General features: G+C 40.7%; 1 protein-coding gene across 2 annotated transcripts; it reads right to left on the bottom strand.

Moving 5' to 3' along the window:
* Positions 1-4,047: 4,047 nt before the first annotated feature.
* Positions 4,048-58,471, bottom strand: mtnr1aa (melatonin receptor 1A a). 2 transcript variants are annotated; one of them, XR_004897210.1, is made up of 3 exons: positions 57,974-58,471; positions 9,372-10,670; positions 4,048-4,058 (listed from the first exon to the last, which is right to left on the bottom strand). XR_004897210.1 is itself a non-coding variant. In XM_031302346.2 (2 exons), exons 1-2 carry the CDS (start codon positions 58,143-58,145, stop codon positions 9,802-9,804), a joined length of 1,041 nt encoding a protein of 346 aa, XP_031158206.1. In that variant the 5' UTR covers positions 58,146-58,471; the 3' UTR covers positions 9,371-9,801. The 2 variants fall into 2 exon arrangements, 1 of the variants encoding a protein (XP_031158206.1); XM_031302346.2 differs by lacking the exon at positions 4,048-4,058 and having other exon boundaries at positions 9,371-10,670.
* Positions 58,472-60,988: the final 2,517 nt, after the last annotated feature.

The raw sequence follows: 60,988 nt of genomic DNA on the forward strand, positions 1-60,988 counted from the left end.
ACCATTACATAAACATTCCCCTGGGTGCACCCAACCAACAAAACCTATCCAGGCAGCAAGGCCTGCCTGGACTCAGCTGAACTTACACTTCAGGTACATTAAATAGGACAGGCATTCTATTGTGTTTCTCATTTTAACACAAGATAGACAATCAACCGTGTTAGAGTGCCTGGTAAATGTGTTTTCTGGCTTCCATTATTTACACCCTGCAGTGTCTTTTTTTACATTTACCAGTTACCTGTGCAATACAATGTGGTCAAATGATTTTTTCTAACTTTATAAGATCATGATGATCAAGCATTTACAACAGACCTGTGCGCGATGGATTATGGGAGCTTGGGGTGCAAAATAAGCATTTCTGCATCTGTGGTTGCCTTTGGAGGAAATGGGACTGAAATGGGACGGTCCTTGTCGATCTGATATGATGTTTTCAGTCCAGAAATGGGGACTTATGAGGATCTAGCCTCTGAATTGGAACACAGCCCATGCACATATGAAAGGGATGGAAACTCCTGACTTTGCAATTTCATGATTGATTTGATGACTGCCATGATTTAGTGTTTTATCCATGTAACCATGAAGAGTACAAACATTAATTCATCTCAGCAAATTCATTCGACATCGACAGCACTTCAGTCAGAAAAAAAGATACTTTTTCTTTGCCTTGTCACAAGGCTGTCAATTACTTTAAGGTCAAAGTGAGTTCATCAGATTTTATTTTGTAATGACATGCATGTTCTCTTAACTGTCCTGCATCAACATCTGTCTATTTTACATTGCTGAAACTATGGGTCTCTATCAGCTTGTCTGTCTCACGCAAACACACACACACACACACACACACACATACCCCAGACCTTTTGTGCCTATTCTCTCAGGGTTCCAAAAATAGCTGCCAAGTGGATGCATGTAGATTGAAAATAAAATTGGGCCTAAAATCGAACCTTGTGGTACACCACAGGTAATGTTTGCAATAGATGATGAGTAAATGGAGCTCAGCGAAAATTCTGACAGGAAGACTTCTAACTAATCATGTTTCTCTCTCTTATAAACTGAACAGATGTTAGAGACGCCCACTTTAGCTAACCAATCAGAAGAGGCCCTGAATTTCTCAAGCCAATCACAGCACGACACCTCTGTTTTTAAACCTGTCTCTCTCTGCTGCTCAGTTGTCATTTCAGGCTAAGAACAACCCTCCTCCTCCCCTTGCTCCTCCGGCCTTCATCCCGCACGGCTCCTGGTTCCTCCTCCGACCAGACTGCGTCGGCTCACCTGGTTCGACTTTCGGGTTCCTCACACCGCCATCAGTGTCTAGACTCCATCGGGGGATCAGCTTTTGGCCTTCTAACCCCCTAATTATTATCATTTAATAATGATGGAGTCTAATCTCCAAAGACTGTACATGTCATATCATGCTTTCGTACAATAAATCTTTGCATATCTGCAACAAAGTCTCTCCTGATTGAATTACCTATGGAGACCGAGTAGGTACTTTCTAAAAGGTAAGAATAAAACCAGCTATGTGCAATATCCCTGATGCCAACCCAGGATTTAAGGCGGTCAGTTAAAACAGTATGGTCTACTGTGTCGAAGGCTGCACATAGGTCTAAAAGAATTAAAATTGAGCTCTTACCCCTGTCGGCTGCTAAAAGAAGGTCATTAGTTACCCTCAGGAGGGCCGTTTCTGTGCTATGAAGAGCTCTAAAACCAGACTGAAACTTTTCAAATATGTTGTTATGACACATAAAAGCTAATAGTTGAAAAGGGTTGAAATCACTTTCTCTAAAACTTTTGATAAAAATGGGAGTTTAGATATTGGTCTAAAATTGTTAAGAAAAGAAGGGTCATTGTTTAGTTTCTTTAAAAGAGGATGGGCCACAGCATGTTTGAATGAGGAAGGGAAAATTACACTTGCAAAGGAGCTATTACTGTAATCATTAGTAAAATACTGGGCCCAACCATATCAATAACCTCTTTGACAAATTGAGTTGGAATAAAATCGAGGCTGCAGGTAGTGGGTTTCATCCGGGACATTGTATCAGATAAAATGGACAGTGATACCGGATTAAAATTACTAAAATAATTAAGAATGTCACGACTTGGATGTAAAATATGCTCTCAGGGCTTAATTTGTTGTCATATTTCCTCGACTCTTTTTTTTCAAAAAGCGTAACAAATTCTCACACAATTCATTTGAGGCATCCGTAATAAGTCAGTAACTTTGAATACAATTCTAGGGTTGGAATGATTAGCTAAAATTAAGTTAGAAAAGAACAAAGCTCTTGCCTCTTACTATTTTGAAAACAGGGAAAGGTTTTTCAAAACACAACACACAATTAGCACAACCACACACCCAATTAGCAGAACAATTCAGACAAAATCCTGAAAGTACAGTACAGAAAATACTAGACTTACCTGCTGCATTTGTATAGTGCTTAAACCTGATTGGTGTGACTACAATTAAGCAATCATGTGTTTACACACCTGATGGCTGTGTTTCACAGATTGGCTCATAGGTGTGGTCATTTGACAGTCAAGTGCTTTGGAAGGAAGTGACATCATGATATACTTCTGTGTTTAATGTATACAAGTGTGTTTAGTGTTTTGCAAATCACTGTGTGTATTGTTTTGCAAAAAGTGTGAGGCTGACACAGGCTGTGCTTATAGTGGTGCACATCTGAGGCCTGTACTACGAATCAAGATCAACATGTCCTGGATTTCTTTCAGTGATCCGGCTTCACCTAACCTAACAACCGTGGTCCCGCATAACCTGTATCACGACGCTGGTTATCAACTAGTTCAGTCAACCCAGGTTTTTCCAATCTAGAGACGTGCGCGTTCACATAAAAGAGGCGGTGTTTGCGCCCCACGACCAATCGCAAACATCTACCAGAGCTGCATCTTTTAAACAAGAAGAACAAACTATAATTCTACATAAATATGAAGAACACAGACACGGTTCAACAGGCAAAACGCAGGAAAGAAAGCTGGCAAAAAAGCCGACGCTGTTATGCGTAAATCACAACGCTTAGCTTATCAATATCCAGTGGTGTAGTCTACGTGATAGTAAGCTCCAGAATTTCCATATACTCACTTAAAAATGCCCAATGACACGTAACAACATACTTTCCATTATATGTTTGATATATTTTGAATTGTCATCTGTGCTTTTTTCTTCACATAGGCTCAATGGAGGTATTTCACCATAAATTGGTGCATAAAAGTGTATCGGAATGCAGGAAATGAAGTCGTTGATGCTTAAAACTTCCCTGGGAGAGGACACCCAGACCCCCCACTATGATATGCCCCCCTCCTCCCCCAAAGGCAGATTCTGGCCAATATACAATACAGTACACCCACTACAATACATTAGACTAAGCTGTTCACTTCCCCATCAGTCAGGCACAAGATCTGACCATATATAATTACACTTTTGCTTTCCATAAACTGTCGTTGCTTTAGGCTTTTATTTCAGTTGCAAATCCAGCAGTGGTGCGCGATCGTGAGAGAAAATAAAAAATAACATAAAAACATAATTTAAACCGATGTGCACATTGGCAACACACGGCTAAAGAAGGCAACAAATAGCCTATAAGTAATTCCCTCCGCTGAAAATCTATATCTTTCATAAAAATACCCATCAGGGAATGTTAACGGGGTTGTCGGTCTCGAAATGTTTTAACTTTTATGAGCGCACCTCTCTCTCTCTCTCCGCGAACCGAGCTCCAGCTGATCTTCTAAGAACGGTGACGCCGTTATCAGTCGAGTATTGATTGGTCAGTGGGCGGTGCTTTTACACCGGTTGATCTCTAATCTCCAACATAACCTGCTCCCGACCAGGTTAGGCGTTCAGCATAAGTTACCACGGCAATTGAACCCGATCACAAGTGATCCACCTTCGTAGTACAGAAAACCCTGGGTTGAGCCTGAAGTTAGCTCGTTAACGCCAAATCTCGCTTCGTAGTACAGGCATCTGGGCCAATGTTTTGCTCCTTGAGTGCAAGGTTTTGATAATTGTGTAATACGTTTGATTTCAGTGTGTAAGCAATTGGCAAAAACTGTAAACTGCCTTTTGATAGTTGATCATCGCATCTTCATCTTTCATCTTCATCAGAGTTAATAAAATAAATTTAAACCATTTTTTTGCCATTTATGTTCCTGTCTTCTACAGACTCTTTTTAAATCTTGGGTGGCTTTGTTTAACCATGCCTGGTGTGATATCTTCGGCCTTTTCTCCTTGTAGGGGGCAACATAGACATCTAAACTACCTAATGCTGTTTGTACATTCACAGTTTTATACTTATTTATTCCCATTTGATTCACTGATGTTAGTGAGGTTTCAAACGTGTTGTAAATACTATGAAAAACAACATTTTACCATGGCATGGATACTTTGGATTTTTAAAATGTTTTGATTGTTCTACAGAATATTTAACATCCTTTTGGACTAGTTCAGTAAAACAGAACATGATTCACCCACTTTAAAAGTAAAAATTTGGTAAGATTTTACGCATTATAGGAGACGCTGCAGACATAAGGCACTGTAGTGCCCTCCATAGTTCAATATCAAAACAGCCATCGTGCCTGTAATCCAGGAAAAGAGGGGAAGTGCTGTGAATGCCTATTTACTGTACTGATTCAATAAGGTGAATTTTCTGCAGATTCTTCAGACTTTGTTACTTTATTTTTTTCTCTGGTTGTGTAGGTTGCTTGGCACTACAGATAGTCTGGTGTAGTGGTGAACTACACTGCCTCCAGAATCCTGTAGAATCATGGGACTGAATCTCAGCAGAGTTAAGAGAAATCTGAAACACACACAAAAACAAACAATATATCTGGATTCATTTTGTTATTGTTATTTCTATATCTCCTAAGTCATGCGTCATGATATTGATGTTGACCCATTCAATGCATGTATACAGAGTTAATTCAACCAAAAGGGGTATAATGAGGTAAGAGAAATAAGGGTTAGTCATCTCCGTTAACAGTGCAAGAAGTGTTCACTGGAACATGCTTCCCCGGCATGCTTATGTGCATCTCCGAGAAGCATATCGAGCTGTCATGATAATCACAGATAGCCTATATTGCATTGTATTAGGCTACCCTGTCATACAGAGGAACATACTAAAAAAATAAAAATAAAAATATTGGAAACTGAGTACAAGTTGAATTGTTACAGCATAACTAGGGAACCCAAGCACTAGACACGGGGGAAAGGAGGCAGGTGTATAATTTGTAAGATTTATTTACAACCTTAAATATTGCAAACAGGGAGTGAACTAGATTCAAAGTTGAGAGTCGAGACAGGGGGTAAGCAGGAGTGGTGGAGCCAAAGCGGTATCCAGGAATGATCTGAGCAGAGTCCATAACCGAGAGGCAAAAACCAACAGTCACACAGGAATAAAAAAACTGAGCAGATGGAATCAGCGAGAGCAACTTTCTGGCAGTATGAGTGTGGTAGTGCTGAGTTCTTGTAGGCAGATTTCATTGTAGAATGGGAGGAAGCTGGTGAAGCTCCACTCATAACCGGCACACCTGACTCTGCTTGAGTAATCATAGCCACACACACACACACACTGAGAGAGAGGGAAAGCTTAAGCAGAGGTGGAGGCCATGACATGAATGGATGATATCATTTTATTAAATTGGGATGTTTTTTCTGGGACTTTCTGTACAGACTGTGAATAAGAGACAAACAGTGTCTTGCTTGCTTTTTGTCACCGCTCCCTGCTGCTGCCACCACTAGATCTCGTCCGCTGACAGAAGAGCCATTTGTTCATGTAATTAGTAACACCTGGGCTTTTGACAAGTAAAAAAAAAGTGTATATGTATCTGAGTGTGTGTGTGTGTGTGTGTGTGTGTGTGTGTGTGTGTGTGTGTGTGTGTGTGTGTGTGTGTGTGTGTCAGTGTTTCATGGCAGATAATGACATCGCCTAAAAGGTGATTGTTTAAATAAAATCTAATTATCTCACAAAGTAAAAGTAGTATCACACTAATTAGGGCACAAACATGTCACCTCACTCTATTAAGATGTCAGCCTCACACTCCCCTGACAAGTGTTTCTTAAGAACACTAAAGGTGGCTGAACGGCTTCATTATCACAGTAGCATGCACATATAACTGGAGCAGCAAATTTATGTCCAATGAAACAGGTACCGCACAGGATGTTTAAAATTTTCAAAGTAATAACAAAAAGGATTAGGGCTAGAAAGAATGTCAGTATTGTAAGAGCCAATTAAAACCCAGTTCCTCAAACATGATTCATCTTTGTGCCTTTCCTGGCAGTATCCTCTGATAAAATAATCCAGTGATCACACACGATATTGTACACACTCATACAAATAAAAAAGAATATGCTTGCTTAATGTCAGCTACTCTTACCTAAATATAGCTCCAATTTGAAACCTATCCTGCCTCTCAAAGTAATTTTTCCTACAATATCTAATATCTTCTGATATCTCTCTCTGCATAGATTTCTCATTCTGAACTCTCAAATGTCACTGTAGCTCATATTGAAATCATAAAAGAGTTCAATGTGTTCCACAGAATTTTAACAATCCAAAACAGTTGTGGGTAATTAAACCAAAACAATCAGATGTAATGGTGTGTTCAGCTCTGCACCCGCTATTAAACTTGTGCGAGTACTGCAACGCAAATTTTGATCTCCTGATGCATTTTATTTGATCTTTTTGTCTATAACTCAAACGTTTAAATATGAAATATTGAATACAAATTGGTGATTGCTTAAAGGTTCATTGCTGAGACTTTGTTTTGTAGTTTTTGTGTAGGTAAAAAAACAAACACATAATAGACACCATCAACCAGATACGTTTGAACTATTTATTAGTGAAAGATGCTCCTGACATTAAATTTGAGGTACTGTGTTATAAAAATGTGAACTTTGGATATTGTGTAAGGTCAGTTTACAAAGAAGAGTTACATTTGTGCTACAAACAACGAAAATTGTCTAATAAATCGGTCATAAAATAACTTAATAGTAAAAAAACAGATCGTCCTCACCCAGAAAACGACCGTATAGGTCAATTGTGCAAGAAGTTCATAACCCCCCATAATTACATTTCTTGTTAGGCGGCGACCTCTCGTGGCTGAAGTAATTATCCAACCTGTCCTTGACCAGAAAAACATATCTTTGGTGATAAAGGGTAGTTGTGTATGGCTTGAGACTGCAACAGGGGTGGTCACCCCCTTGGCCAGCAAGTAAACCTTGAGTTTAAAATATTTTATCATAGTTACTGTGTGTTCTGAAAGTCAAGACTAATTTAAGAAGCTCAAATTAACACATTTTCCCACTCACTCTTGTGTAATGTAGTCATGAAGAGTAGTTTTGTTTTGAGATCTGCTGCTCAAAAGTGAATAAAGGCCCTAAAATCGACCCCTGGGGGACAACACAAGTCAACGATGTTGATGTTGAAGTATAGTTTCCAATGAAAAAAAAAAGCTCCTGTCTTGTAAATATGATTTGAGGAGCTCAAAGGCAGTGTGGTCTTTGTTGTGCTCTGCTTTTCGAAGGATATGTTCTGCAAGAGCTTTGATCTATGACCTTGCCACAGTAAAGCACACATTCTATTCATAGACAGATATCAAATCAGTAATGGATGATGGGCCTAAATCAGTGCCATTGGTCATGTAACACCTGACTTTTCTCTTCTTCATTGTTGTACATCCTGGGCTATAAAGATATTTGGGCCCAGATTACAGTATAACTGGTTGGGGGCAGTGTAAATCCCTGTAATTTTTACTCATCCACAACCCTTTCAGTCATTTTACAACCCCACACAGCTCTTGGGATTAAGCAGATAGAGAAGGGGGAAGGGAGACTGCTGGGAGCTGACTCTTTCAGCTTTTTGCTTTGAGGATGATGTTCACCGGCCATTATATAAGCCAAGTAGATTTCAAATACATAGTTGGGCCGTTCTCTTCTGTGATGCATGATGCTTTTGTCTGTGTTAGACTAACCGGGTTGCCTATGCATGCTATGCAACACACATGCAAAAGATGATGTGAAGTAGGCAACACAGTCCGTGCTTCCTATGCAGTAGAGTTTCCTTAGTACACTGGCGCCCAACACCTATATATGTTCACCTTGAAATTTGCTTGCAGGCAGAACCTGATAGCTTCAGTGTTAAACTACCACAAATATGAGACAGGCAAAACAGAGGGAAAATGTCTGACATCAGCCCTATTATATTCATTTGTTGTGTTCCACTTAGGATAAAATCACATTACTCAGGCAGATTTGTAGCAGAGCTGTCATAGTTAATCCTTGGCATAATTATGAATCTAGAGGATCAGCCAGACAACATAATTTAGGTATTCAGTGAAGGCCTAAAATCAAATATTAAAATAAGTTTTGTACTCTTAAATTATTTATTTATGTATTTATTTTCCTGTTTGTATTCACTGAAATGATAGTAATACGGTCTAGATTATTGTTAACTTGGACTCACTTATTTTTGGCAAACAGTGGTTCAATATAACGGTCGGATAAATGGACCAATCACAATTTTTCTTCCGTTGGTATCTGGGTGAAGGCAGGGCCTAGCTGGACCGAATGCCGGTATAATGCAAGTGAATCTGGGCATGCATTTGATAGGGACAGGTGTCTTAGCCAGTCATATTTTGATGAGTTGTGGGTGGGATGATTTCCCCACATCTTCCGGGCATTCGCGAATACCTTCCACTAGGTCCTAGTTGAAGTGGCCTGCGAAAGTTGTCAGCGAGCGATGAAGAAGACTTCAGTTCATTCAATGATAGGAACAACAACAAAGGAGTATTGATAAACAGTTAGAGCAGTAAATGGCAGCAGGTAGTGAAGAAGACTGTGTGGCTGTATTAACAAGATCGCCTTTTCAGGAAAAACATAATCCAGAAAGGCCAACAATCACCCACTTTGCCAGGATTAGTGCAAACTAGCAAGAGCTATCAGCTAAAGTTACAGTCCCTATCAGTGGCTAACGGACAGCCCCCGCATCTACGAGCTGTAACGTTACTGCTGGGATTGCAGCTTATCAAAACTGTAGTGTTTAGACACCACCTTCCTGGTTTAACTGTGATGTTCTGAATGCATTTACAGATTTGCAATAAACTTGAATTTGTGAGTATATTGGACACAGGACTTAAGCAGATACTCCATCAATATTCCATCAATATAAGGTTTTATTTTGTATATGAACAATTCCTGCATATCCATGCATACAGTATAATGAGCTCACAAGGTGGCAGCGCGCGAGAGAGAGAGGCTAAAATATATATTCCACTTAATGTATTGCAGGGTATAATACAACAGCAGCAACCCACATTTCACTCAATTTGTGTTACAGTGTCACAAATGAGGTTATTAAAATTAAAACTTTATGAATGTCTGTGTATATTTTCAATCAAGTTTTGTAGAATGTTTTTGTTGGCCTGATATAATGTTGTCTTCATTTCACTGGAACCTGATGTATCTTACCATATATCTACATGACATGTCATACAAAATAAATACTTATATAATGCATAATACATTTATATCATCACTGTAAACAGGAAAACAAAACGTACGTCATATTTACTGTACTACAGGTACTGCAGAGTCAAACAAGAGATAAAGATAATATGCACCCCTGTCTTTACTGTGATTGTTCAGAGGTCCAATAGCACCATATGAACGTCTGTAGACAGCTCAGAGTATAGAAGCTGTTTTATATTAATATTTGGTATTTTTCTGCCTTTTTCTTTTTTTACTCTCAGTCACAGCACATCTTTTAATGTCTGCTCGGTATTCCTCTGAGTTCTGGATCAGACAGAGTCCACCTTGACCTGGTTATTGTTGGTCATGAGGGGTGACGGTTTACACTTGAGTCTCTCCCCTGCATCGTTGGAGCTGTCCTGGAAGAAGATGCGTGCTGTGCACACTGACACTACAATGCGCTTGTACTCCCGTCTGAAGTTCTGGTTTAGCACACCATACACAATGGCATTAAGGCAGCTGTTGAAGTAGGCCATAAAGTAGCTGGCCACAAATAACCACTCTGGGATGAGGGGAACCACCACCTCTGGTTTGATCGCTACAGCCAGACCGATGAAGTTGAGCGGTGCCCAGCAAACGGCGAAGAGCACAAACACTACAAACATAGTGATAAAGTTTCTAACATCATGTGGCGTTAGCTTGGGCCGGTTGTCTGGCTTGACTCGTCTCCTCACCTGTATTACCAGTATCCAAATGCGCAGGTAGCAGTATGTGACAATCATGATGGGTAAAATAAAGTGAAAGAAAACCACTGCGATAGTGTATGCTGAGCTGGCTGACTGCTCGAATGTGCAGGAATAAACCCGTGGGTCATACTGAAGTGAACCCACAAACAGGTTGGGCACGATGGCCACCACAGTCAGCGCCCAGATTAACATCACATAGCAGACTGAGTTTTTGTCACTGTACAGTTTATCATACTTGAGGCTGTGGCAGATATAACAGTATCGGTTGATGGCAATGCCAGTGATGTTGAAGATTGATCCGATGACGCTGACGCCCATAAGGAAGCCGCTGATCTGGCAGTGAACGTAGCCCAGGTTCCAGCCATTGTTGAAGATGGAGGTGAGAACCAGAGGGTACGGGTAGATGGCCACCACAAGGTCTGCCACTGCCAGGCTCACCACAAAGATGTTCCCTACAGACAAAACACACACCCACAGGAGAGACAATTGAGGACAACATGAGTCATTGACAACAGAAGCAGAGTAGATCCAAATGAACAAGACAAAGACAGCGTGAATGATTGTACCAAAAGAATGCCAATTTATTCATTCAAATTGGAATTATCTGCCTGACAAAAGGACTGTACCAATATTTTTGGTTTTATATATATATATATATAGTTTTAGCATATTTGCTTTCCTACCCCTTATTGGCAGCCATGTATTTCAGTATGGAGAAAGCTATAGTACAAAAAGTATAGAACAAATGTCAACTTACAGAAAACAGAGTAGAAAACATGATCATACACTGTAAACCCCAATCCATCCATGACACAAAAGTTTAATGTTACGTCCACACAAATGTTCAGGATTGTCAAAACAACATAAAAATTTTATGTTCATTTGACACAAAAAAAAATCATCCCATGTGAGGACCCATGCAAATAATACCAGCACCTTTTGATAAATCCATTTGTTTCTGTTGCTACTTACTTGTTATAAGCAACAGGGAAAGGGCCTCAATGCTGGATGTTGAGAAGAAATGCATCTGCAAAAATGTTTTGCTTATGCGTATGTGCACTTGTGTGAATTTATAAACACATTTGGTAGTTTCCCCCCGATGATTTGGTATGTATAAACTTCAACTTGCATTCATTTGTCACCTTTTTGATGTTGATGAATAATGAAAGGGAGGGGGTCCCTGTCACTATAATAATTAGTCTGGATCAACGTCAACATTTCGGAACTCTGTTTGTTGCCAATCTTAAAATCCTTTTGCTTAGGATTAACAAAAAACTTCGAGCTAGCAAGCTACACACTGAAAATGGCAGGTTTTGTAGGAAAAATTGGATCATGCAATAAGACAGGTTTACTTCGTTCTTTCGGTAAATGATTGGTGGAGATTGGTATGGACGAAGTATACACGGCGAGCAAATTACATTTAACCATGTATCCAGCTAATTTAAATAGCTCTCGTTACTGTATTGTGTGAACAGTTAACTTCATTTAATTATTTATATGGCGTTTTTTTTTTTGCGGGATGCAACTGTTCCACCAAAACAAGTTCCTGCCCAAGACTATATTGCAGAGCCACCATTGCTGGGTCCAGAGCTTAGCACCACCCAAGGGGATTGTGATTGATTCAATGAAATTCAAAAAGCCCAGAGCTTTTTTTCCCTATCCTTCAATGTATGTGTGGTGTAGCCAGACCTTACGCCACAGCGCTGTGGAGATAGGTCTGGCAATGCAAGACTACTAAATAATGCATATTTCTAATTGCCAGCAAGGACATCATCTACAGGCCAGTTGGTATTTAAGGGCTCACAAGTGTATTCTTTGTTCCCAAACTGATGGGGAAATTAGACATGGCTTGTTGGAGAACACACTGTTGCACACGGAAATACATGGCATGCATTTAAGAGACAAAAGAGTAAAAACTCTGTGGAAACAGCCTCACGTGTGTGTGGGCATTCACTGCTTTGTGTCTCCAGCTTTCCTTCATTATGTAGACCTCTGCATTTTAGCATTATTTACCGTTGAGTGGCCTGTCATGAGGATGTTGGAGGATCCTAACATCGAGCCACACAGTATTTTCACAGCTGTCACTTATATATTAGGGTAATTTGTTGTATGTATAGAAGTGAGTACCATATTACAGTGCCTAATGACAAGTCCAGACCTAGTTGCCTAAGTGACAACACCCTGTCACAGATGACAAGATGCATTTACTGCATGTCAAATGGAAACTAAGCGCATCGTATATCTCTGCAATCACTGCACAGTCCCTCCAGGATTTCGCAGCCTTTTTTTGAGATTGTTGCAGACCAAAATGCCTGATTTTGCAGGAGCTTTTGTAAAACATTGCGATAAAAGTTGCGATGTCTTTTGTATTTTTGTTTGAAATTAAGTTGCGAGAGACAGTGAAAATTGCAAAAATAAGTTGCGATTTTTTTGTTATAATTCTTAAAAACTATTTTTGTTGGTAAATGTGAGATGTTCCGAGTCGCACACGTCTCGTCTTCATATCAGAAACAAGGAAATGAATTTGGCGACGTACGTGTGTTACGTCAACCCGTTCTCACTCCCGCTTGGTCAGTGGCTCTTAGCGTCACATACTGATGCTAAGTCTGGCACGTGGGACTGCTGTGATTGGTTGAAGTCACGGGAAACTCCGGGTAATTGGTCAAATTTGCGGTAAAGTTGCGGTGATTGGTCAAAATTGCGAGTTTTATTCAGGGTTTTTGAAAAAACATTCGGGGCTATCTTTGTGAGAACCTTAGGAGTGAAAACACTTTTTTCCTATTTAAGGGTTAAACACACACTATGAAGTTGTCTTGTCTCCCCTGTGCTCATGTATGTACATGTAGAACATGTGTGGGAGTAATAAACAAGATATACACAAAAAACATCATCCATACACTACTCTATAGTGCCACTAGTGGCCGATTGACCGGCTGGTTACCGGAATTGGCCGATTTTCACATGATCGGCCATGATGGGCGACCGGCCGGTCAGTCTGACATATGCCGATTTTATGCTGGTCAAACGCTGTAAATAAATAACATTGTAAAGGCTACCATACACAATGCATAGGAATTATATATAGGCCAGCAAATAATAATAAACCCATTATTAATTACATTATCTTAATGCAGTGTAACTACTGTAGCATGTAAATAATGCACATAAAATACAAACATGAGCAAGGGCGTTCAACAATTGCCATTATATCGACAGCCACGTGCCACCTAGCTAGCAGGTGAAGAACATAAACAACGAAATCACCAGCTAACAATGAATTGACAACATAAGTTATATGACTTACAGTTGTCAAGGACGCACACATGCGATCTCCACAGGCTAGTTATCCACAGCGATAGCAAGTCTCTTTTTCCTTTCTCTAGAAGGAAAATGGTTCTTCCATAACATTGCACTTTAGATGTGTGTGAATTTCCAACACCAGGAGTAATTTATATAGTTCTATTTTATAGCGATCGATTATCTTTTCAAAACTTTGTCTATGTTCTATGCAAAATGTAAAATGTTCTATTAAAGAAAATATAGAAAATAAATTTGTGTGTGCTGTAAAGTGGTTAGAAAAAATGAAATCAGAATCGGCTAAAATCGGTATCGGCAGGTCAAACTCAATGAAAAATCGGAATCGGACTAGAAAATTGTAATCGGTGCCTCTCTACCTCTAAGTCCTTATTTCCACCAACTGCAGAACGTCTGCGGATCGGCTCCGCTGCGTGTCGGCTCCGTGCTCCGCCGTCCTTCAATACCCACGAGCTCCGGATTTGTTGCACAACGGCTGCAGCCATGACTGACAGCTGAAGTCACAAAGACCCACGAGATCTCTATAACAGGATGTAGTTTCTATAAACAGAACCACAAAACCAACAACAGTTTGTTTCCATCCATTATGACGTTTTCAAGGTGTATTGCAGGGAAATATGATCCGCCGTGAGCACGGTGTATTTCATTTTGAAAATGAACCGGATGTTTTATTTTGTTTCTGTGCTCGACTTCCTGCCCCGCACTATCTGCCCTGTGCTGAATTGCTGCGGAGCTCTCCGGCGTCCGGCAAATATAGAAGCTCTGCGTATCTGCTCCAGAGGGCTGCGGACCACCGGAGCTGGGTCGGAGTTGGAACGCAGCCGTTCCGCAGTCAGTGAAAATACACACATTGACTTTAATGGAAACCTATTGACTCTGCCGCCGTTCCGGAGCGGATCCGCAGACGTTCCGCAGTTGGTGGAAATTGGGGGTAAGACCTCTAAGGTTAGGGATAGAATTATCTTTAGGTTAATAGCTGTGTAGGATATAGGCACTTAATTGTGATGGTTGAAACAGATATTGATTTTTTCACCTGGATCCAGCGAAACAAGATGTAAACACAACACTGACATAGAGAGACTCCTTTCACATTACCAATAATAATTTGGTGTGTTAACATAAAACAAGAATAAATATTGCAGCTTTATGTGCAAATGTGTGTAAGTCTTGCCTTGTTTTATCAACCTTGTGGGGACCACAGTCTCACATTGACAATATGGGGACTCAACTCCCATTTGTGGACAAACAGTTAAACACCACAAACCATAACATTTGATGGTTAAAGGTGCCCTGCCACACAAACCCGTTTTTTACTTGTATTTTTTGAAATATGTCAGCTCTAGCCACTGAAAAGTAATAAGCGGCGAAATCAGGCCAATTACAAAAGCTGGTCAGCCTGACGTGGTGTTGCCTAAACTCATTACTATTCATGAGCTTGCCCAGTTGCGCTGGGTAAAGGATGCTGATAGCCAGGCTCTCATTGGCTAGCTGTTGGCCAATCAGAGTCAAGCAGCTTAGCTCGTTGAATACTAATGAGAACTGGCACAAATCGAGCTGAGTCGTCCTGCAGGCTTTCTATACCACGCTAGAATGGCTTGAAACAAGGTAACCAAGGCATTTCTTCCACAAAAAATGTTACAGAGTCCATGGTAGAACTTCAGACATTACCACAAAGTAATGAAATACGTGTGGCAGGGCAACTTTAAGGCTTGGTTATTGGTAAAGCTTAGGGTTGGGGATGTAGTGATTAGGCCTGCATGATTCGGGGAAAAATATGAATCACGATTTTTTAGCTTAGAATTGATATCACGATTCTCTGCCACGATTTATTTCTCACGAAGTGTAATGTTTATTGCACACATGAACCATGACAAAACAAAACAAATTGGCAGCACCAAACAGATTTTTTTTGGCACCTATAGCACATTGCGCATCACCACAAGCCTGTAAACATAGAGGCTTCAATGAATAAAGAAAATAAAGTACATATTGGCCATTTAAGTACAGTAGGCTACCGAACATAGTGACATAGAACACATTGAACTAAATATGGCCCTGATACAGGCTCTATTTTAACTCCTTGCACATGTGTTTACATAATTAAAACATGTCAATCAACATGCTGCAGCTACAGCTTCAGTCTCTACAGAAATGGAGTTTGTCAATTGCCAATTTAAGTACAGTATCAAAAACAGAATGATTTCTTAGCACACTCTTTAACTGCTTGCCTTTTATAGAATTAACATTCAACTGGCCATTCAAGTAGGTTACCAAAAATAGAAGTTTAACGGGCTGCGCTGAATATGGCCCTGAACATGGTTCTAAATAGGCTAATTGAAACGTCTTTCGGACCTCTTGCCTTGTACGGCTTCATCATATTTCACTTTGTGGTGTTACCTTGCGGTGCTGCAACGAGGGCAAAGCATGCCTTTGTGGTGGTTGGCTGATTCTCATCACTAGTACCTGGGTTTTCATCAATATCCATTTGGTTTATTTCTGAACTACCACGCCCACTTGACAAGTGAAACACGTGACTAAAAGGCGCTTTGTCATTGGCTGAGGGTGAAGCCCTGAACTTTGTGAGAGCTGTCCTACCAAAATAAAGCCCCAAAAAAAAAGTCATAAATTAAATCGTGAACAGGGTGAATCGAGATCGCGATTTTATAACGATTCATCGTGTAGACCTAGTAGTGATTATAGTTAGGGTTAGACTAGGTCTCCAAGGAATTCATTTAAGTCAGAGCAAGGTCCTCCTAAATGACAAAAACAAGTATATATGTTTGTAAACTCCATGCATACAGACAAATGAGAACATGCTTTCCATGTTCAAAGAAGGTGTTGACATCCTCTAACCCTAACCCAATGTGCAAACAGTCATCTTTAAGGGGCTCCCTTTTCCTTCCTTGGCTATTCACTACTGTAAGATATATTTTACAGGATTTTAAACTCAATTCACACAGTATTAACAGCCTTGACCTTGACAAGGTCATGTCATGAAAGGCCTACAGGCAGCTGGATCTTTTGGCTGTTGGACTCTCTCTCTCGCTGTCTTGTCCTGTGATTGACACATCACTCTGAGTTTTCATTTGGCTTGAGGAGCGATATGGCCTGGTGCTGTGTCCCTTTTTCCATTTCTGCAATCCCACACTTCCAACCGATTTAGGTCCAAGTGAAGCCCATCTGAGCATTTTGCCCACTGTAGCTCACAATTAATTGGGACTTTACTGGCTAGCTGAAAAGATATACAGTGCATTTGGACAGTATCCAGCCAGTTCAACTTTGTTAACAATTCATGGTGTGGCAGCATAATCTCTAAAATGGAATATGGTGGGGGATTTTTGGGCTACTGTAACTATGTTCCGTGGTCTCTGTTTATGCTTTTAAAAGGTAGCTGAAGATTCACTTATTTAAATTTGATTTTGTCTTGTGTTTGTAATTTTGTGTTTTTAAGTCTTTAATTTTTATTTCCATTGGTATTTTATTTCTTTTTTTGCTTGTTCATTTTACTGTTATGGGTCTTGTTTTAACAATTTAAGTAATGACACCTCTGAGTCTGTATCAGCCTTTCGTCCCATTTTTTCAGAGCATAGTTACTCTGGTTCAGTCAAGTATAAAGTGAAGCGTCTGTGAGCAGCTGTACTGCGGTCTTTCCACAGATTTTCCAAAGGGATTTAAGACCTGGCTTTTACTGGGTCATACCAGGACTGTCACGTTCTTGTCCTGAAGACATTGCAGTGATATGGAACAACACGTTCTCACACCCATCTCGTAAAATATGGACGCTTGGTCAGGTGCCTTTGTCGTTCTTATTGACGCTAAAAGTCTCCTTTAGCGCTTTAAGTAAACGCGCTTGGTCGGGACTATTGCCGTCCCTTTAGCGCCGTCCCTTTAGCGCTTTAAGTAAACGAGCTTGGTCAGGACTATTGCTGTCCCTTTAGCGCTATAAGTAAACGCGCTTGGTCAGGACTATTGCCGTCCCTTTTGACGCAGTTATGTTAAGGAAAAGTCGTGGGTGGGCTTACGGTTCCATTATACGCAGGAAGAACGGGACGGTTGGGTTTAGGAAAGGGTCGTGGGTGGGCGTACGGTTCTGGGACACACGGGAAGAAAGAAAAAAACGACTATAGCAAGCGTGACAAGTGGGATGCGAACTCCGCTCTCCTGGGTGAAAGTCCTGTGTTTGACCTATCCACCACCCCAACCGACCTCTTTACGCGGAAATTTGCCCTTACATACTACTCGTCTAATCCTATCTAACTGCTGCTCTCCCCAGTGCGTTACACAAACACGCTGAAAGACGCCTTTTTCGTTGCATCAGATGCTGACAGCCACTGTCCAAACGTCCTTATTTTACGAGTTCGGAATGAGAACGGGTTGTATGGAAGGGCTTCAATTTGATATGGAGCTTAGCGTAAGTGCAGTCAGGGGAGACTCACAAGTCCTGTGTCCATCTGTGCTGAAAAGAGCACCCACAGCTAGATAGATAGAGATACGTTATTAATCCCAAAGGCAATTAAGGTGTCCAATAGCTTATACACATCATACATACACATAGGCATACAGACATACTACAAAAATACAAAGATATCAATAGTGTGACCTTACAGTAAAGTTAGATTGTAGCATGTTTAAAGGAGCGGTGTGGAAAAAAATGTAGAAAGATGCAATGGTAACATAGTTTAAGAGAGTGTCAGTGCCAGTGCAAATTCTATATCTATTCAAGTACAACAGGCTACAAGTATGAGTACTATTCAAGTATAACAGGCTACACAATATATCAAAAATAGAATAATCATTACTTAACTATACATAGACACTAGTAAAAGACTTGAAGAAAAGTTTAAATTAAAGTTGAAAACTGTCCACACAGACAAAAAGACAGCGTGGTGTATTAGTAGTATGTAGTATACCATACAGGCAAGCTAGCAAAATGGGCAGGTGGCTAATATAGCCAGTAAGGGAGTCAAACAGTGCCAAGCAGTCCAGTCCAGGGTAGTTTATGTGTAGGTATAAAGGCACCCAGATGAAGGCATGGTACAAAACACTTAAAGCTTCAGACACACTGACCAGATGGCCGACCCTCGGCAGAAAAGGCAGTTGGACTGCTCAGTCTCCCCGAATTGGTCAAAAAAATGCCTCGGAACACACCAAAGCGACGAGACGTAATACGTCTCCATAACAGCAGGCGGCGCTAATCTGTATTGTCGCCCAAAAATGAAAACCAGCAGCTGATTGGATAGACGCATCACGTGGGTCTGGTTTCTGCGGAAATTCAAAGACAGACTGTCATGGCGGCTTGTTCAGAATACAATCTCATATTGTAACTAAAATAGTTTTGTGTTTCTGAAAACATTTTAAGCGAGAAATAGGCCATGCAGTTGCTGAATCTGTCTTCATTAAGCAAACTGTAGGGGGTCAAGCGCATGGCGAACCTGGGGTCTTAAGGCCATTTTACAGTAACCGCAGCCCGCGTGGCGCATCCAAATGTGACGTCATGAGATCGCCGTGACCATTTATACCCGCGCTAGTGGTCGCGACACTAGTTCTTCTCCTGAACAGAGGTGGCGCTAATAAGCAAAGACTACCGACGTTGCTCTTTCTACGGACTAGAAGAAGAAGAAAAAGGTAAACAACGGCAGAACTGGCTGCAGCATTGCTGTCAGTGCTTCGATTTGATTGGATGAGCTACTTCGTCGGATCAAGCCTTTCATTCACCATAAAAGAACTCATCTTAACCCAGTAAGTTTACAAGAGAGACTAGCAGTCACTGTGAGAGCCCTGGCATCCGGTTGGCTACGGACCCGTTCGGCCTCCCGTTTACGCTTTGTCGCGGAATCGGAAATATAATATAAATCGGAATGCGCTGGCAGGATATGACATCATTTTGACGTCACGATGGCGCGCGCCAGCTTGGATGCGTTCAGTATATAACACCTATTAGGAGGTGGAGCAACAGCCATTCAAGGGTCTTCATTAAGTGTGAGGGGAGGGCAACAGGCCTAAAGTCATTAAGTTCCTTAGGGTGTACCTTTTTGGGAACTGGTATCAGGCATGATGTTTTCCACAGTGAGGGTACCTTACCCTGTTGCAGACTCAAATTGAAAAGGTGTTGGAGTGTCTCCCCTAGTTCCACAGCACAGACCCTGAGCAATCTAGAGCAAACGCCCTCTGGGCCCGCAGCCTTGGGCTTGAGCCCAAGTGGGTGGTGGGGTGGTACATACTGAGTTTGATGGCAGAGGTGGGGGAGGGGAGGCAGAGTGCAGTGGAAAGTCACTGGTTGGCAGGGTGTGTGTGGAGGTGATGGTTGTGTAGTCAGCAGTGACAGACGAGGGAGGAGTTAACAAGGTAGAGTGGATTGGAAAGTCTCCGGTTAGGGGGGGAGGTGTGGTGGTGCTGGTTGTGCAGTCGTTGTCAGATGCTAGTGGAGGAGGTGTATTGGTGGTGACAATGGCAGGGTTAGAAGCAGCAGCAGCAGAAGAGGTGTTGAATCGATTATAGAAATCAGATAGTAAAGATGGCGCCGCAGAATGGCGACACAGTGTGTTGGAGCGCTCTGTTTTGTTTTGTTTTGTGTTTTAACTTTGTTTCTTGCGATGGTACCCGTATCTCATTCACAAGTGAAGAGCTCGTGAACTTCAGGGGAACAACACCATCAGACTTATTTCCCACTTTTCTTCTCCCTTCACTGGAAATTTTGGACATTCTGGTCAAAGGTGCGCTCACTGCGAAACGCAGCGAAACGCCGGAGGAGAGGGAAACGGGCCGGTGCGCTGGTGCGTCTCCGCCAGCGAGGATCACGCACACCGTTACCTGGAATATTCCTCTCTAATGTGCGCTCTATGCCCAACAAAGTGGAGGAATTACAACTGCTGTTGGGGGGAAACAGGGACTTTTCTTCATCTGCTGTTTTGTGCTTCACGGAGACGTGGCTCTGTGGAATAATACCGGACTCTGCGCTGCAGCTGGCAGGCTTCCAGCTTTTCAGAGCGGACAGAGACACGGACCTCTCTGGCAAAACTAAAGGTGGAGGAATCTGTTTCTACATCAACAGCGGTTGGTGCAACGACGTGACAGTGATCCAGCAGCATTGTTCTCCTGACCTGGAGTATTTCACCATAAACTGTAAGCCTTTTTATTCACCCCGTGAGTTTGCTTCATTCATTCTGGTCGGTGTTTACATCTCACCGCAGGCCAACGTGCAGGACGCGCAGCGCATGCTTGCCGACCAGATACTGTGTGTGGAGCGGACCAACCCGGACTCCCTAGTTATTGTCCTTGGTGACTTTAATAAAGGGAACCTCACTCATGAACTCCCTAAATATAGACAACATATTAAATGCCCGACCAGAGAGGAGAACATTCTGGATCACTGTTACACCACAGTCAGGGATGCTTATCACGCCGTCCCCCGTGCTGCACTGGGACACTCTGACCACGTCATGGTCCACCTGATCCCCGCCTACAGGCAGAAACTAAAGCTCTGCAAACCTGTAGCGAGGACGTCAAGGAAGTGGACCAGTGTAGCTGTGGAGGATCTCCAGTCGTGTTTGGATTGTACTGACTGGGATGTGTTCAGGACTGCTACCAACAGTCTGGATGAGTACACAGAGGCTGTGACGTCATACATCAGCTTCTGTGAGGACTGCTGTGTTCCATCAAGCACCAGGGTGAGTTACAACAATGACAAACCCTGGTTCACAGCCAAACTCAGAAGGTTAAGGCTGGCTAAGGAAGACTCGTTCAGGAGTGGGGACAAAGACAGATTTAAAGAGTCAAAGTACAAATTTAGCAAGGCAGTGAAGGAGGCTAAACATCGGTACTCTGAGAAGCTCCAACGCCAGTTCTCAGCTAATGACTCTGTGACTGTCTGGAAAGGACTTAGGCAGATCACCAACTACAAGCCTAAAACCCCCCACTCCTTCAATGACCGACACCTAGCCAACGACCTGAACGAGTTCTACTGTCGATTTGAAAGACAAAAGGACAGTCCTGACACCATCCCCCACGACACCTCCCTACAGCTACAGCCACTGTGCATCACCTCCACCTCGCCCACCTCAGCAGGGTCCTGGGCCCCCCCACCAATGCCCTCCTTAAAGGTCCCCTCCACCTCCACCCCCCCTCCCACCTCAGTGACGACTCTCTCCATTCAAGAGAGGGACGTCAACAGACTCTTTAGGAGACAGAATCCCAGGAAAGCTGCTGGACCGGATGCTGTCTCCCCATCCAGCTTGAAGCACTGCGCTGACCAGATGTCCAGTGTTCACAGACATTTTTAACACCTCACTGGAGACATGTCACGTGCCAGCCTGCTTCAAGACCTCAACCATAATCCCTGTCCCCAAGAAGCCAAGGACCACAGGACTTAATGACTTCAGACCCGTCGCCCTGACCTCTGTGGTTATGAAGTCCTTTGAGCGCCTTGTGCTTTCACACCTCAAAGCCATCACCGACCCCCTCCTGGACCCCCTGCAGTTTGCCTACAGAGCCAATAGGTCTGTAGATGATGCAGTCAATTTGGCCCTCCACTACATCCTCCGGCACCTGGACTCCGCAGGAACCTACGCCAGGATCCTGTTTGTGGACTTCAGCTCTGCCTTCAACACCATCATCCCGGCTCTGCTTCAGGAGAAGCTCTCCCAGCTTGGTGTGCCTGACTCCACCTGCAGGTGGATCACTGACTTCCTGTCTGACAGGAAGCAGCATGTGAAGCTGGGGAAACACGTCTCCGACTCACAGACCATCAGCACCGGATCGCCCCAGGGCTGTGTTCTTTCTCCTCTGCTCTTCTCCCTGTACACCAACAGCTGCACCTCCAGTCACCAGTCCGTCAAGCTTCTGAAGTTTGCGGACGACACCTCCCTCATCGGACTCATCTCTGATGGAGACGAGTCCGCCTACAGGTGGGAGGCTGACCACCTGGTGACCTGGTGCAAGCAAAACAACCTAGAGCTCAACGCTCTAAAGCCAGTGGAGATGGTTGTGGACTTCAGAAAGAACCCAGCCTCACCTGCCCCAATCACCCTCTGTGGCTCCACAATTGACACTGTGGCGTCTTTCCGCTTCCTGGGAACTACCATCTCCCAAGACCTCAAGTGGGAGCTGAACATCAGCTCCCTCGTCAAGAAAGCACAACAGAGGATGTACTTCCTGCGGCAGCTGAAGAAATTCAACCTGCCAAAGACAATGATGGTGCACTTCTACACAGCCATCATTGAGTCCATCCTCACATCCTCCATCACCATCTGGTACGCTGCTGCCACTGCAAGGACAAGGGCAGGCTGCAGCGTGTCATTCGGTCAGCTGAGAAGGACCTACAGCGGTCCAGGACCTATACGCCACCAGGACTCTGAAGCGTGCTGGAAAGATTGTGGCTGACCCCTCCCACCCTGGACACAAGCTCTTTGAGCCACTCCCCTCTGGCAGGAGGCTGAGGTCCATCAGGACCAAAACCTCACGCCACATAAACTGTATTTTCCCCTCCGCCACTAGCCTTATTAACAAGGCCCGGAATCCATCCTGACTCTCTCCACACCCCACCTCTCATGCCTGTACCTACTCTGCTGTAGCGTTCCTTTTTCCTTTTTCCTACTGTTTAACTTATTTTACTATTTATTTACATTTATTTTATCGTTATTAATACATACTGTGTGTATATGTTTATACTTATATTGTAGAAAAGGCCCCAAAGTTATGTTAGTGTTGCAATTATTTAGTACAGTTGACCATATTGTTCATGCTTCACGTTTACTCTTGTTTATTCAGTGCTTATAACAGGGTAGCCAAAGTGCGTGCTGGTTGGTATATTATAGCTGACGTCACACGGTTAATTAGCAGTAAGATAGTCGGTCAGTTGGAGTGTAGTTGTGAGCAGCATTTTCTTCAGAGTGTGCGTAAATGAGAAGAGTAAGTATATCTGCTGCACCACTCGTAATATTGTATTTCTTTGTTAGACCAGCTTTCATTTCTGCTATTTAATGTGGACGAGAGTTAAGAGTTTAAGGGGTCGCCACGCTACGCAACCACTGTGCTAATTATAGCCACGTTCATTCAAGCTAGTTTGTCGCCTTCGGCTCACCCGACTCAGTACGTCGGGTCGGGTCAGAATATGTAACATTGTGTTTAAACATGTTGATACGTTTTATATTTGTTGTTGAAATTGTTCAGTACTTTGTGGTTGAGTAAAATAAGTAATTAGTGGTGTTGAATAGTGTTATCTGTGCCGCTATTGAGGCTTCTCTATCGAGACTTTGCTAGCTTGAACGGAATATAACATCCGGTCTGGGATTTTCACAATAAAGGCATCAAGCCGTCTACTTAGTTGGAGGCTTTAAAGCGTATCATAGATAACAGGAAGTGCTGTCTACGTTAGCAGTAACTTAACGGATGGTGGAAAATCTATGAGAATCCCATATAATAAGTGTTTGAATCCCTCTTCTCTGCTTATATTCTTGGAGTTTAAGAAGTATATAGCCATATGCTGATTATTGTTTATTTATGTTTGGTAATGTATATTAGTGCTTAAAGAGGAATGAGTATATACATATGTTTCTTTATTCATTTGTATTTGTTTCTCTGTTTATAGAAACCACACTCACACTCAAACGTACAAAAGGAACAAGGAAGAAATAAACAGAAAAGGAACATCTCTCAGCTCTTCATTTATTTACTCACAGGATATTTGGCCTTAAGTGGTGTTCTGGCCGACACACCTGCGTGAACTTAGTGATAACCCTACAACTAGCACCAAGACTGAGTATCTACCCATTATCTACATTACATATATTGTTCATATTCTTTTTATCCTTCTTATATTTGTATGTGTGACATGCTTCAACAACACCATGACAAATTCCTCGTATGTGCAACGTACTTGGCAATAAAGCCCTTCTGATTCTGATTCTGAAAAAAATGATTCAGCTGGTTGGCTCTGACCATATCCCCATCTGCCTTGCCACTCTTTCCCCCACATCCAGTGATGTTGCGCAATCCCTGCCAGACCTCTTTCATGTTGTTCTCCTGTAGTTTACTCTCCACCTTCTTCCTATATGACTCTTTTGCCTCTTTCAGACGTTCTTTAAGCTCCCTCTGCACACGCTTCAGCTCCATCAGATCACCATCCTTAAACACCCTCTTCTTCTTATTAAGGAGGCTTTTGACATCACTGGTCACCCAAAGGTTTATTATTAGGGAAGCAGCGCACAGTCTGGCACCTTCACGCTTTACAGCACAAATATTGTCAAACGTGCGGTATACTCGCCGCAGCCGGCCTGTCGCACGCCAATGTGACGTCATGGGAGCGCCGTAACTATTTATACTCGCGCATGGTGGTCGCTACACTAGTTGCAGTCTTCTCCTGAACAGAGGTGTCGCTAATGAGGAAAGGCTACCGACTTTGCTATTTCTACGGACTAGAAGAAGAAGAAAAAGATAAACAATGGCAGAACTGGCAGCAGCATTGACGTCAATGTTTTGATTTGATTCGATGACCTACTTCGTCGGATCAAGCCTTTCATTCACCATAAAAGAACTCATCTTAACCCAGTAAGTTTACAAGAGAGAGTTGCAGTCATTCTGAGAGTCCTGGCATCCGGTTGCCCTCGAACTTGTCCATGCTTCCTGTTTCCGCTTTGTCGTGCGCTGCTGAAAAAAATAGAGTTAAAATCCTGGCGCGCCAGCGAGATCTACGTCATTTTGAAGTCACAACAACAGGTTGGCTGCGGCGACTGTAAAAAGGCCTTTAGGCTGCTTCTAAGCTGTCTGTTTTCTCCAGTCTGCTTTGGATTAAAGCGGACGAGTTACATTTTTTATTGTATCAGATACATGTTTTGCCGCCAAGCAAGTGCTGCTCTGACTGTTTCAAAAGGCACTATCTCAGCAAACTCTGTAGTTCTGTTAGTGGTCCTTGGATTCCTTGTCACCTTTCTGACCGGGGCTATCATGCCTAGTTGTTCAGTTTGGCAAGAATTATAGAATATATTAGCCTTGTGATAACTCTTATTAGATGTTTTTTACTCAGAAATGCTAATTTATTGTTGAACTACAGTCTATTTTTTCTAAAATCTCTCAACACATAAGTTGTTTTGTATCCATCCTACCCCAGATCTACACATTCCACTTTCCTACAAAAAACAATCCAAATCAGATCCTGTTTGCAAGTCCAGACAAAATCAAATAAAACCTAAAGCTCAACAACCCGTCTCTATGTATGTTTAGGGTCCTTTTTCCTTCCAAAGTTGTGCAAATATGTGTATTTCCTACTGAAGTCAAACTTCAGAAAATCACTTACATTAAATGTATAATTAAATCCCATTTAGTATGAATTTGATGCTTCTTCTTAAAGTGGAAGGAACAAGTTCTGATAATATTTTATCAGTAGGGAGAATGTTGGTGTTCAGTTTAATTTAAGATTTTGAGCAGTGTAGCATCCACATGCTGTAAGACTGAGGCTCCATGTGAGATACAATGTGCATGTGCTAAAGGTTAGCAGCAGGTGGAGCAAGCCTGAATGTCAGCCTTGACCCAATGGACCCATGTGTCCTGACTGCACTTATGAACGAGGCATTTTATTACTCAGGGTCAAGAGTCAAGCCTAACTGCATACCTTTTCAGGGGAAGTTAACTAATGTAGCTAAGTGTGAAAGTGCAGAAAAAGCATGTAAGGCCTTTTAGTACACCTCCCTTGGCAGAAAGCTCATTTATTTTAATGTACTGTATGTTAATGTGTGAAAAACCACCCCAGGAATATGAATACATTTCAATGTGTCAGGAGTCAAATAAACATCTCATTTTATGAATTTCAATTCCAAATGGCTCTACTTTCATTGCAGTGCAAAGAATGGCGCAAACTGTGCTATAAGACAAATATGTGGGTATTTTCCTGACCTTGAAATGTACTATGGTGCCAGGGCTTAACAGTAACGGTTCCCCGGTTGCCTTTGGCAACCAGATTGAGTCATGGCCTCTGGTTGCCCCCTTTAGCAACCACCTGTTCAATATTTGTGTTTATATATATATATATATATATATATATATATAAAAAAAAAGCAAAACTTACAAAACTGGAAAATCTTATTTCACAAGAAGTCAATATTTTATTTGGTTGTCTCCGTAAAGTTTAAACACTACGTTCGTGCACAACACAACATTTCAGATCGCTTTCCACACGCGCATTTGCAGTGAAAAGATACAGGCAACACAATTTTCTGTTCACGTTAATGGCGCACGTTAAAATCCGGTGCTAATATGGCACCGGTGCCTGGTATCTACCAGACAGAATAGTAACGAGGATTTCGGTGCCTCATTACGGTACCACCTAAATGTCTACGCTGCTCTCTGATGCTCCGAAACAGACGTTAAAGGGGAACTATGCAGTTTTTTTTAGCTTAATTTACCTTAACTGAACAGCTTCGGAGTCACTGGAATGGTTATATGACTTTTTCGGGTTGAATGGTGGTCGTCTCGCTTCCCCCTAGCGTCTGTGAGCGGAAAAAACACCCTTACAACTTTTTAAATTGATCCGATCCATGACTCAAAACCGTGATTTGATCCATGAGTTTTGTGATCCGTTGCACTCCTGTTTGAGAGGGATGGGAAATTATATTGCAACATTGTTAAAATGTTTTAATAATGTGTAATTACATAAGAAATTAATTGCTCCAAATATAGGAAGTTTTAAAGATGGAAACCGTATTGTCAATTTCGGCAACCAAAAGCTGATGCCTGGTTGCCAAGCTGGCAACCACTTTAAAAAGTTAGCGTTGAGCCCTGGGTGCTTTGGTATAGTCACACCCAGTGTTTTGCGAATTATGGAAGAAGTGGCAGGAAGAGAGGGCAGTTCCAAGCACACGAGGCAGCACAAGGCGAGGCATTTACAGTATATGTTGCTTAAAATGGGTCTTTTATGCTGAAAGACTTCCCTTAAATTTAATCAAATCTCTACAACCATCATAAGAAAGCAAATTAGAAAGTGTCATGGCAAAGTGCAGTGTTACTGCACATGGTAATGTATTGTTTTTCTTATTAAAGCCCCAGACTGCTACAAAATAACTACAAAAACTTTCAAGTTTCAGTGCACATCAAAATGTATAACCTGTTATTCTCCTGGTCAATGCATCTTGCCACTCTGAACCTGAAAGAACAAAAAAAGTTGTTTCCTACTTGGATGTTTATCTCCATTTGGTGAGCCATGTTCATCATGCACCACTCTGATCGACAAAGCAGTTTAAATGGTATGACACAAGGAATGTGACTGAGTGTAAACTCCACACCCATCCATTTGTGCATACTGCTGCACCTTTTTGAACATAAATAGCAGATGCACTTGGATAAACATTCATTGACCTTGCCATCGTGACATAGTGCTTTGTGTTGGTCTTTGCTATTGCGATGTTAAACTCAGAGCCCTTAATGATTTTTTTACCTTTCTGCATATTTTCTTTCCTTCTTAGAAATCATTCTTGGGAATTTTCTTTCGTTACTTAGCTACTGACTGATTCAGCCATCAGCAACTGTGCCAAAGCCTTGAATAAATATATATGGATATAATGTTTTTTTGTGTGACTGTGACTTAGTGTTGGGGGCATTTATTGAGATATTATGGAATTTACTCAAACTATATCCCAGCTACAGATCGGATTATCATGGCACCTTCGGGGTGTGTACAGAAATGTGACAAAATGCACACAAAACAACAACGGTGATGTTGGAATTTTACTTGAACTGCATTAATAATAATTCAAAGAGAAAGAGGTAGAGACATGCAGAATAAAAACAGAGAGAGAGGAAGAGGCATTGATGATTGACTCTCGACCTTCTCTTACAGAAGCTATTCCAAGTGTCTAGGATAAGTACAAAAACACAGAGCGTACAATACATTAATAACAAAACGTGTACAGTATGCTGGAAGACAAAATCCTTCAATAGCCTTCTCCATTATTGTATGAACAAAGTATTTTCCGCTGCTGAGAGAATAGTGAAAAAGGAAGCACTTTTGACATGGAAATGAAAAGCAGCATTAGCACTGCAAATGTGGTTCTAGCTCGCATCATGGCTGTTTTCATAAAGCAGGTGGACACAAGTATCCTGAAGATAATTTAAATGTCAGAATCACGTTTTAATCAGAACGGTTTGTTTTTTAAAGAATGACCAATGTTTAAATTGAAGGTTATGTCCTGACTCCTGACATCCATAATGTGCTCCTGTGACATTATGTCATCAGAGGGAGAAATCTTTCCCAGTGGGTAGAAGATTCCTTTGAGATACTCCCAAGTTAGTGCACAAGTGTCCTTTGTCCAGCACACATTTGAAACAGTGGTGCATTTTCTGTCACCAATAAGAAAGGAATTTTGCTAACAGCTACCCATTTAAGATCTCAAGTTAGTATTTTGTCTTTGCTTTATTTAAGGAAAGAATAATGAGCTTCTCTTCTAATTGGCAGTGTTATGATGTCCTGTGGGTGTTAGCACTAGAAAGCCGCTTGAGTGAGATTTTAACAACATCTCAGATCCAGTGAGGTTTACTGCCAAACTGTCCAACCTCGTCAGCTTACCTTAAAAAAACCTAACGAAGCAGTCTCAATCCTAAATTGCTGGGCCTCTTTCTTACAGCCACCACTGCAATGTTGAGGATCATGTGTTGTGAAAATACCTGTCCACCACACTTACTTTCTCTGGTAAGGGAGCAGAGATGACAAAACACCAAGGGTGGTGTCAAACTGGATGTCAGCCAGGCCCCCACAGCTGGTGGCCTGACACAGCCTGGCAGGTCCAGTCACTTCTTCCAGATAAAGCCCCCTAGAGAAGTTGTCCAATGTCATGTTGTCAATCTGATTACACAGTCTTCATGTGTCATGAACTAGTGACAAAACAGGATATCCAAAATGAACCTGTTCGTCAGACCAGGCATGGAAATTAACTATATTTGCAACTCTGATATCTGTGTTAAACACCAGTATTGTCATATATGTAGAAACATTTATCTTTCCATCACACTGATCTTGATGATGGGGGATACTGTACTTCAGATCCCCTGAGGAGCTGTAGTTTGGGTGAACCATGTGGCCACAGCTCTTGTAGCTGCTGGTGCTGCTAAGATTTACAGTACTCCAGCTGCTCCCAAGTGAGCCACACTCTGTGGTTCAGCTACAGCATCCGTTAAAAAGTAGAGAACAACTATTCATAGGCAATGCAGCATATTCTATCTTCTTTTCACCATCTAAGATTACAAACAGGAGGACATAAAGTAGGACAATGCCAGCAGAAACCGCTGTTTGAATAAAGGTATTTCTGCGGAGTTCCAGTCCCATCAAACTGTCATTAATGTGGCAGGTACAGGCTATTTTGCTGACGCTAGTCTCAAAAGTGAATTTAACTCCTTTTATACTGAAGACATGTGAATGACGTGGGTCTTCTTTAGTCACGTTTTCCCCCCATTTACACCAGACTGCTGCTGCAGATTCTTTTCTGGTTGTCATTGTTCAGAGAGACTATCATGTATTACTTTTGTAATTAAACCTTAACTCTGTAATTCTACTGCTTTTGTACATCTGTTTATGTGTAATCTAAACATTTCAAATATATGGCATTTTGTTGCAATTTCTCTCTTGTGCACTAAAATTATAGTTTTTACTCACTTATGAGATTGACAGGTTTAGTGTACATGATCTACGTGCTTTCTGATACCCTTTAAAAGGTACAAACAGACCATTACTTCAGGAGGATTTTTGATTTTCCAGTTGTTGGTGTACAGTGTGACTAAGTGCCTTGAATCATTTGGTCGCAAAATCAATAAGTTGGGTTTTCTTTACAGTTTACTGATTCTGTCTCATATTTGTGCTGAAACCGTTAGTCAATTAATCCATTAGTTGCTCCCAGACGGGTAAACTGGGAGAAAATTTCTAAATTAACACCGCTATTTGTATTTAAATTAATTTGAATTTGTCTTAGGTCTAATTTGTTCAAATATTTTGAAAACGTAACAGCCTCACTACTGAATACATTTCTTTGTACAGACCACATTTTACAATCTTGTGTTTTGTGAAGCTTAGCTTAGGGATTGACTGATACTGGTTTTTCAATTCCGATGCCGATTATTAGTAGTTAATGAAACCAATAACCAATATTTGGAACCGATATGCATTTACAGCCAAAATGAAGATCTTTTAGTCAAAATTAAGATTTTGGAATGTTGGAATTTTGGAATGTTACAACACAAAACTTTGTTAAAATGCTTTGAGCTTTGAGCTATTTAATAAATTAGAAACTTTCAACATAAATAAAAGATAGTCACAAAGTGTTGTGGGACATTAATTCAGACTCAGTAGTGAGTGAAACCGAAGCAAAGGGACAGACACAGAGCTGTAGCGGAGCCAAAGTAGTGCACTTTTTAAGTTAATTAACTATCGGTTATTAGGCAAATAAAACGCCAATACAGATAATCTGCAAACTGTACTAGTTGGTACATCCCTAGTTTAGCTTAGCTTTGAAAGCACGTTTTCTTCACAAATTCCAAAAGATCATTGTTGCAAAACAGGCCTTTACACATACGAACACAGAAACATGCACACACTGTTACAACCACAAAAATAAAGGCTAGCAGTTCAATCTTACAGTCCCTTTAAACATACAAAGAACAAATTGGAAGCAGAGCACGGCTGAACAGTATACATATATATTATATATTATTTTTGAGGCTGTTCTGATCCCACCATGAAAAGGTAGTTTTTAACCCCCTTCCATCCTGCCTCAGTGTTCCACAAGTGATTCCAGTCTGAATAGTAAAGTGGCTGTCTGAAAGGCAGACCAGTGCAGAGCGTAGTGGGGGGCTGATGGGTTGACCCAGATAGGGAGAGACAGATTTAAAGTTCAACCAGGACACACAGGATAGGTCTGAGTACAGTGTAATGGTGACCACTGCTTTTTTATCTTTCTGTATCTCTGCCCACAACCAAACACCTGTCTCCTTTAAAAAAACACACCAATCCCCGTGAAAATTTGATCTACAGTTCATACAGCAACACACCTCAAATTTGCAGTGTTGATTGTTTTCCTGCTCGCCACAGTAATTTTTTTCCTACTATAAGCTTCAACAGATTTAATCTTCATCTCAACAGAAAAACTTAAACCTTGTCTGGTCTTCATTTCCAGATAGTGCTTCATTTCTCAAAGACAAAGTGAAAATGTATGAGAAAGACAACAAAGTCATGTCAGTTATGCAGGACTATACACACACCCAGCTCTGCAGATAGAGGGCTACTGTATGCATGAACAGAGGTACTGTCTGCAAAAGGTCACATGGAGGGTGTTGAAACTCCCGATTATGCTCGTAGTTGTGCTGAAACTCTAGCAGGTTAGTAGATAACAACACAGAGCCATGTTTGATAGCGGAAATGATAAAGCCTGAAACTATTGCAGTAGAGTACAGCTGATCTGGTGTGGCCTTGTGACCTGACACTGACATCTTAAGTCAAGAACACAAATTTAAAGGGAGATCCCCTAAGAAACTATGTAATCAATTATGATTTTGTCAATAAAAGCTATGAAGATTTTTTTTTTGATCATTTGTTTCATTATACAAATGGAACAACAGCTTAATACCTAACAAAAACTGTGACAAAACTGAACAAATGCTCAGTCAGTCAGTAAACAGGTAAACAGAGCAAGCTCTAGCATACAGATGATTGTTGATGATTGAACTATTGTGTAGTGTTTGGATGTGTGAAGTGGGGGTGTGTTGAGGTATATATCCATAGTCAGTGTAGTAGCTACAGTAGATGGCAGTCAGCACATCCCTGGTGTGGAGAAACAGACAGGAGCACTGCCACGGAAACTAAGCAATGTACCGCTATTAACGGGAGCAACAGCAAAACGTATTTTAGCAGACTTAAAAAAAGGTGCACCGGTTTAAGTGTACGCTATATTAAGAATATTTTCACAGCTTTACCTTGCCTTTAGACAGACTTATCTGACAGCCCTTTCCATCTATGGTCTCTTCAAAGCCACAACAATCTTTTGGCAAATACAGTAATTTTACGTGGCATTTTCTTTTGCGGGGTGCAAATGTTCCACCAAATCAAGTTCCTTCCGGAGTTCATTTTTCAGAGCCACAGTCGCCGTGTTCGGAGTTTAGTGCCTCCCAAGGTGATTGTGATTGGTTTAAAGAAATGCAAACAACCCAGAGTGTTTTTTTTCTCCTATGCCAGAATGTGTGGCGTGGCAAGAACCTACCCCGCAGCGCTGTGGAGGTCTGGCAATGTGCGTCTACCCTTGAGTGAATTCACTGATTGTGTATAATGCTGGCATGACTGGGCTCTGTTTTACAGTACAGCAACTTAAATCAACTATAAACATAAATGTATCCAAACCTTTAGATTACATTTAGCTGACACATATTTTATATTATATTTTTTTATATTTGTCTTGCTCAGGGACACATTGGTTGATGTATCACAATGGGAATTGAACCCAGATCTCCCACACCAAAGGCATGTGTAATATCCACTGCACCATCACCACCCAACACAAACCGACAGTGAAAGTGTTAAGACACAACACAAGAACACTAAACTACATTAAATCCTATGCAAAAGTAGAGGGAAACCGACAATCAAATGACTGAAAATGATTGTTTTTGTCAAAAGTAAAGTACCACAGTTAACATTTGCATACAGCCTCCCATTCACATTTCAGTCTCTCACACACACACACGCACACACTCACGCACACGCATGCGCGCGTGCGCGCACAGACACACACACACACACACACACACACACACACACACACACACACACACACACACACACACACACACACACACAACTTACAAACTCGCAGCAACTGTAATTGGGTGGCTTGGATTCCCATTTGCAATTACCAAGCAGCTTGATCCCGTTACAAGATTGGACTGATCCCATTTATGTAATTTAGGTCCATGGAAGGCAAGTATTTAAGGAGTTATTGCCACTTATTATAAAATGAGCAGACTAATCATGCTTCAAGGTTATTGAGGTTATTGTAACCTGAAAACCTAAGCTAAACTACAGTAAAATCCTGGATGTTATTAAAATTAAAACATTAATTATGCATACATTATACACATACACACTGTAGATTTTAACTGGTTTTAACTCATTTTTATTTAAGTACAGTACATGTATTTTACTCTAGTGCTCACAGAAATTAAAAACACACTTTCAGTAGCTGCCAAATTAATAAAATAAAGAAAAAGCACTAGCTATAAAATTATTTTATAAAATTATTTTAAAGCTTTTTTGCATTGCATGTTAAAATGAAAGAAATCGGAGGTGTTAAACTACAGGACCATTCTTCTGTTAGGTATTACACTATTAGAGCACTAAAAACTAAATGAAAGGAATTCTGCAATATCATTTGATCATCATTTTTATTTGAAAAAAAGAACATTAAACTATAAAGAGCAGGGGCCTCTCCTTGTATTGCTTCCTGAATTAGGGAAAAAACAGATCACAATTAAATGAACTACTGGTAAGAGACAGAAAGAGAACATGCACTGATATCATACATGATATAGCTGGCTCAGTGGTTGTCCATGTGTTTGCGTCGGTTTCCTCCGGGTGCTCCAGTTTCCTCCCACCATAAAGACATGCATGACAGATAACTCCTGCCATTGCCCTTGATGAAGTTACTAGCATTACAACTGGAGTTGGTCCCCGGGAGCAGGACTATGGCTACCCAATGCCTCTAATTAGTTAGGATTAGGGGTATAAATCACACGTTTTATTACGATACGATATTATATCGATTCTTTGGACAACAATACAATATTTACTGATATCACAAAGTCTGCCACGATACGATTTCGATTCGATTCAAGTCAGAGGCCTGTGATCGATACGATACAGAAGCCCATTTAACACAACCTGTACATTTATAAATATTTACAAAAAACAACTAAAATATGATTAGTCAATTTCCTTACTGAGCTCTTCCAGACATTTAAATTAAAAACAAACTACTCCTTTTAATAAAAAGAAGAAATATAAAGTGTGGAATTTCAAAATAAAGGCGCATCTTAAAGATGACGATATGTCTCGATATTTTCACTTTGTATCGATGATATTGGATCGTTGGGGATTTAATCGATATGTCGATCCAGATCAGTGTATCATTACACCCCTAGTTAGGATGGGTTAAATGCAGAGGATACATTCCTCATATGTGGAAATATACTTGACAAATAAAGGAAATATTATATGTAATTATATCAAAGACCAAGCATTAGTACAGCTTATGAATGCCCATCAACCTCCCTGACCTTCACTTAGCTGTCTGAACTTCACATTACTTTCCTAACTGACAGTGAACTTGGCCACATATTGAAAAACACTAATGCAGGGTAGCTGCATATAGGGCTGGGAAGTATGACTTAAATTTATATCACCATATATTTTGTATATTAGAGTAATGGTATACAATATATCACCATAAAATGTGATTTAAAGTACAAGACTAGTAAATATTTATGCCTGGATTTCAAGTTATTTTCAGTTATACTTTACAGTGGTTGTGGAGGCAATCTCATACATGGTGGAAGTTACTGTAAGAGCTTATCACACTAGACAGCTGATGCCGTGCTTGTATCTGCGTGTGTGTGTGTGTGTGTGTGTGTGTGTGTGTGTGTGTGTGTGTGTGTGCGCGGGTGCGTGTGCTGTTTGCTCCACTTTCTCACAACAGCTGCTGTGTAATTTCAGGGTCTTGTTTTGGGTGAAACACTTCCAGCTTGATATTAGAAACCATGAATCCAGGGTTTTACCAGTACAGTACCTCAAAGCCATCTGTTGCCACAGCCATAGACATCTGAGCAAGTTGAGCAATGCATCCCCACTATTCAATTAGGGGGAGCAAAGTTCATCATACAGTCTCCGCAATCAGTTGATTATATTTAAGTAGAACGTTTGCCACAGCATGCTTTGCTGTAGGGATGTCACGAGAACTGATACTTCTGAAAACGTGCCGGTACGCATTTTTCCAGGTACCGGGGGATGCAATCCTTCCAGACCTGACGGGGGCAGTATATACGCGTACGCCTAACGTTAAAAATGTTCTAGACTGCCGCTAAATGCTGAAGAAGAACACCGACCAGCACGGAAAAACAGCCCCTCATCTCCCTGTACAGCTTGACCGCATTCAGCTTCTGGCTTTACCGTAGATCTACGGCGGCGGCTTTCATGACTTCACCTGGAATTCCCCAACCGCAAAGTGAGTCTATTTCTCTCTGCCGTTGTCTATCACAACCTAACGTGTGCTCTGATAGAGCTTGTTTTAACGGACCTCTATAACATCAGTTAACTTTAACCAGCCCGCGGTTCTTTGTGAAAAACAACAACTGCAGAGAGAAACAGACATAACTACTGTAACCATGCTTGCTGTCTGGGAGTTCCGGTACCGTATTGCTTGCTGTGTGGTGATGCCAGGCTTCAAAGCAATGGGCTGTGGGGTCCAGAAGACTGACATTTTCGTTTTTGTAAATTACGCTCTCCTTGTCCCCTCCACTCCACACCATAACAGAAAGTTGAAACTAAAAGAAAACACTGAAAGAAGAGTGACATGACGCTGCTCCGCCCACCCCCCCCCCCCCCCCCAAAAAAAAAATTTAAATAAAGGAATTAATGTTTATTGTAAAGTATTATTATTATTTTCTTCCTTTTTTTTTTTACACACACCGTAGTATCAACTTTAGTATCGAGTATCTTTTTTTGGTACCGGTACTGAATACACGATTTTTGGTATCGTGACATCCCTACTTTGCTGTCAGTCACAGTCTGTCAATCCACACAGGAGTCTGACTGTTTACAAAGGTAGGAAACAGGCCATTTCGCTTAACTGTGATAATAGACAAAAAATAGAACATAGGACAAGATAGGCTAGCGTATGTTGAATGAACCTGCTTGGCCCGCTGACTCCAGCCAAACTTTAAATTAGCTGAAAGTAGGATTGTGTTATCACTAAAATGCCAACCCAATTTGAGAGTCAGCATTACCTAAACCCACCCAGCCCACCTAACATTAGCTCGGATTTGACTCTGGAGATGGGACGTTTGCGAATGAGCCCACTCAAGTGTAACATGGCTATTAATATTTTTGCATTAGCCCTGTTGATTTTATTATCTAATCTAGACTAGTGCAGGTGACTGTTTCTTGACTTAATCCAAGATCTTAGGTGGTGTGGAATGTATGCTTGGGTGGTATGACAGTATTATGGTGACAGCTGGAGAACATGAAAAAAAACAGAACTGGCTATTTCCTTATGAGTTGGTGGAGACAAAAACAGAGCTTAAGGGAGCATCCCAGTTTAAACAATTTCTCCATCTTTTGGTCCTGCCTCTATAACTAGACATATTTCTTAGCATGTACATGTTAATTTAATTTAGCATAAAAGGGAAGAGTATGCTGACAAGTTTTTGTTGACCTATAAGTAGTCTATATACGTGACGTTCCACTTCCGGGATTGCTCCGGTGCCGCCGGAAATTCCGTCCAGATGTCCCCCATTTAGGCCAGATATCCGCTACCTTGGGCTTTCTTTGTGTTAGCATTTTAAAGTCTGATCGATTTCTGAGGACTATGGTAAACTGCTCCTCAGATCTCTGCAGGGTAAATCCAGACAGCTAGCTAGACTATCTGTCCAATCTGAGTTTTCTGTTACACAACTAAAACAACCTTTGCACGTACACGTTCCACCAAAGCAAGTTCCTTCCCGAGGCTATGTTGCAGAGGCGCTGTTGCTCCGTATGGGGCATAGCGCCGCCCAAGACGATTGTGACTGGTTTAAAGAAATGCCAAAAAACCAGAGCATCTTTTTCTCCCATCCCGGAATGCTGTGTGGACTAGCCAGACAGCATTCCGTTAACAGCTTTAGCATGCAGTAGGTTAGGGGGTTGGTGCAGTATAGTTGCAGTACATGATACACCTCTCTACTGTTGTGCAGATTGTCAGAATAACATTCAAGAGAAAAAAATAAAGTAAAAAAAATGTATGATAGTTTTAGGTAATGAATATATAATGTAATGAGTTACGTAACCTACGTGTCCTAAAGCCAACAAGCCTTTGTATATTTTGATGTAATGTTGCCGTTCCCATGGAAAATTGAGGTCGTAGCAGAGCTTTAGCATCTGTTAAGCTTTATTAGATATGATTGGTTTGTGCAGCAGTTATTTCCATCATCTGACCCCAGTTGACCTGAAAGAGCTCAATGTAATCTCTTTATACCATAGTTGGAATTCTTTCTGCATTTTTTGAATGTCATCTTTTGACTTACATACCAAAAAGTTGAGGGCTTTGAATAGTAGAGCCATATTTTATTGCTGTGGTTAACAGCTTATCTTATTTTCTTTTTTCTTTTTTTTTTTCAAGTGTCACTCTGAGCATAAGCTTTGGACACAGTCTCTAATTTCCTATTTACTGCATGTAACAGCTCTGCTTCAAAGTCACATACAGAGCAGCCAGAATGTCATATTCTCACTAATCCCCATATTAAAAACCCACTATCTTGTTTTTGCATCACTAGTATTTTCAATATTCATGTGGCTCTCAACCTCGCATCACATGCAGCCATTCCATTATATTTATGATGAAAAGTTCACTTAAACATATGAGTTATACAGTGTGTATACACAATCATATGCATACATAAACTGTGTGGAAAGAAGCTTCATGGGCCGACAATAAAACAGAAAAATAAGCAGCATGTGTAAACACACAGAGCAGCTGGGAGACAGACATCGATCACCCACCCACGTTTGTCATACAAACTCTCTCTTTCAGTCTGTGACTACTCACAAATAGACATAATATTATGAAACAAAGAAGCCACCAGTGGTAGAAAAGAGGACCCAAACAAAACCAATATTACCAAGGGACACCGCTACTTGTATAAAATAAAAAAAATTATCAACAAACTCATTCATATGTTCGCTAACCCATATGTCATCAGGTGGAATCACATATTTTTATCCAATAGGATGTGAGTGAACCAGACATTGTCTGAGTCTAAAATTATCAACACAAGGATGTGTCAGCTTACCCATTTTGTTCACCTTATACACAGACAATTATTCAAGTTATATTTTAGTCATCCCAGCACTTTTATCATCAAGTTTTCAGATGACACTGCCATCCTGGGATTAATGGACACAGACACCGACATCTCAGTATACAGTTCAGAGGTCAAAACGTGCAACAATAGTGTGATGACCAGCATCTCCTTGTTAATGCAAAGAAAACCGAGGTAATCATTTTTGATCCAGGGCAACTATGAGATCACTCTTCAATACTAACTCAGGATCATTTTTACAAATAATTGGGGTTACATATTGACGCTAATCTGTCAGGGGATGTCCATGTCAATTCTGTGTACAATAGGATCCAATTGCAACTTCACTTTTTGCAAATACTCAGGGTGTTTGTTTATCAAGCTGTGATTAAGAGCATACTAAGGTCCTACATACTAATTATCTCAACTTGGTTTGGGAATCTAACGGTGAAAGTGAAATCAGAATTAAACAGAGTAGTCCGTACAGCACTAAAGTGATGGGGGTTAGGGAGCATCCAACCCTCCAACAGCTCTTTGAGGAGACAGTAGTCAGACAGGGAAGGCATTACTGCTGACCCCTCACATGTCCTACACTATCAATATAAGCTGCTTTCATCAAGTCAATGTTACAGAGTCCCAATTAACAAAGGATCAACTGACTATGTGTAATAAGAAAGGGGATTTCACAGGGACAAACAAGCAGATAATTATCATCCGACTCTGCAGTTCCTGTCAGCTCTACAGAATGTTTTAGGGTCTTTTAGCTCATTGTTTTGGTTTGACAGTTTTGCAACTCTGCTGTTTGGTTCAGTCGCTGCTCACATTATCCTCATATCTAGTCGCAGCTTAAACAGCTCACTATAATTTACTGTATCAACTCACTGTACTCTTCCTGCCCAATACCAAACAGCAGACAGACAAAGTTAGTGACTATATGGTGCACATAGTGGAGCATTTAGCCAGATATGTTTTTCTCAGGAGTTGGTGAAGTCCAAAACATAGCATAAATATTGAACCTACTTTGCCAGGTGACTAGAAACATGACTCCAAAAATGCTACTGTTGCTCTGTGTCTGTTGGTTGTGTAAATAGTAAGGTGTTTGCTAACAAGTTTGCCATATCAACTTTATAAGTTGAGTTATGCCCTCAAGTGGCCAAAAAATGTTGATTGACTTATTGTTTTAGCACGACTGCAAAAACATAATTCACATCTTCAGTCTCAGAGAAATGAATACATACATTCACGACTGAGAGAGACATAAGTGTATAACCAGACACACAAGACACACAGGGTCTTGATAGTGTTTCTTCTTTAGCCTGTAATCCTACCCTTAACCCTGAGCCCCATGTGTCTAACCTTAACCCTGAGCCCCATGTGTCTAACCTTAACCCTTCACCCAAAGTTAATCCACTCCTTATTCTTGTTATATTAGTCTAACCTCAGCTGTGAAGAAGTGAGGCTCGGTCGAAATGACCTCATTTTTCAAAAATGTCCTCAGTCTAAATATCAAATTTGCACGCACGCACGCACGCGCACACACACACACACACACACACACACACACACACACACACACACACACACACACACACCTGACCTAGAATTACATCGCAGGACAGTAATTTGGACTCTTGACAGGATGATTTAGCTCATGTAGGATTAATGGGCACAGATGATGAATTAATGATTAATTACTCATTTTGGATCTGATACTGTATTTAGGCCTCTGCACAGAATAATTGACAGCATCTGCTGCAGCCCATTCTGAAGGGGAGGACAGGCTCTCAGATTCTGCTTTCACCACAATTTGACGCACAGCTCTACAAACATTTTTCACCCTCAGCAGAAAAAAATGGTCACATTGACCGGAAACATCACCATCTCCCTGAAGGGCAAAAATGCATTCTCTCCTCACCAGTTCATGTAACTTTCCAGTCCCATGAGAACACTGTGGGCCAAAAGCTGTTCCTATTTAGGCTAACCATTTGATGTAACAGAAGTCTCCACTTTGGATACATCACATCTAGTCCAGGGGATTTTTTTTTACACAACCTGGCCCCATAACTGGAGATAATTTTATGTTGTTACTGTGAAGACACCAACTTAACCCTTGTGTTGTCTTCCTGTCAACCATGCACTTGTTGTCCTCCAACAAAATTAACTCCCAGTCTGTTTTGCCTTTTTATAAAGGATAAAGTATAGTATCACCCAATTCTATTATGCACCTTCTAGCCAACTTCATTTCAAGTTATTACAGTACATAGTATAATAGTTTTACACTTTATTTTTTATGGTCAATAAACCACATTTACTGTACATGAAATTATACATTATTTTGGAGTAAAAATAGGCAGAAATTATGAATTATTTTCACTATAGTGAAGATCAGATGAATATATGTTGATGGATTATCACAGACCGGTATATGTCAATGTTTAGTCAGGAAAGTGTTTTGAAACCATTTTATTATTGTGAATGGCATAACATATTTCCGATAAAGAAACTTTGAAAACAGGGCCAAATTTGACCCGAAGACAACACAAGGATTAACAGCCTGCCTCACACTTCTCCTGCTATTTCAGTTGTAATATGATGATCTCATGGTACAGTATGGTTGCCAGTTCAGACCAACTGACAGCATCTGTCTGATCAGGTTTAAAGGTATTTACTGGTTCACATCTACATATTCTTAGATTGTTTCAAAGTTATTCAGTTGGCCATCTATAAGTTCGTACATGACAGTAGAGCTGAAACTCAGTTAATCATTTAAGTAATTTTTCTAGCAAAAATGCTGTTTGAGCGTCTGAAGTATGAGGATTTAGACTTTGTCTGATTTATATTGTTGTTGTTCTGATCGCTTGTCTTTTTTTGGAATAGCCAGTTCCCCGTGCACTGTGGTCCTTGTCACTGCTGTTGGCCTGGGGAGGTTGTTACCAGTCATATGACTCCTATGATACACTTGGATCACTATCCTTTCCTTTCATCTCCCTTCCCTATGGTGCTAGGAACTGCCCACATGCCTCCAACATCACATTCTAAAAGCACTAATTTTGGAAACACTGCATTTTTCTGCTGCTGTCCAGTTTGGTAAAATGCACCCAAAGGCTTGTACATATTTGTTTATTTTCTGCCATTGTTTAAGTCTCAGTTCCAGACATTAAAGCTAAATTAAGTGTGATTTCTGATATGAACAATGAACCAAACTAGGACTGTGTAATGTGAGAAGGTTGCGGGTACTGCCGAACCCACACAGCTTCACGACGTTTTAGCCACAGCTGATGTAAACAACTGGCTGGTAAATAGGTAAAAAGTCAAGAATCTAGCAAGATACAGACCAAGTTGGTGGACCTACTGGGTAAATATTAAATATAGAAAGTAAATATTGAGCTTCGATCCATCAGGGGGCCAGAAACATAACTATATAATAATAAAATGTTTATGGTTGCTCTGTGTCTGCTGGATGTTTAAGTAAGAAGTCATATACTAAGATGATGATCTCCGATGCTGTGTTGTGTGTTCCTGAATAAATATTTTTAAAAATCCCTTAATACAACTTTAAATCATTTTGGGCGATGAACAGACCTTGATAAAGGAGCTGATAGCGTCAGAGCTAAATCATTCTCAGGAACCAGACCAGCTGTAAATGGAAATAAATTATGGAATCCCATCCCTAATGACCTCACCCTAATATGCTCTCCTATTGTGCACCACTATTAACGAATCCTCCCAGCCTCTCATTAGAGCTCAGAGCAGATATAGAGGATGATTCAATGATGCATCTCCAGACGTCAAATATCCATTCAGTCCACTAAATGTCATCCCTTATAAATATGTAAGTATAAACAGAAGAAAGAAATTTGTTACACAGCTTTGTTGAATTCCAATTGGTCAATTACGGCATTCTACGGTCTGTTATTTCTAAATAGCAGGCCGCTAAGTTTAATTCGCAATAATGACCCGCTTGCTCTACGTTATCCCTTACATATGTCATCTTACCTGTGTGATTTGATGTCATTGACTAATTTGATGTGACAACTCAACTTCCCCTCAACTTGCCTCATCAATCAATACATTTTTCAATTTATATTCGTACGAGGTACAATTCTAGTAAAATGTGATCCCATCAGCTCCTTCAACTTGTGCATGATTCACCATAGAATGTGGGGGCCTAAGGGGAGAAGCTCCACCTGAGCCTCTCAGTGCTGGCCTGATGTAACTGGTACCTTCTTTTCGACCTCAATGGAAGGGGGAGAAAAGGCTGTTACCCAGGTGGCTATGATTTTTCATCCTAGCCTTTTTCTTGCAGCGCCTGTTGTAAATATCCTTAAGGTAAGTAGGCACAGTAGGGCCTTTTATTCGGCTGAACATTATTGTATGTTCAGCCAAATGATCCACTCTCAGCAGTGCCTTCCGGCCCTGTTCGGTGCTATCTCCGTACCAGGATGTACGATGTCAGTACGCTCTCTCGATGATGCAGGAGTAGAAATTCCTCAGTATTTGAGGGGATACCTGGAATTTCCTCTGGTGTCCTTATCTACTTCTACTTAAGTCAGTAAACAGCAACCCCAACAAACAGAAATGTCTTCTCTGGCGTACAATCACACACAGCACTTCTAATTGAAATTTGATTTCTTAACATATTAGGTTGACTGTGGCAACAGAGACAGCAAAGAGTGTCTTCCCCAAGCACCAATGAAATCATCCACATCTGTTCACATCTACAGTTTTATCACAGTGCAATATTTTCGATCAAATATATCAGATTATTTCTTCATAATACTACATGGCACATGAGTTAATTCTCCTATGATCAGAGAAACTGAGGCTTAGGCTAGGTCACTGAGCAGCAAAAACATCTAACTTCCTATTGCTTTTGGACGGCACCCAGAGAACACTGGAATGAACCCAAGCGATGTGTGAGTGTGTCTGAAAGTGTAACAAAAGCCACTTATTTAGTCAATAATAACAGATAGCATGTTTATGGGTCATTAAAGGAAAGCATACTGTGATGAGGAAATCTCACACACTAAGCTCTTGCTCATTACAGGGATACGCATGACTCAACTGATTACTTTAAAAACATGACAGACCACGAAGAATGTGTCATAAACCACCTCTTGAGAATTAGTGTACACACTAATCCGCACTGCTAACTGTGATTTGTACTATCTGAAAAAGGCTGTTTAAAAGCTATTTACAAATCTCTGTTCTCTGCAACTCTGCATACAGGTAAAACAAAGTTTCACTCATGTGCTGTATCCATAATAAGAGCCCTTTACAACTCAAGTCTTTACGCTGGATCCATAACGTGGATATTAAGTTAAGTGATCTTAAATGATGCAAAACTGATACAAAATGAAACTAAATTGGCTGCATAATAGATATATAATAATGGGAATATGCATTGGTGATTAGATTCACATCCACATTAGCTTTCATTTGTGTCCATCTGATGAATTCCAATTTGTGCCAGAAGTCCAATATTCAGTTTTAGCTCCTGAGGGAAATATCTGTCTCTTTACCTTTACACTGAAAACAAGTCAGAGTGAATCAAAACAGTAAAGTTGCGGGACGTAAAACAATAAAAGAGCTAAAAGGCACCTTTCACACAACCATTTGATCCATTAGTAATATTACAGCGTTACCCCTACCATTGTTTTGAGGGGGCAGCCCTAACTCTTTCCGACGGCTCCACCGGTAGCTTAGCCTAGCACGGATCCTGAAGGTAATCGGTTCCAACTAGCCTACTGCTCCGAATAAGTGACAAAATAATGCCAACATTTTCTTATTTACATGTTGTGATTTGTATAGTCACAGCGTGTACAAATAACAAGGTCACATGAGACACAGCCATCTTCTAACCGTCTATAAACTGGGAACTATATTCTCAGAAAGGCGAAGCATTTCTACTCTCTGCTCGGGGCTTCTCAGGTGCTGCAAGCATATCACTCCGCCCAAGTAGCAGAAGTAGCACTGCTTCGCCTGTGTGGACTTATCTAACTCTGGGGGTTACGGTGAATAAGCTAAAGTCCCAATAAGTCGGCGTGTTCCTTTAACTTAAGGGCTGGCTACATTGCACATGTAACGTATGCGGAGCAGACCATCCAACACTACGCTTTCACTATAATGAATGAAACTGCTCCACCGGGCAGAGAGCAGCGTGTAAGTGGTGCGTATGCTCCGCTGAGATCGGCTCTACAAGCGTAAAAATAGGACAGTCTTCGATTTATATTTTTTACGTGAGGTGTGTGCGGCCCTTTTACACAGAAATGGATCATAAAGTGTCATTAAACTACTGATATACAGGAAACGACTTAATGACTGTGAATGAGTGTATTGGCAGTTTCATTTTGAGAGTTTGTTTTTATTTCTTGTTTCCCTCACCTGCATCATCTGATAACAGCTGACAGTAAATTGACGTTTTCACAGCTCTGTGCCAGCTCGAAAAAACTGAAGAGCAACAACAACAATCCCAAAGCAAAAGCTCTCCGTTTCGCATGTGACTCACACAATCCTACGCCGTGTGTGCGCAGCTGGTGCAGCCAGTTAAAAGATACATTCCGCGGCACATAAGCTCCACTAATGATCTGCTAACATTCCACCCCTCAACAACTTTTTGGGGGAGAGTCACTACCACCCTGCAAAAAATTCTAGGGGAAACACTGTATTAAAATATTTATTAGAGCAGCTTTAATAATCTAATTTCCAAGATCCTCATATAAACTAAATATAGTTTCCCAGGGTGGACAATATAGCTTTATCTTTTCAAGCCTATTTGCACGGGACTAGTATTACCTGGGGTCTTCCAGTAATTTTTAATAATTGTGGACGCTGTCTTAATCTTGTGCGAATCTGCCATGTCCATAATTTATATTTAAAAAAATCATAAAGATGGATGACATACATAGTAGCTTGCGGTAAGGAAGATTTTTCTATTATTCAATAGGTTATGCAGAGCCTTGACATCAGATCTGGGGTATAATGTTAATAAAAGTGAGTAAAAAATAGATTTGTCCCGTGCAAATGTGCCACACGAAACACAGACTTGGTGGGGTTATTTCTCAATCACATGAGGTCCCATGGTAATACTAGTTCTGTGTAAATCTAGGGCTTGAGATAACAAAGCAAATTGCCAATCATTTATGATTTTGCTGAAGATTGCTTCAGCTTCAACTGCCTCGAATAACATCTTGTACTTAACATCTTTTACTTTTTGTGGACCGATTAAAGTGTCCCTTGTCCCCGCAGTGAATGTAACACGGAACATTTCTGGTTTTTGCATAACGTAAAAGTTCACAGAAGATTTAGAGGAAATTCAGCATGAATCTTGTCTTGTGCAGACTAAATATGTGTCTCTGTGACGGCCTCAGGAAATACAGATTTTAATGGTCCGACTCAGTTCTTTAATGTATCCCTTGACAACCGAACTGTCTCTTACCATATATATGTAACCCACTTGAAAATAGCCTACAAACAGGATTAGGTTATTTCTAGTTTAATATCTAATTTCTTGATTACTTGTAGTTATATTTTCTTTGCACACAATATTTGTCCAGTAGGTAGCAGTGGTGGCGCTGCATAGAGGGGAAACTGCTGCACTGATTCTTAGAGAGAAGAAGAAAATCATAAACAGCAGAACAATAGTGAGCTGAAGCCATATTTAGATTTTCCACACTGACGAAAACGTTAAAAATAACATTTAAGAGCTAGTTAAAAAAGGATTTTCCCACCAATCATACTTCTAAGGAAGGAATAGCACAGTGCTCGAATTACGTGGGAGCCAGAGGGAGCCGAGCTCCCATAGAGTGAGGACTGGCTCCCATGAAAGCAACAAAGTCAAAAATCTGAGGGGGTCTCTCATATCTGAAGGTGTCTGCCATATGTGGCATTGTAATTTAATCTTAAACAACGCTCATTATCCATCCATGTGCAGTCTCCACAGTCTTACCATTAAAGACGTTACATTAAAATATAAAATATAGGCTACTACAGGACGTAGACCTGAGCCTACCCTACGCTCATGAACGCAGCATGACTACACTTCACCACCACACCACTAGGCTATGTGAGCAAACCGCATAGGCTACGATCAATTTGACAGCACTCACAAGTCCGAAGACGTCACCTTGCTTTCAGCTTAATGTGCTTTTGAGGTAAATACCACCAATACATCTTAAATGAATAAATCTGTAGCTATCCTCTGCCATTCAGAGCTCTGGAAAAGTTCCCAGATATTTTTGAAACACCTGTCAGCAATACGGTGCAATCTCTGATGGTGGAATATTCAGTGAATAGGCTTCCCGACAACATCTCAGTGCAAATTCCAAAATTGTTCGTCTATTTATTTCCACGGTGTAACACACGAGACGACTGAACACCCAGGTGTTGTTATCACTACGTGTACATTATAAGACTAGAACATTTGGCTGTGCAATGGCTTTATTCATTTCTGCCAGTTAGTGCATTTTCCCTGTGTAGAAGTTAAAGACTACATGCATTATTGTGTCTGACACTGAGGATATCTGAGACGGTGGTCTGGTTCAAATGAGTTATGTTTTATTTCATTGTGAAATTGAGAATGACACTCAGACTAAATCGTTTAGTCTATTTCTTTGTATTGCGAAATTGAAATGAAATGGACTATTACAATCAATAATATGTTGAAATTAATTAAAAGGAATCCATTTCTGTAAAAATGTCATGTGCATATGTCAAGTTATAGCCTAGGCCTACCGTGCGCATTTACTATTTAATTGTATAGCCTTGTTAGGCTATGTGCAGGGCGCAGGGCGAGACCCCCTTAACGACAAAAAGATAATTCGAGCACTGGAATAGCAGAGCAAAGGGTCGAAATTACCACAAGGAGTTTACTTACTTGTATTCTTTTTCTCCGGTGAGTGTTTTACACGTGTTCATCATTTGTGTTAAAAGCAGTTACGCTGTTAATTCAGTTGTTTAATGCATTGTGTGAAAATGTATTGATGATATGTGTACTGCATAAGTTAAAAAAAAACAATCGGAGTTGAACATGAGTTTAATGATTTGAAGTGCTATTCCATGCTATGTTGAAGCTATGTTACTACGTGGTATGCGTGAATAAGACTTATATTCCCAGATCTGGTAAAGTTATTGAGAGAGTAATTAAATATTGCCCTTGTTTTTTTTAGATGCATGATTTGAGAGAGAGAGAGAGAGAGAGAGAGAGAGAGAGAGAGAGAGAGAGAGAGAGAGAGGCACAAGAGCAGAGGGCGTGAGTGATCATCTTGCCTGGAACACGGACTGCTTCTACTCACCCTTTCTTCATTGCATCGTACAAATAAGCGCGGGATCTCACCACACAAAAAACATACTACCCAGGTAGATGGACTTTGGTTTATTATTTGGGGTTTATTTCATCAGAGCTCTGAGGTCATTTTATTTTCTGTTTTTTTCTCAACTTATGTGGAAAAAGGTTGAAAACTAAGAGAAATACTGATTTTCACAACTAAAAGGACATTACGAAAGAAAAGAGAAACAAGGTCATACTGTTTGATAATTGATGTTTAATAAATGCCGGCTATATGCTGAGTAAACTATTTTGGTATTTTTACTTCTCTCTCCTCTTTTGAAAAGTTCTTTAGAAAAGCAGCACTTCACCCTACATTATAATAAGTGCCCCTTACATATACATCCTGTTTACATTTTCTGACAGAGTGTGCACATGTTCCCCAAATTCTGACACCACTACACCAAAATTAGGAGATCATATCAAACAAAAGACTTGTTTTCCAATTTTAGACTTGGCTTTGTTGGACCCCTAGTTACTAATTTTACAATGAAAACTTGCATCGTTCTAACCTCACAGGATTGTTATTATTATGCCATCTCTTCATTGCTTTGTAGTCACTAAAATAGTTATTTTTATAACGGGGCAGTCATATGGAGTATATATGCAGAACAGTGATGTGTCTGAGTGAAAAACCACATTGCTGAACCCAGACACAGTGGTCTGAATGGGACAGTTGTTCACAGGGTTACATCAAATGGCATTTGTGTATCTGCAATAATAATCATCTTGACATGCCTTCAACTGAATCACACCGTTGACTCATAGAGAGCGACGAAGCTTTCTGATTGAGCTGTTTTCTTGTTAGTCCACTGGGTGATCCGTGCCCTGTTTTTAGACCCATTACTTTTAATAACAAAAATGACAGAGACAAGGGAGAAGGAATTTGTATAATAAGGATGTCAGTTTCTGTGTTTTTCCTTATTTCCAAATTATATCTCGGGAGGATTGTCTGACCCTACATATTTTTCTTTTTTCTCATCAGTGCCTTGCTTAAACAGTCATACAGTCTGACACATTCACAGCTGGAAGCTGCTGAGTCCAACTACAGTCTTCCACTGTTGGCCACTGAGTAGCAACGTTGGACTAAGTGCTTGGGAATCAATCTGGCACCATTTCTCATCACCAGCCAGCATCTCTAACCTCTGAGCTCCAGCCGCCTTGTGTATGTGTGTGTGTAATCAAATAGTTACCGCTCTACAGTAAGCACTCTACAGTATGCATGTGTTATGCACAGTTCCCTTTGGATGAGCATTAGGTTTTACTTGATCTCACTGCCCTAAGCTTCCCATGACGTACGTCATCCCAAGCTCCTATCAAGCGGAAAGTAGTTTTCATTGTAAAATATTGTAAATTATTATTTTATATACAGTGGAGCGTGGAAAGAGGATGGGGGGTAGCTAGAGTGTTGGGGATGGAATCTTATGTAAAAGTATTTATAGACTCATTATTTTTATATAAATAAAAAAGAATAAAAAACGAGGGTGTGAGACAGAGAGACAGACAGAGACAGAAAGAGAGCAAGAGAAAGAAAACACGCACGGGGGGGCACGACAGAGCAGAACAGATGCCAGACGCCTGCTTTAGTTAGATCTGATGTCAGGCTCTTCGTTGTTTAACACTTATCAAAATAACAAGCTATATTCATTTTGCCCACTTGGCCATATAATCTGGAATCCACAGGGTTTGTGTGATAACCGTCTTGTTGCCTGACTGGCTTGATGCAAAGCACTATTGACATTCCTCTACAGGTATGCGGCCTGACAACATACCATCCTTAGAGAACGGTGGGGGTGTTGGATCAGAGTGATGCAAACAGACAGGGTGTCATGGAATATGAAGCCTGGAAGGTCAAATAAATTTAAGTGAAGAAAAATGAGCGTGTGTGTTAGGGTGAGTAAGCTTGGGAGGAGGAGGAGTACAAAGAAGGTGGGAGACTGAGGCACAGAACTTGGCAAGGGGAAAGCGTAACGCTACGCAGAATGTAAACCAGAAAAATAAAGAAACAGAAAAGGTGTTTTCTCAGAGGAGAGGTGTGGAAAAACACAACCTACATTGTTATCATCCTGCAGATGCACATCATATATACAGAATGGATAACCTCAGGGGGCTTTGTGTGTACACATAATCCTGCAAATATTAGAAAACCAGGAAATTGTCTACAAGCTGAGGCACCATGTTAGAGAGTTGACTTGTCAAATGAGCACTTGCTGGGTCAATTTTTCTTTCTCAGATGACCCTGGAAAGAGGCCCAAACCCTGCAGGCCAAGGTGGTACCTGCCAAGACTAAAATAGTGTGGTCAAATTCAGAAAAAAAGAGCAATGTTCCCATGATTGTTGCTATTACTGTTACAAAAACAGCAGCCCAGTTGCCCATGGCGGAAGCAACAAACTGACATGACTGAAATTCGGTTGTCTCTTTCACTGTACGTCTGCTTAGCTGCCTCCCTTTTCTTGTCTTTATCTCCATTACCATGTGCCGTCAAAGAGTGAATGGCAGCAGCAAACAAGCTGGATAAGGTTGGCAAGACAAACTGCGATAACATCATGCACACAATCCCAGCAGCAGAGCCACATCCCTGCATATATCTGATTCCTCATTAGATCTGTGTGACATGAAGGTTGCATTTTTAATCCTTGTGGAGGGTCAAAAAGCTCTTGACAGGAAATCTGTACAAAGCAGATCTGCAAGCCAGGTGTAATCAAAACCTATACAAGTATTTTACATGTTTTTGGTCACACAGGAACACTGAAAGAAACAGCTATTGCTGACTGTAAGTTATCAGGTGCAAGGCAGCCTTGATGGCTCCTTTTTGTGTTCGTGTCTTGGCTGACAGCAGGGACATTAACTAATCTATAGCTGGGAGATAAGTGCCTCATTAGTAAAAGAAGGAGTTCTGTATCCCCTCCCACTCAATGATCATTTATTCAGCTAGGGCAAACTATAAATTAATTGCAAAGTCATGACCTGCTGGCTGCTTTGGGTCCCCAATTAGTGTGTTTTTCACCCAATGAGTCCTTTTCTTGCAGTTCTGATGCTGTTAAGCTGCTCCACCATACTGTGCCGCTCTGATGCTTATCGCAGCAGTCACCACAGAAACTGACAAACCCAGTAGGCAGCTATGACTCCCGCGCCTGCACATATCTGTTAGAGATTGTAGGAATGATAGGACACCGTCTATTAAATTACTGTTTGCATTACCTTGTGTTTTTCTTTGAATTAGAATAAACTCCAGGATAACACTCAGGATGGTATCTAATTCAAATCTAATATTTCAATCATGATGAAAAGCCCCAAATATGCGACTGCTCTCAGAGTGGGTTTATTTTATAAGGAGCATAATCTGAAAATGTCTTGACAAAAAACATACAGTAGATCTTATGTCAACATCACCATACAGGCGTACTCTCTAACCTCTGGCCTTTTCAGTTATTGAAGGCCCCTTTAATAACTTGAGCTTTGAGGCCCACTTGAACTCACACACAAAAGGAGAGACATTAAAGATCCCCTCCCTGTTTTATGACATATACTGTATAACATACTCTGTTTAAATAATATTTTGTTTCTAATTTGGTTTTCATCCAATTACATCTACTCATCGATACATCTAGAATAAATTTATATACGAGTATGCAAATATTTTTTTCATTTCAAATGTTTAACTCTTTAACACACATCTGTAATTTGCATATTGGACCACTTGTTTTGGGGTCACAAATCACCCTTGAATGTACACATTTTAAACTCAGATTTAAAGTTTTTAATACCAAACCCAATTTTCTGATACCATTTTTGGTCGGCATCTGTTCTTTACGGTTCACTCTATCTACACCGTGTTGGAGCTAAATTACTGCTAATGCAAACAGAACATCCTACTGCCGCTGCTTCACATTAAAAGCTTTCACCTGGCACAAAATCAACCAGGACTGTACATTTTAAGGATTACAACTTTAAGGTGGGCACAGAGAAATGATTCCAGCCTTCTAGTCTCAAACTCTGCACATACTACTCTGCTTGATACAACACATTTTACTACTTAAAGCTACAGGGACCTTGATCAGAGAGCAGTCAAACTTCCTAGCCCCAGTTGCTATTCACTGAACACTCCTGTCACCTCAGTCACTGTGGGTGAAATTGTAGCGGTGTGAGCCAAAGGGGGGCCCAGCAGGGCTCACAAAGAGGCAGAACTTGTAATCCCAGGTAGGAACACATGATACAGCCACCCGATATATTGATAATACTGACAGAGGACACATTACGCTGTGTAGCTCCACAATGCCTGCAACCTTTTTTTTAAAGACACGTGTTGTCTCAGTGTTACTGAATTCTTCATCTAGACTTCACGAAAAGGCTAGATGACTTTTTCTTGGTGTTTCAGAGAGTGCAATAAGTAGTTAAGATAGCGATTGAAGCAGGCGTCATTGCAGATGGTCCCAGAACACAGCATGAATTGAGACAATGATATTGTTTGAGAACTAAACTTGGGATTTTTAGAAGAAAAGCACCAAATGCTTGCTCTTGGGAGGAATTGTTGGGTCTTTGTAAATTATAGATTGTGGTCTAGACCTACTATATCTGTAAAGTATCCTGAGATAATTCCTCTTATGATTTGACATTATAAATGAAATTGAACTGAAAATTGAATTGAACATAGACATGGCTAGGTATTTCACATGCAAGTGAAACATTAAAGCAAAGTTAAACAAAAAAGGTTGCCACCCAATTTTAACTCAGCAAAGTGACCTTTAACCAACTTTTTCAACTGAATAAATAAAAATTTTATTAAAATAACATTATTTATCCTTAAGAGACATGAGAACATTCTTTCCTTTAGCTCTGATCTGGCATAACAAACTCAACCCAAGATACATGTCGCTCCCCAGTTTAATCACAATACAGATAAAGCTCCCCTCATGCTAAAAATAAAACAGGATGCTATGAGATCGACATCTACTACTTCGTACAACGTCGACAGAAGAGGATTTGTTTTCTTTTCACAGTCATCTCTTTATTAAGCTCCACAACGCTGAGGCAATTTCCTTTTTCAATTTCCCCACAAAGCCAATGGATATTTAGAAACCTAAAACATTCCATTTAATTGGAGAAAAAGGCAAATGCCACTTAAGTCTCCATTAATGACTCAAAATATGAATTACACTGAGAGCAATAATACTGTAACAGATACTAGATGTGTAATGATCGGAAATAACATTGTGCCGGCACACAGCCAAGTCCACAAAGCCAAAAAGGGATAAAGTCTGTCACACTCAAAAACCGACAGCCCGGCTTCAATGTGGAGCCCTACCCAAACCTAAAGTATCAGCACAGCGAGGCTTGTCTTTGTCTGTCAGACAGTAGGTGAGTTTAAACCTCTGGTGCTGTTAAACCTGTACGTACCTATGTACCTTTTTAGATTTTCTGCAGACATCTCGCACCTCTCATCCGCTAACTCTAATTGACAACACGTGAGTGGAAAAGAGCATGACGCGTTTGTTGTCCTGTAAAGACACCCAACCTTGCAGGGACACTACAGCCATCAAGGACTCCCCAGATTTTCCACTTTGCCACTATGCGTCAACATTCACGTTGGCCCCTTTTCTCAGTGTGTCAAATCAGCACGATGCCTTCTTTACAATATATAACATTTGGAGAAGCGAAGGGTGTCGAACAAAAGAAGAAAAAAATCAACACAATCTACCGTATGAAAAGGCACTGCGAGGAATTATGTTAGCATTCACACAGGGTGGCCATAAAACCATCTCACGTTATATTCCATGTTCTAATGTTCACTCTACATAAACAGTTGGTCAAAAACAGGATTAGGCAATGGTTAGGGTTAGGGTTAAGGTTAGGGTTAGCTGTCTTGAAGTCGACGTTGGGGGCTTAAAACACCATCGAGCGGTCAAAACAGTCAGTTGAGACAGTTCCTTGTTGGCATCTTTTGTTTTTTCTTCAGCATGAATTAAAAAAAAATTACAACAGAACATTTAATATGAATAATTGGCTTTGAGCTGAGCTCACAGCACTGATTCTGTATCCAGCCATGCAGCTCTAACCGCTCACCATATGTTGTTGGCTTCACATTTAAATCGCTCACTGGCCATTTTGTGCACTGACGTTGGGTTTGGCCATGCAGAGACAGCACTGCTGCTGCCGCCTGCAATATGTGACTACAACGCCTGCCAGGTTCTCCACTGAGTATATTTCATTACTGGTTATTTAATTTATCCCCTTGTTGTTCGACTGCTGTGCAATCTCTAACAACGCTAAGTTCACACCATGAAAATGTATGCCTAATTGCATTTCCGTAGAGGAGATTCAATCTATTCAAACAACAGGAAATTTAAATCTTTGTGGACCACAAATTTGGGAGTTAAAACCCCACTCCTGAAAATTTAGATTGGTGCTCAGTCTGAGTGAACTTTGTGGCTTCTCACAGCCACAAAGTTCACTCAGACTGAGCACCAATCTAAATTTCCTGTTGTTAACAAGGAAATGTTAACAAACAATCATCTGTGGCATCAAATTCCCACAGGTAAGGGATAGGAAGACAAACCACGTGATGTGTGTGCATATTTCGACAGAGTGACAGTGTAAGTGAAGAAATAGAGACAACAAAACGGAACGAATCAGAGAAGCGAAAGAAAAGAAGGACCTAAAGAGAGAGCGAAGGGAGTCAGTGGAGCAAAAGAAAGAACACAAAAGTAAGAACATGAGTGTTGCTCAGGGAAAAGACAAAATAACAGAGATTGAAGAGAAAAAACTTTAGTGGCCAAAAGTAATGCCTCATCGGTAGCTTGGAAATACTTTAGCTTTAAGCCAACATACAGTATGTTTCACAGGCTAATGCACTATGCAAAATGTGTCGAATGGTGGTTAACCGCGCAAGAGGCAATACAACAAACCTATTTTTTTTATATCGAAATTAATATCAATATCGCAAAATCACATTTTGTCAATATCGTGCAACCCTACCCACTTGTCATCAAAACATTCCAACAGTGATGAAAGTATGAATGGAAAAGTGTTCATCAATCAATGTGTCTGCCAACTTGCATAAAATTTGCCAATGGCTTATTGAACAGAAAATTGTATGAGCCCTAAGTTAGGCATGCACAAATTCAGATCTTAAATGGAAAGTAGCAAAAACGCTTCAAAGGCATAAACCTGAGGAACCACGTCATCAGTCTGTGTAGGACTTGTTAGTATTCATGGACAGCTTTGCGAAACACAATTAAGCTGAGGGTTTTTTCATCAGCTCCTTTTGATCTTCAAACTTTAGACTTTTTTCCCCAGGATGCTTTGTTGCTGTTACTGTGTTTGGTAAAAGTGCTTTTAAAGTTTTTGCTCCGTCATCATGGGTGTGAGCTACAAAGTGGCAAACTAGATTATTTTATTAGCACTGACGATTTTAAAAACAGAATTAAGGACTTTCTGACCACTGAATGCACACATCCTGTTCCTGAACTCTGATCAATGATTGTTTGATGTCATTTGTTTGTTTTTATGTTGAAACTTATTATCCTCCTGTCTTGATTTTGCCCTGCAGCTCAGACTGGAAACCTGTACGTTTATCTATCCTGCTTCTGTTGAAAATTTGCGGGAACCAATCGCAAACTGGCTTATCCACCTAATGCACTATTGGCGGGTTTAAAATGATGACGATAGAGAAGCGACGGCAAGCAGCTTCTTGTTTACATTCAACATGGCGGCCACCAAAGTGCAGCAATCCGTTGATGCCGCTGTCGCTGCTGTTTTAAAAGATTTCAAAGGCAAGTTTTCTCTGAAAATGGAACCGAAACTTGCCCTGGAACAATTCCTACAAAAGTAGGATGTGTTTGCCTTACTACCGACCGGCTTTTTTTTTTTTGCTTTTTTTTTACTACCGACCAGCTTTCGCTCTGCCTCGCTCTGCAAAGTACGTCACCCGGATCGTTGGTCTGATTGGTCGAAGGACTATCCAATTGCGTACAGAGTCATTTGAACTATGCCCGTTGATCACGCCTCTTGTGCAGTAGAAAACACAGAGCAGACTCCCCAGACTAATCTTAAAACATTGAGCTTGGTCTGGTGATAGCCAGACTAATAATGTTGTTGAATATCGCGATAAATGAACAGATATTAAAGTGTACTCAGTTCTGCATTTCTGCTGCTTTCAGTATTCTGCTAAAATACAACAAATTAGATTTTAAACAAATGAAAGGAAATCATTTCTGACATTTTATTAAAGAATAGAATAATAGAAATAAAATAAAAACAGTAAAATAAAACTTAAAAACAAACAAAATTAAAAACATTAGATAAAGTTTAGTTTAAATAGGTGAGTCTTCAACTACTTTTCAAAAGCGTCAACAGAGAACACAGAACTTATGAGAATAGGAAATGTGTTCCACAGTGTCAGAGCCACCACTTTAAAGGCACAGTCACCTTTTGTACTGTAGATATAATGTAACACTGACATCGAATTCAACATAAGAGGCACCACTAAAAAGAGAGTTACATTTTAAAGTGAAGTTTTCTACTGATGTCTGTGTGTCTTTCGCGATATGTCGCAGCCTTTCGCGATGTGTATACTGCGATAGATGATATCACGATGAAGATAAAAAAAAAAAAAAAAACGATATATTGTGCAGCCCTACCTCCTTACATACAATTAGTCACATTATTAGAATAACTTCAAAGATGAAGTTTCCTAAATGTATCTCTCCTCTTGTCCTGTACCTTGCATCACAATTCAACATGCAATACCATGACTTACACAATCACACAGATACATTTTCAGTTTCACAGACACATTTGGATTCAAGGCAGCTTGGCTACAGCTGTGTTGTGAGCAGCTCTAATAAAATACTCAAATCCTGGGCAACTGTTGCAGAGTTGCACACGTGCTTTATCAAATGCCAATAATCATAAAGCCAAATGGAGCTTGCAGTCATTAAGAAGCAATCATATCCTTGTGTAGCGTATAGATAATGCGTATTATTCCGCACTGGGGCGCTCAGCTCTCTATGCACATGACGCAAATCTATACTGACCCTAACATTTATGCGGTGAGTTAAAGGTAATGTCAGGAGTGTGCTTAGCAAATCGCCCTACGAAAAGCCTCCAAATGATGACAGCCATGATATGTGTAGCTGCCAGTCAGTGTGTGCAGACCATAGCACGACAGGAACCCTCTTGGGTTTTCCCAGCAGCGCTCTGTCCTCTGATTATTACATTATGAGCGTTTTACCACCTTTACTGGAGCAAGACAAAGACTGCTGTGTCAATCTTGTGCGACCTTGGCGGGGGGGCATAATTGTATCCACAGCCCATATCTTAATTAAATTCACGATTCTCGATTAAGTGGAGTGCATAAAAGACACACACATGGCACAAGTTTAATCATCGACCTAGTACTACATTACAAATGCTGTGGTCATTATTATGAATTAATTAAATCTCTTGGCTGGAGTAACATCGATAGTGGAAAAGCCCGGGGAAGCATTAGTCTAAGCAGTGCTGGGATGAGTACATGGCTTCAGACTGTCAGTAATTGCTATAGTGTTCATCCTCGTTTTGCTCTCCTCTGATCCTGCTTAGCTGTGACATTAGGCTATATCTGCTATAAAAAGTAGGCTAAGAGCAAGCATATACGTCTTTGTATTTTAAAGTGAGTTGACAACAGGGGAAACATGTAACCTCCCATAATGGGAGAGGATATTGTGTGTTGATAAGGCTGTATTATATATCGTGATCATGGGGGCTCGGATTTGTAAGGACCAGCTCTCCGCCAGAGATGAACAAGCGTTACAAATGACAAAAATAAAAGGTGTCCTTCACTCACAATAACACAGCGCCTAAGCAACAGAATATGTCACTCTGGAAACGCATTTTCATCAATAAAGCTCTATTTGTCTCAGCCTACGAGACCATTGTCACTTTAAACAACTGACAAAGTTTTTGTTTTGTTTTTTAACGCGGCTGAGTTGAATCACGCGCGCACACCCGCTCCACGCCACGCACGCACGCACACTCTTCCCCCCCCCCCCCTGACTTTGACTCACCTGCGTTTCTGAGCTTCTTGTTCCGATACACGGAGAAGATGACCAAGAGGTTGCCCAGGATGTCAACAACGATGGTGAAGATGAGAAAGCAGCCCAAAGTTGTGGTAACCCACGGCGGACGGTCGCTGAGGTCTGGCGAGGAGCTGTTCAGGTGGGACCCATTTATAACCATTGTATAGGCTACGGTCGCTGAACTTTCTCAACTGGCCCAAATTACACGTGTCTTGATTCCCCGTGTGTCCTATAGTCTGGATTTCGAAGACGCCGGTGGTGAGATACTATAGCCTCCCTTGGCTTTCATCTTCATCCTCTCCACGCGCGCTTCTCCTCCTTTTTCTCTCCACCCCGCGTGGACTTAACTCCAGCCTTTACCTAGCTGCCGTGGACTGGTCGCCTCGGTGTCACTTCTGCGCCCGTGTGGCATTCACTTTGTCCGCACGCATGTGTGACATAAAGCCGTAACTTCAAACCTTCCCAGCATGTGATCAAACAGCCCGGAGAGGAGCGGTTTTTATTTTGAGGGAGAAATGCTGTCGCCTGGTGGCAGAAAGGTGGAACGTTACAGCAACTTAACGGCTAGATGAAGGGACCTACTTTCTTTTCATCTACCGGAGTCGTCTTCATTCATAGCTCTGCGGTCGCTCGCTTTGCTTTAAATCCGCAGCCCATTCACCACCATTCGGAAGAATCATTCATGTTTTATCTGTTTCAGTTAAACGCCATCATACCTCCTGCGCCTATAAGACAATACGGAGTTTAATTATTGTAACCTACATGAATGCATGCTTAACCTTGTGTTGACTTCGGGTCACATTGACTCGTTTTAAATTTTTGTTTTATATCAGAAAATATGGGACGTAGAAATAAGCGCTGAAAATGTGTAGAAGAAAAAATTTAAAATTCAAAACGTTGGAAAAAGCAAAAAGAAACGTCGAAAAAAACCTTGTTTTTTTCAAGGTTGAAGGGAAGACAACAAGCATGCTGGTGACTGAAGGGGATTTCAATTTCCCAGATTGCCAATAGTACATTTTAAATAATAATAATAATAATAATACGTTTATTGAATGTAGCACCTTTTACAAAACAAAGTCACAAAGTGCTTCAAAAGACAAAAAATGTTAGAAATAAGACCATAAAACAGGAAATAACAGAAAAAGCAATAAAAAAAATAGAATAATAGAAATAAAATAAAAACAGTAAAATAAAACTTAAAAACATAAGACAAAGGCCAGTTTAAATAGGTGAGTCTTCAGCTACTTTTCAAAAGCGTCAACAGAGAACACAGAACTTATGAGAATAGGAAACGTGTTCCACAGTGTCAGAGCCACCACTTTAAAGGCACAGTCACCTTATGTACTGTAGATATAATGTAACACTGAATTTATTCTGTTACACATAGGCATATATTACTTCAGTGAAAACTTTGACCCTCCCGCAATGCACACTTATAATCACTGGCATACTAATCAAGTAATTTTGTTTGAGCATCCCTCTGAATGGATGGAGTTTTTTATAGAAAGAATGGCCATAATGCTATTGTTAGTTATTGATGTTCACAATAAATGGGTCACCCACCCTCACCCACACACACTTCTGCAGCCCATTCATGAGCTGTCTCAGAAACAGACAGTTTGTCATAATAAAATGTGGAAACTCTCATCTAAGGGTTTATTTTTACCTACTAATTTGAGGGTATACTGCAAAAAATATCATGTTTGTGACTGTAGACTAATCTATCCATTCATCCATCCATCTATGTATCTGTCTAGCCTATGTGACAGAGCCCCAGCTCACTACCGCTGTCATCAAGTCCTCCAAATTAATCCCTGTTATTATAGGTAGCCTATTATGGTATACAGCAGTGCTTCTTTTTTCTTTTTGGCTCGTGACTTCTTGAAAATGAAGCAATGTATACTTGCAAAACATCTACTAGTACTATCCTAGTACCCCTAAAAAGCAAAGATTAGGGAAACATCTGAAAAAATAAATTTAATTTTGTGTGGCAATTGTTTTTCTGCTTTCCTATCCGGTTATTTGTCTCGATATACAGTGTTGTCTCTTCACTCGTCCCTGGTTGATATCCGCTTGACTTTAATCACATACTTGTGTATTTAGTAAAAACGTGATGCAAACCTTGTTTTAGTTTGTTTTAGTTCATATCACTAAAAAAACTAAAAAAGCCTTGTTACATTATTTACTTGCAGCTAGTGCTAAGCTAGACTTGTTGAGAGCCAAACACATAATAAAAAAAAAAACTGACTAAGGATGTTAATGATTAATCATTTAACCGTTAACCGAGCCATTAATATCAGTTACAGTTAAACAGTTAGAAACAATATTATTGAAACAAAAAATAAAAAAGGAATTAAAAAAGATTTTTGCATTTAAAAAAAAAAAAAGGCTAAACAGTTCAATTAATTAGCTAATGAATTAATTAACTAACTAGTTCATTTCTAGTGCAAATTTTGCATTAGCAAGTTGCGTTTTAAGCGGCTCTTTTTTCTGCTAAGTTTGTGGCTCTCTGCTAGACGGCGCTCACAGCGTAGAGCTACGTGATGCATGCCACCGTATGGATGAGGACTGGCGCGTTAAATATCGGCCATAATATCGGCGTATGCCAGGCAGACACGCAGCGGACAACCTCGCAGGTGGATGCGGTGGAGACAGGCTCGGACAGCTGTGGACAGCTTGCATCACAAAGTTGACAGCTAATTCTTCCAGACACCATGAAGATACTTCTTTATGTAGTTAGGCCTGTAACAATTATTACATAATTGTCTAATTGTCAATTCTCTTACATAATTGCGGTTTTCATTTGTAACCGCAATCAATGTCTAAAATTAGCTCAGGTCTTAAGGTAATTATTGATTTTGTTTAGATATGCCAAATTGTAATTATATGAGTGATTATTGGTCGGACTATATCTTTTTTATTATTATTTCAATTGTTAGTTGTTGGCACTTGACCCATTCATAACAACAAAAATGACAAGGGGGGATACAGTTAGAAAATATG

This window comes from Sander lucioperca, chromosome 4, assembly GCF_008315115.2.
Source record: "Sander lucioperca isolate FBNREF2018 chromosome 4, SLUC_FBN_1.2, whole genome shotgun sequence".
NCBI classification, from domain to species: Eukaryota; Metazoa; Chordata; class Actinopteri; order Perciformes; family Percidae; genus Sander; species Sander lucioperca.

What these genes read in the sequence shown, in the direction of transcription:
- mtnr1aa (XM_031302346.2), bottom strand. Translation starts at nt 58,145, where the DNA reads ATGGTTATAAATGGGTCCCACCTGAACAGCTCCTCGCCAGACCTCAGC. An exon ending in CAAGAAGCTCAGAAACGCAG is followed by an intron (nt 10,671 to 57,973) that starts GTGAGTCAAAGT and finishes TTTTGTCTGTAG; the next exon opens with GGAACATCTTTGTGGTGAGC.